This window comes from Haliotis rufescens, unplaced genomic scaffold (assembly GCF_023055435.1).
Source record: "Haliotis rufescens isolate VD_foot unplaced genomic scaffold, xgHalRufe1.0.p SCAF_5, whole genome shotgun sequence".
NCBI classification, from domain to species: Eukaryota; Metazoa; Mollusca; class Gastropoda; order Lepetellida; family Haliotidae; genus Haliotis; species Haliotis rufescens.
The window spans coordinates 15319334-15375988 of NW_025964223.1; the positions used below are offsets into that span (position 1 = coordinate 15319334).

At 41.8% G+C, this 56655-nt stretch overlaps 4 protein-coding genes and 1 pseudogene across 4 annotated transcripts; 1 reads left to right on the forward strand and 4 right to left on the reverse strand.

Annotated features, from left to right (window-relative positions):
• Positions 1–661: 661 nt before the first annotated feature.
• Positions 662–9375, reverse strand: LOC124113263 (guided entry of tail-anchored proteins factor 1-like). Its single transcript, XM_046473551.2, has 5 exons — positions 9240–9375; positions 8176–8341; positions 7231–7298; positions 6390–6504; positions 662–4205 (listed from the first exon to the last, which is right to left on the reverse strand). Exons 1-5 carry the CDS (start codon positions 9318–9320, stop codon positions 4129–4131), a joined length of 507 nt encoding a protein of 168 aa, XP_046329507.1. The 5' UTR covers positions 9321–9375; the 3' UTR covers positions 662–4128.
• A 5780-nt stretch (positions 9376–15155) lies between these two features.
• Positions 15156–21729, reverse strand: LOC124113237 (annotated as a pseudogene).
• Positions 21730–27533: 5804 nt separating this feature from the next.
• On the reverse strand, positions 27534–29187 carry LOC124113244. Its single transcript, XM_046473530.2, has 4 exons — positions 29069–29187; positions 28402–28593; positions 28211–28290; positions 27534–28063 (listed from the first exon to the last, which is right to left on the reverse strand). Exons 2-4 carry the CDS (start codon positions 28424–28426, stop codon positions 27665–27667), a joined length of 504 nt encoding a protein of 167 aa, XP_046329486.1. The 5' UTR covers positions 28427–28593; positions 29069–29187; the 3' UTR covers positions 27534–27664.
• A 3747-nt stretch (positions 29188–32934) lies between these two features.
• On the reverse strand, positions 32935–35472 carry LOC124113264 (ankyrin repeat, PH and SEC7 domain containing protein secG-like). Its single transcript, XM_046473552.2, has one exon. The coding sequence runs from the start codon at positions 34964–34966 to the stop codon at positions 33962–33964; it is 1005 nt and encodes a 334-aa protein (XP_046329508.2). The 5' UTR covers positions 34967–35472; the 3' UTR covers positions 32935–33961.
• Positions 35473–41684: 6212 nt separating this feature from the next.
• On the forward strand, positions 41685–55580 carry LOC124113267 (exodeoxyribonuclease-like). Its single transcript, XM_048384037.1, has 9 exons — positions 41685–41860; positions 42532–42579; positions 43994–44041; positions 44752–44952; positions 45790–45988; positions 47927–47998; positions 49270–49416; positions 53766–53946; positions 54632–55580. The coding sequence occupies exons 1-9, from the start codon at positions 41837–41839 to the stop codon at positions 54747–54749; spliced, it is 1038 nt and encodes a 345-aa protein (XP_048239994.1). The 5' UTR covers positions 41685–41836; the 3' UTR covers positions 54750–55580.
• The last annotated feature ends 1075 nt before the right edge of the window (positions 55581–56655 follow it).

Sequence of the window (56655 nt, forward strand, 5' to 3'; positions counted from 1 at the left end):
TATGTACTTATGTTATGTAATGGGTTTTCTTACATACCTGTGGGTGAGAAACCCATTTGAGAGAACTTGTCGAATTCTAGGTCAGTGAATGGCTCTACTCCATGGTGATGACCGTAGGTCAAATTATGACAGACAACTTTCCTGATAAGTTACACATGCTTTGGTGTAATTCACCAACCTCTGTGTTGAAATCTTATGGTTTTAGAGTGTTAATAAGTTCTCTGGTCTTGTCTAATTTGCATTATCATCATCGCTTTGATAATTCACAGATATGGCAGGCATTTTTTTTGGTGGAGGGTCAAACGAGGTATGGGTAGTCAGCAGTAGGCCGGATGACGTCGTAAATGGCTTGTGTTATGTATTAATGCACCACTGTCCATCGTTTCGAAGCTAAAGTGGTACAATTATAGGTGTGTAAGAAACAAATTACTGCACTCGTGTCTGTCAATTACCATTTATCTTAACTCGTTTCAAATGGTGTCTAACGTGCTTTCGCTCGTTAGATACCTTTCTGAATAATTGTGACGTACACTGTATCTGACTGACACTTGTGTAATAATCTCTGTATATTTGATTCTGAAATGTATAATCAGGATCGTTTAAGCATCATTACTCCAGAAGCGTTGAACAGACAAAGATAGATAATACAACAGACTGTTGATGGGTATAAAAATATTTATTTTCAAGTATTTATATACATTTCAAATAATGTAAAATGGAACTTAGTAAAAGTAGGCAATCTTTCTCTCCAAGTTGATCTGATGCTAGACAGGTTCTCACAGTCCGATATACTGATGGTCACACGTGCCTTCATCACAGTCCACGAACATCACCATGGACAGTTGGCGGACTATATTTCAATACAATGTCCATGATGTACACACGGAAATATACTACTAACCAGGTATTCTTGAATATAAAATCTACCTGTAGATAACATTGAAACTAGCAATGTTTAGATTGCACACATTTATTAAAGCACATGGACCTGTTCCAACTCTTATCTGCAAATTTATATCATAGTTTTCTGTGAACATTCATAAAGCTTAATGTCTTTAATAATATATGAATAAGGCCAGACCAATTTTTTCCCCTAGCAATACAAATCTGCCTTACTGATTTTTCCCTGATTTAAAAAAAGAAAAGAAAAATTATATATCTTTAAAATGTGCCGACAGCACTTAAATATTGATCAATTTCTCAATAGAAGGGAAGCAACTCTTCCGCAATTGTTTCTTGCCAACAGCAGAAGTGTAAATAAATTCATTGGATAACTGCGGTGTCTCTGCCAGTGTAATCACTTCCTTTTTGATTTAAGAAAATGGTATCTTGTTGAGGCCAGTTGTAGTTTGTGAATTTGTTTTTGTTGACATTTCTCGTATGGGTTTTCATAATGTCGACAAAGGGCCACAGCCCAATGATCACAAAACAAAACATCTTTCTATTAACAAAATAGCTGAAATGAAGCTTACAGACACAGTTGGTGATTCGTCATCGAATGTCATGGCCACTTTCCCTGCTTGGTCCCCTCTCCTAGGCTTAAAAAATAAAAGAACTGGTGCGGGCGGGCTGGTGGGCGGTGTCTTCTTTTTTGTTGTTGTTCAAACCAGTATGTAACCAATAAACAGTTGTGTACAATCCACCTGGGGAAGGGCCTCCCAACATAAATGTATTCCTTGATGAGTAAAATACTGGAATACATGTTGGACTTGTAATATTTAAGGATTTTTAATACATTTTCTTAAAAAATTTAAATAAAAACGAAACTTGCGGCAAACTTTATGACGGTGCTGGCGCTGCCTGAGAACCAAGACTATTTTTTTTTAGCCCTACATACAGCCAATTGGGTCCGAAAAATCTGTCATACAATAATAAACATCAAAATCTGATTCTCTTGTTGCAATTATTAATGCTAATCATTAAAAGATAAATTCTCTCTGTCTCAACTGACAGTACTAGAACTAGACACAAGTATTGGTTTTGTGATAGTGATGAAATATGTCCTATCTACAAGCACCAAGCTTCCGGCCAGGCCAAAAGTAAACAGTTTTCAGACAAGAGCACTTCTGTACAATTATGATATTGCATTCATAGCACCAGAAAATTATATAAAAGAACCTCAGTTGACCATAAACACTCTTGACACACAAGAAGTTTTAGAAATTGTTATACACATCCCCTATCTATCCAAAAAAGAGCATGTGTTTTCGAACAATAAACAACCACAAGTTGGTATCACCTGTCACGTCCATACACACAGCATACATACAGTATACATACAGTATACACACAGCCCAGCCAGACAGTACTGACTGACTGACAACTTATTCTGTTGCAAGATGGTACGGTACCTAGCAGTTCCTTGATCCCTGGTAACAACCTGATGTGGCTTAGACATGTTAGAGTTGCTCATCTTCCCAAGGCAAAGGAGTCAACTGACTATAAAAGTCCAGTTTCCACCCTTGCTGAACTTGGCTGGAATTTCTGGGCTCGATTGTAGCGTCACCAGTGGCTATTATGAGTCATGTCCCTTCTATGTCCCTCCTACTGACCAATCAGATTCCACCTCTCATATCACTTGCATTTGCTTCAAACAAAATGGTGGTGCCCAGTCAAGACGTTCTGATTGATAAATCAAAATCTATATTGTAATTAAAAGTGTCTTACTTCACGAAGCTCATCAAATTACGTGAGCACCTTGATTAAAAACATGTAAAGATTTGGGAAATATCCTGTTGATGCCGAGCTGGCAATTGACTAAAATCTGCATGGCAGTTTACGAACCCGATGTCGATTTTGTTCCACGATATCGATTGGACTACGCATAGACTCATTAGTCCAGCCAAAACATAACTCCATAATTCCAGCCTTGTTTGGCAAGGTTGGAAATTGGACTTATAAAGTCAGTGAACTCCCTTGCCTCAGGAAGATGAGAGTCGTTGGACCTGTGGAAGGATTTCCTGAAATCTAATACACTGTCCTTTGCTTCCCATCACCAATCACCATAAACTTCTCCAAGTGTTGCCTCTGTCATTGAGATCATGATTCAAAGTAGGTGATTTGCAACTCAGGTCATATATTTTGTATTGCATCTTACAACCCAGATGAACAGTGTTACAACAAACAATTAAATTTTGATGCAGCAACTGTTGTACCACAATATATATCCCATCACAACCCTCCTGTATCACTGCATGATACCTCTGCCTGTAGGCCGGACGCACCCACCATGGGAGAGATGGTGTCAGGTGAACCTTCTAACCAGCCACTCAACATTCCAAATTCACGGTAGGAGTGAGTGAAGCATTCCAACCAGGATATCTGATTTCTGTATCTCCAAAATGAACACAAATACGCCCGTTATGTTGTTGTGGATATTTTATACACTCTGTTGTTAATGATCACATTACATCTACACCCAAGAGGGAGTACCATCAAACTCTGTGTAGGTTTTCTGAAGATCGGAATTTCCGAAGGTCGAAAAGAAATTTAGCAGAATCTTCCACAAAGCTGACATCTGATTAGCTTAAGAACCCTCACATCCTTCATTTTGATTTACTAAGGGTTCATCTGATGCCACCTCCTAATAAGGGTTTATCAGATCTTCACACACAGAGGTATCTTTAATGTCCTTGACCTTCTTGCTTTACTCATGGCACACAGACCTAATGAATTTCATACAACACAACCACCATCAAGTTGAGGCTGTGTAAAATAACAGAACATGACATCTGTTTTCAAACAAAAGAGAACAGCTGATCTACATTCTCTTGAAACACTTAAGGGCAACACAGAAAACCACTTGTCTTGTATCAGTTTGGTCCCTCTCTACTGTAAACTTGGACCCACACAGCTACTAAAGCAGATACAAAACTAACAAACAAACAAACTCTGAACAGCTATTAGTCAAAAGTACTATCATTAAGTGAAATGTCATTCTGACAGTGACAGCCACTATTGCACAGCCCGCAGCTAAATGCAGTCAATCTGTTCCCTCATCACCACCACAGGGCACTCTGATGGACATCAGTAACCTTGTGAGGGAGTTTGTCCCTGCAGTTGGTCACATGGTGAATCACTGTGTCTTGTTGGTAGGAATATTGGTTCTGTGGTTGGTGTCCAGGCTCCTCACACCCCAATCAGTCTCCGAGCTCGGAACACCACTGTGCTACAGACCAACGCCCAGCAGGCTATGCCAACTCCACCTGGAAACACGAAACATGAAAGCTGCACTCAATGTATCAAACAAGTCAGCGAACCTGACCACCCGATCCTGTTAGTCGCCTCTTACGACAAGCAAAGTCGCCTTTTAAGGCAAGCATGGGTTGCTGAAGACCTATCCTACCTTGGATCTTCACGGGTCTACACTACATTATGATATGAGGTTAATCAATAGCAATGCTGCAAAGGAATCTTGTTATGGTACAACACTTGGTAGTGTGTTTTTTGTTATCCAAATATAATAAAACCAATCATAATTATTAGGGCTGCAACAAATACACTATGAGGCGAATACGATTTGTATCACAATTAAAGAGTAACGAATACGAATATCAATTCACGAATACAATAACAAGTCAGCAGTTGATGTATTATTTGTTACATTCAGTGAAACATTAACAACATAAATTATTTGACATTGTTTGTTAATCATTAATATATTAAACATTTATATGCTGCACTTAACCAGGTACTAGAATCTGCTCAAAAGCGACAATGACCAGTGACCACAATACTGTCAAATTAAATATTATCAGAGTGCTGTCTTTGAAAGAAATCTATGCATATCATATGATATGTTTTAAGGATATATTTAGGTACAGAGTATGTAAATACACATGATGGCATATTCATAAATATTCAATTCTGGTGGCCATGTATAACAAATTCAATTCATGAATGGATACTGTTCGATTCACCGAATACGCAAGTGAATCGTAACAGCCCTAATAATTATATTCCTCCTTATCAATCAAAGCAATCTCATGGCACCATACAATTAATACCATGGTGAATGGATCAGTGTGCACTCAAATAACATTCTCAACTCACTGGGAAGTATTCAACCATGGCTGCCTGTTAGGCTATAAGGTTTGCATGTATATAATCATCTCTTCCTAACGGGTACCCATATACAGATGGGTGAACGGAGGACAATTGCAGACAAATAGAAACTCAGGAGTCACGATTGTTGGTCAATCACCTGACCACCAACTCTTTATAAACGTTACAGAATTTCCCCTTACGCAGTGCACAGGACCATGTACCACCACATGAAGTAGTGTGGGATCAAGTAGTGTTGGATCAAGTAGTGAATCAGTGCAACATGACAAGTAGCTCACCTCAACTAACATCTAGTCTTGGAAATGAACATATCGTACAGAAAAAAACAGTTGTTCACTTATCTTAATAAAAATATAATAAAAGGGAGCCCAGTGACTCTCTTCATTTTCAGACACTGCAGTAATCTAGACTTGCCAAACATTATAGACTTGCATGGGCTGTATCTGATATATATTTGTATCAGGGTCTGTAAGACAGACTAGTAGCTCACCTAACTTGTGGAATTTTTTCAATATGAGGGAACAAAATATAACTGATGGTTCAGTAAGGTCCTTCATGCCTTCACCTGGTATATGTAGTAATACCAAGCAATTCCCATGTGGCTGCCATGTTGAAAATCAGACTGGAAGTCTGTGAGTATTTGTGGGGCACAATGCGAAGGTTCCCCACCATATGTATGATAATCCTTGTGGTTTCAGAGGTGTTGATTTATGAGTGAGTGAGTGAGTGAGTGAGTGAGTGAGTGAGTGAGTGAGTGAGTGAGTGAGTGAGTGAGTGAGTGAGTGAGTGAGTGAGTGAGTGAGTGAGTGAGTGAGTGAGTGAGTGATTTATGCTTTCAGCCATATCGTGACGAGAAATTATACATTTTTAATACATATATTTTTGCTAAATTAAAACCTGTCATCGAAGGACAGTAAAACCACTAGAATATCACAGATTAATATGTAAAACTAGTCAACAACTATAAAAAGATATCACTATAAATTACGGCACAATATAAAAAAGGGCTATAGATCGCCAGCAGCTGAAGGTAGTTTACCATGCTAGGGTCCATGGGGACTAACAGTACTTTTGCTACCTGCATGGACCCCAGCCAGATTTACATCATCCCCTCTGCTGTTGGCGATTAATGACAAATTTAGCCAGAGTAAACGAACATATATGCTACGATTAAAAAAGGGCAGAAAATAAACATACTTTGAAAGACGTGGTCTTACATACCCTCTCTGGTTGATATGTATGAAGGATGGACAGACAACAGTAAAACACCCCATAACAAAAGAAGATGTAAATCTTTAGTTTAAACAAATGAGTGAGCCTCAAACCTGGAACTCCGGTGGGGAAGGCAACAATTCGACTGAAGGGGAAGAAATATGAGGACGGCAGCTGGAGTAAAGGCTCATTTCGGTACGTCAGCACCAGACTCAACATTATCAGGGCCTGAAACATACATATCAAAAACATATATATTATACTGACAATATAGCCTGGGCCGGAACATGCTAAAAGGCATGGACAGTTCTCTATAAAACATACATATGATTGAGAACAACATTCAGAGAGTGGCCGACAATTTCAGGATCCCCATAAGCCTAGTCTAAATCATGGAGTGAAAACAGTGACATTACACATCAAATTAGGCTAATGATACAATAAGAAAGGAATTGTACTTGACTGTTTGGCAAGACCTGTGAAATATTGGTTCTTGGACATATGGGGAAAGCCTGCATACCATATTCGACGTAATAAGCGCCCCGCTCCGATGAGCGCCCACAGCGATATTTGCTAATATATTGGCTAGTGAACAATCCCAATTAGCACCCCATCCGATTGATCGATGCACACAAGACTTATTTATTTGCTTATACATAGTATAATACGCACTCGTGTGTTATATGCACCCTTAATTATGGGCAATTAAATTCTGGAAAAATATATCGGTCGTATATAAACATTTTAGGCTGTCAGCATAAACCACGAAATTTACGATCTTTCAACATGTTCAATTGGGTTTTTCACCATATAATATTCTAATAAGAGTCAGCCCACTATTTCTAATTTTGAGAGCACCCTGGGCGCTTATTACGTCGAATACGGTAAATCTTTTTCTGAACAAATATCAGTCTTTGGCAAAAATGTATACTAGCCCATGAATTGTTTACTCACATGAACAACATGGATTGCAATCTTGATGCCCACTTTCAGCATCGTCAAACGCTGGGATCTTGAGCTTCCTGAAGGAGTCAGATGATGGGATAATGTCACAACTTTTCAATAAGCCTAGTTGTCCATCAATTAATATGGTATAATGGATTCATTATGGCTGTAATATTATAAAAGATATTGCCTCTCAAATTTAGAACAGCTCATGTTTAAGTTGAACAATAACAGCCATAACTTAGAAGTTTTAACTCACAATCATTTAAGAGTTGTTGATTTTGGATATTTAAGCACTGTAGCATCATTTCCTAATACATGTTATATGTGTTAAATCAAAATACGTGAAAGGTACAACCATACTCTACATGCTGTATGCATCTAGAGCTCGAGATAAGCTGCGTATTTGCGTAAAATATGCATTAAAAAAACTGAAATACCCAGAAAATTCAAATCCTAAAGTCTAAACACTGTAAATACGCTATTGAAATAAAACTAATGCATATATTCAACTGTTAGATAAACAATTGCAAATATTACAACTGCTACCGCTAGATAAACTGATGGTGTATCAGCAGATTGCGAAAGACACTTTAGCGAAAGTTACATTCGGAAAAGCACAGTCGATGATTGGTGTAAACAAATAAATGTTGCCCCTTTCTCACAATGGTAGGTTTTGAAAACAAAAATGGCTTCCCGGAGAGGAAGCTGCAAGCAGACGCAGACGGGTATACTCCAGTAACTATACATTTACTATTAAATTATTTACAGGGATTGTTACAAAACAGGTCATAATACCCCAATGTCAAGAAACAGGCGGGTAAAAAAATTGAATACCTTCTAAAAATTGTGGATACCCTTTCAAAATCAAACCCCTGGGTAAAATACCCAAATAACCAAAAGCTTATCTCGAGCTCTGTGCATATACACACAACTACTGTAATATTGTAGTACCTAGCTGCTTAAGCTGCCCCATGATCTTGTCAATCTTGCGCTGTATCTTCATGTAACGTGCAAACTCATCGGCCATATTCACAGACTCTTGCTCAGACTTGAGATCTCTGACTTGTGACCTCAGATCTAGTTCCTCATTGGTCAACCTAAACACACTTTTCCCAATCTACAACACAACAAAAAAAGGTTCTGATTGACACCTATAAACATTTATAACATATTCTAAAAAACAAACAGCTCATACAATGAAGTTCAAACATTATCTTGTAGATGAAGTTAGATACAGCAAAGTGTTGAATACTGGCTCCATCTGTTAACCACGCATAACTAAACCAGGCTTGGAAAAAGGTCTAATTCATCTGATATGTTATGATGGTGAACTAAAAGATATTGATACAAAACATATTTTTTTCAAGAAAGAAAAAATATTCATCTTTATTTTGGAAGACTGTAACCATGTTTCTGTTTCACAGGGCTTATTTCAATGTCCTTGTTTTTTCAAATAGTGAAACTTCTTCCCATTTCTCTACTTAACAATGAAACATAAATAAACAAAATGAACACTGTCTGACTACCATGTCTACAGTATATTCAATATTATTAAATAGTGGTGGTTATTGAATCATCATTACAATACATACTTTACTTTACATAAATTGAGTGTGTAGGTGCAAATGATCTCTACTACTTCATTCTGCGACTTTATCTATGTCATTGGCAAGAAAAAGAAGAACATTTAACTGGTTGACTCAAAACGCTTTTGCACAGACTTCAGCATGTTGAGTATTCCAATTCCTTGGTCTCTTCGGTTCAGTCACAATGAGATACAAGTGAAATGTGATCTTGTTTGATACGAAATATATCTATGATAGAAGAATTATTTATTTATCAACAATATATAATTATAATATACTAGATGCGGTAGTCTTCTTTTTCTTGTCTGTGTGACCGAAAACCGAACAGTTGAATCGTGTGACTTGTTGACCAAACTGACTGCAATGTTTCTTCTCCAACAACATCTTTCAAGAACAGAACATTCATAAATGCTTTCAGAGACAACTTACCAAACCTGCGATAATATGTGAATATTTCGGCAAAATAGTAAACAGAATCACAAAGAATAAAATCAGGATCATCAAAAACATCTTGTTTTCGGTTAGAACCTTCCTCGCTGCATGTAGCAACCGTATACTCCCGAGCTCTTCCGACTGTCCGCATACGGAACAACTCTTGCAATACTTGCCTTGCAGACCGTTAACATTTTTCTGGAGAAGCACCTTCCCACGCGCGGCATTCGGGTTTTTTTCAGGTTTAAGATGTGGTTACGTACATCTTTTCCTCAATCGGATAGATCTATTTTGCCTGCATTCCTGTCTTTTTGTGATCATTATTTCTAGGGTAGGTGCCGTAATTACTTATTAGTGTTGTGTGTCAATCGGCGAAACTGTATCTCATTATCTATGTATTTAAATAATCATCGTTACAGCGAGATAAACTGAAATCATATAATTTGAGTTAACAGACATACAACGTCGGTTTATTATGAAATCAATCGAGCTAGGACAGCCAACTGGGCTAAATCTATAGAAATATGCTCCATGTCCAAATTAACGCTATGTGTGATCCTTGGGCATTGTCTAAAGTTTACTAAGGATCAAGTATTGATAAAAAAAAATCATCAAACAAGTAAAGATTGAAACATCCCGGTACACAATGATTGGGTAACCCCTATAAGACCTCAATACGTGGTGCTTGGTTTGTTTGTTGTTCAACTCCACACTCAGCAATATTCCAGCTATATGACGTCAGTCTGTAAATAACCGAGTCTGGACAAGACAATCCAGTAATTGATGATATGAGCATTGATCCACACAATTGGGATACAATGACATTCATCAACCAAGTCAGCGAGCCTGACCACCCGATCCCGTTCGTCGCTTCTTACGACGATCATTTCATGATGAACGGGCAGAGGCATGCAGTCACGGGCACGATGTGCACGAGGTGCTTGAAAACCTGTTTGGATGTATCGTGACAGAATTGTTGCACACCAGAGAGCACGACAACACGTGCTACGAAGTACTGTAACAACTGGGTGCACTTATGTCCTCTCAGCGTTAAGGACGTCGTTTGACGACCGAAGAATTAAGCAGATGCTAAGGCATGCTTGAAACCGGGTCAACACAACGCCACTTTGCAAAAGTCTTTGGTGTCAACCAAAGTGTGATCAGCAGGGCATGGGGTCGATACCAGTCGTTGGTCGACGGGGTTTCTTCCGATTCCAGCAAGACGTAAACACTTCGTTACTGCCACCACACTCAGATATGACCCGCGGAACGCCATTGGCGTTAACGTTTCTACTCAGACAGTGCGTAATCGTCTTCGTGACGCTTTTCTCCGGTCACGGAGAGCATGCTTTCGCATGCCACTGACCTGACATCACAGGCAGGCACGGTTGGATTGGGCTGAATATCATGACAGACCAGGACCCTGCTCCAGTACTTTTTAACTGATGCATCGAGAAACAGTCTAGACTTCACGGGTAATCGTGTTCGAGTGTGGCGTAGATTTCAGGATACCAACGTAGCAAACTTGACCGTTATGCATGGAGGGGGCTCAATCATGATTTGCGGTGGGATCAATAGAGCTGGAAGAACCGATCTCCATTGTTCTACAGCGGGGCACGACGACAGGTATGCGCTACAGGGATGACATTCTTGATGTGTACGCGAGACCATATATATGCTAGGGCTGCAACGATACACCTAGGTCACGATACGATATGTATCTCGATACTTACATCACGATTCGATACGTATCTCGATACGCTACGATACACATAGTGACAAGAGAAGACAAGAGATAAATGAATTAAACTTAGTTTATTAAAATGAAAAATGAAATGAAAGTGATGAATGTTCATGAGTCATAAAATATATACTGTAATGAGTATTTTAACTTAATGAATCATCTGCCATTTCCATGTAATGGCTAGCAAACACAAAAGTAACAGTCTTACATTTTTGTGAGTTGTGACTAGATGGTAGATTCTAGGAGTAAATACTAAATGTACCAGTGTCCAGTAACTAATGATTTGCCATTTTCGTGAATAAAGACAAAAAAACAATTAAAAACAATTATAGCAACAGCCATGTTATACACCATTTGAAAGGTCTAATCCTAGTGTTTATAAATATGAAAGTTATGCTTATCACATTATTTAAATAATGCATTTACAACTTAATTAAGTTCGTTGTAAATAAAAAAAAATGTAAGCTAACACATTCATAACGTCCAGATTAAAGACCAAGGAAGCGAAAATTTGACGATTTGGGACAAATTTAAGATTTCAAAAAATCTACTTATTTCTTTTTTATTTTCATTGTATACGTAATTGGAAAATTATTTTAAAAAGAATTATAAAAATAGAATCTGTTTTCACTCATTTCCAGATAACAGCGGCTGTCCGCTCAGTAACATGGAGAAATACCTCCGTTTTCGAAAGCTTCGTATGAATAACACGTTTGTCGAGGACTGACATATGACACATCGCTAGAAAGCTTGTTTTTTCACCTTCACGCTCGTAACATTGCCTTTCTCTTTTTCGTAGCTATAACATAAGATTTCATTGGATAAAACGGTTTCTAATAACGCTTTTTTGCCGAAATCTGCTACAAGGTTCATGATTGGTCAAATTTGAGCACGTGACCTGAGACAGGCAATCAAATTACAAATCCTCGTGTACGATGACTTTCATATTTTTACGAAATATTTTGGTTAAATCGTGTTATTCTGAACGTTTAGAGCAGGAAATCGCGATCTATAATAAAAAAAAGGAGTTTCGTGGATGTTTCATGCTAGGTAACAAGCTGTGACAAAGATTTTTCATGCATATATTTTGGCATTGAACATAGTGTCCGAGCCGAGAATTCGATGCGACGAAAGCCGAGATGTCATTTGACTAACATCACACGCGATCGCATGAAAAGATGGAAATAAGTTAGCTGTAAGTTTGACCACTTTTAGATATTTTTTTGTTGATTTTATTTATCACTTTGTATATAAATTTAAAGATTTGCTTGAAACGTCTTTGTTTTGCTCTTTGACATGTTCGATGTGCATCCGAGAATTATATTTTCAATAACATTGCGGGAAATAGTGAATAACTTTTTAATCTATCGATAAAAAAAATGATTCATTTGATAAATTGAAATAGAATACGTATTTCAGACATTGTGAGATGTGATAGATTTAATAAATGAATGGTATGACAGGTAGGTCCATAAAAATATATACTATTTTGACGTGGCTAATGCTTCTTGGCCGGTTTACCGGCCTGCGGTGTTGAAAGAGTTAAAACAAATTTAAAACGTATCTGTGATAAAAGTTTATTTACAAAAAAAGACGTACGTATATACGTCTTTGAAAAAACGTATCGTGAAAAATCGAGATACAGCACCTCACAAATCGCACACCGTATCGTATGGAGTGAATCGCGATGCATCGGTGTCCCGGGATATCGTTTCAGCCCTAATATATGCTGGTGCAATCGGACCGGACTTCATCCTCATGGACGATAACGCACGACCTCATCGTACCAGGGTCGTTGATGTCTATTCAGAGCAGAAACCATTGTCCTCATGGAGTGGCCAGCCAGGTCACCAGACCTCAGTTCTGTCGAACACACGTGGAACGAGCTGCAGATCGCCTGCTCACGACGCCCTGTCCTTCCGGCATCTCTACGGGAACTCGGAAATGCTCTAACTGAAGAGTGGACAATCTTCCCCTGGCAACCACCCAGACACTTCATGGGAGCATAGACGGTGTCAGGATGTGATCGCACAACGTGGATCACATACGCGCTACTGAGAGTTGGGTTTTTTGGACAATACAATTGCTTTGTTTCGTGATTTTTTTACGTTACAGTTTTGGTAAGGTACTCCCATTTTGACGGGTGATCTGACTGATTACTGCTTTTAGTCACATGTTGTTTGTTGGCATTGTGTGGCAAATGACAACAGACATTTGTTCATTAAACATGTCTTCACGCAATGTTGTCTTCATCTTCCCGAGGCAAGTGAGTTAACTGACTATAAAAGTCCAGTTTCCACCCTTGCCGAACTAGGCTGGTATTATGGAGTTACATTTTGGCTGGGCTAACGAGTCTATGCATAGTCCAATCAAAATCGCGCACCGAAATCGAACCGCTTCGTAAAGTGTCATGCAGATTTCGGTCGACTGCAGGATTTGCAAAGCATGTGCACCGCTAACTCGTTGTCAACAGATATTTTCTATATCTTTTAAATTAAGGTGCTCACGTGATTTGATGCACTTCGCGATGTAAGACTCGTTTTATCACAATATAGATCTTGATTATCGATCAGATCGTCTTGACTGGGCGCCACCGTTTTGTTTGAAGCAAATGCAAGTGATACGAGAGGTTGAATCTGATTGGTCAATAGGAGAGGCATAGAAAAGACATTACTCGTAAAAGCCACTGGTGGCGCTACGGTCGAGCCCAGGAATTCCAGCCTAGTTCGGCAAGGGTGGAAACTGGACTTTTAAAGTCAGTTAACTCTCTTGCCTCGGGAAGATGTGTTGTCTTCGGCTTTTTCAACAAATGCACACAATTTGACGTATTATCTTTTAAAGTTGCAAACTTTGAGTAGTATATTTAGGGGTTATATCTGACTGCAAAACTGTTATTTCTAAAAATGACTAGCTCGGACTACAAGTCTGTCGGTGAGACCACTTTACATTCGTCACCGCCAATAACAAGGGACGGGAATCCCCGGTTACACACGTCTTTGGCACAGCGTTTAGTTTGCTTGTTTGTTGTTTAACGCCGCAATCAGCAATATTCCAGCTAAATGACGGCGGCCTGCAAATAATCGAGTCTGGACCAGACACTCCAGTGATTGACATCATGAGCATCGATCCACACAATTGGGATACGATGACATGCATCAACCAAGTCAGCGAGCCTGACCACCCGATCCCGTCAGTCACCTCTTACGACAAGCATAGTCGCCTTTTACGGCAGGTATGGGTTGCTGAAGACCTATTCTACCCAGGATCTTCACGAGCCTTATGGCACAGCGATATTACGCACTCTCCAATACGCGTAACGAATGTTTCACGAGCTGTAATGAACGTATTCTCAAGCCGCATGGTTCCCATGTGCATATGTGTTGTGTCATCTCATTTAGCTGACACGCCGTGATATAACTGGAATAATGTTAAATGCGGCGTTAAACCCAACTCACTCACTCACTCACTCACTGTACAAGTAAACGTGATTCTATTTTACCACGTGACCTCTTTTGGCCAGTCACACATCCCGGGGGTCAAAGGGATCTTCCGTGGGTCACGGAAACCATGGCTCCGCTGTGAATCTGACACATACGGAATGCATAGTGTGTATAAAAAGGCGAAATTCGGTGCAAAAGTTTAATCGGAGTTGAAAAAGTCAGTCTTGAAGTGGTACCTTAGAACGGTAGCTAACCGAGTGAACATGGAGTTTAACATCGTTATTCATCCAATGTGACGATCCGGTGTATATGTTAGTAACTCCATTTGCCTGATAAAGGTTTTGTTTATTTGTTTTTTTGTATGTTGTTTACTGCCACACTCGGCAATGTCCCAGCCGTATGATGGCGGTCTGTAAATAACCGAGTCTGAACCAGACATTCCAGTGTTTGACATCATGAGCATCGATCTACGCAATTGGGATACGATGACATGCATCAACCAAATCAGCGAGCCTGACTACCCGATCCCATTAGTCGCCTCTTACGACAAGCAAAGTCGCTTTTAACGGCAAGCATAAGTTTCTGAAGACCTATTCTACCCCGGATCTTCACGGGTCTGATAAAGGTACAATCATCTGGAAAGAAACGTTTCATTGAAAGAAAAACGACGTTGAAATCATTGTCAGCTCTGTCCTCAGTGCATAAGAATGAAAAAATACTGGAACGGGAGCCGGTCAAGCCATTTATTTAAACAAGTTGGGGAGTGGCTACAAATGGTTCTTGAGGAAGTTAGTGACATCTCTCACGACCCTGGTACCCACGTTAACCCGGAAACCACATGCAATGATGGAAAGCCTCCGGAAAGTTCCTGATCATTGCCTTTGAACCAACGGCTTTCAGTCGCGAAACGTACATATTACCGTCGTCCCTAGTGATGTCATATCCGGCTGTCATCACGTACGCATGTGCAGTTCGTCTCAACATGTCGTCGCCTGCCATCAACGGCGCCAAGTATGGATCAAGGAGACGGTGTTTGATCTTCTTCCATAATTCTCTGTTACCGAAATCTTTCCTCAGTTCTGTATCTCTCAAGGCTAGAGTACGTATATAATATTTAGGTACTAGTTTGTCCGGATTGGCGTTATCGGCATATTTTGAGTTTTTCAGTTCAACAGAAGTGTGGTTATTGGAAAGAAACTAAGGGAGATATTTCAAATCAATTCCGGCATAATTCAGCCAAAATATAACGTTGTCTGGGCTGTTAACAGACTTTCTCATATACGGAGCATTTTCAATGAAGCCGGTCGTGCTGAAATTCAGGACTTGAAGCACAGGAACAAGTACAATCTGCACACGAATCTTTTCTTTGAGGCGGAGGGATACAGCAGCAGCCAAATTACCACCTGCGCTGTCTCCTGCCACGTCTATTCGTGTAGGATTTAGTCCCAGGTCGTGGTTGATTATCCAGTGTATTTTATCATCATTCTATTTTAACTAATCTGGGCCCATTCGCCACCATAGACATGGGACCCGTGAAGATTCCGGGGTAGAATAGGTCTTCAGCAACCCATGCTTGCCGTAAAAGGTGACTATGCTTGTCGTAAAAGGCGACTAACGGGATCGGGTGGTCAGGCTCACTGACTTGCTTGATGCATGTCATCGATCCCAATTGCGTGGATCGTTGCTCATGATATTAATCACTGGAGTGTCTGGTCCAAACTCGATTATTTACAGACCGCCGTCATATAGCTGGAATATTGCTGAGTGCGGCGTTAAACAACAAACCAACCAACCATAGACATGGAGTTATTTTAAACTGGACAATCGAGGGCGGCTCTGGGTACACGGACATCGAATTTAAATAAGCTAAATTCAAGTTTTCGGAGTCAAACTTTGTTTGTCTGCTTTGTCAAATATTAGCATGTTTAGTATAAATTTACTCATGCTTGTCGTTACAGGCGACTAACGGGATCGGGTAGTCAGGCTCCGCGTCTTGTTTGGTTGAATATCACCGTATCCCAGTTTCGTAATTCGATGCTCATGATATCAATCACTGGATTGCAGCGTTAAACAACAAACAAACAAACCTATATTACGTGTAGACCAAGATGGCGGGAGCAGCATGTCCAAGGTTGATGTCATATGAACAATGATCCAACTTAAGGATCAGAATCGGGTTTGGGCGAGTCCAGATTTTATTTACACATGACGCACACCGAGTTTAGCACATGCCGTTCACGGAGTGTAACACATGGTATATACCGATTAAACCTATAACCTACGTGTTTCTCTCATGGCGTGCACCAGATTACATTGAGTGTAACGCATGCCGTACACCGGGTTTAATACGTGACGTACATAGGGTTTAAAGAGGGACACAGTTTACCAGGTAACGTACACCGAGTTTAACACGTGACGTACATATGGTTTAAAGAGGGACACAGTTTACCAGGTAACGTACACTGGGTGTAACACGTGACGTACATAGGGTTTAAAGAGGGACATAGTTTACAAGGATACGTACACCGAGTTTAACACGTGACGTACATAGGGTTTAAAGAGGGACACAAATTACCAGGTAACGTACACCGAGTTTAACACGTGACGTACATAGGGTTTAAAGAGGGACACAGTTTACCAGGTAACGTACACCGAGTTTAACACGTGACGTACATAGGGTTTAAAGAGGGACACAGTTTACAAGGTAACGTACACTGGGTGTAACACGTGACGTACATAGGGTTTAAAGAGGGACATAGTTGACAAGGTAACGTACACTGGGTGTAACACGTGACGTACATAGGGTTTAAAGAGGGACACAGTTTACCAGGTAACGAAGACCGAGTTTAACACGTGACGTACATATGGTTTAAAGAGGGACATAGTTTACCAAGGTAACATACACCGAGTTTAACACGTGACGTACATAGGGTTTGAAGAGGGACAAAGTTTACAAGGTAACGTACACCGAGTTTAACACGTGACGTACATAGGGTTTAAAGAGGGACACAGTTTACCAGGTAACGTACACCGAGTTTAACACGTGACGTACATAGGGTTTAAAGAGGGACACAGTTTACCAGGTAACATACACCGAGTTTAACACGTGACGTACATAGGGTTAAAAGAGGGACATAGTTTACAAGGTAACGTACACCGAGTTTAACACGTGACGTACATAGGGTTTAAAGAGGGACATAGTTTACAAGGTAACGTACACCGAGTTTAACACGTGACGTACATAGGGTTTAAAGAGGGACATAGTTTACCAGGTAACGTACACCGAGTTTAACACGTGACGTACATAGGGTTTAAAGAGGGACACAGTTTACCAGGTAACGTACACCGAGTTTAACACGTGACGTACATAGGGTTTAAAGAGGGACACAGTTTACCAGGTAACATACACCGAGTTTAACACGTGACGTACATAGGGTTTAAAGAGGGACATAGTTTACAAGGTAACGTACACCGAGTTTAACACGTGACGTACATAGGGTTTAAAGAGGGACACAAATTACCAGGAAACGTACACCGAGTTTAACACGTGACGTACATAGGGTTTAAAGAGGGACATAGTTTACAAGGTAACGTACACCGAGTTTAACACGTGACGTACATATGGTTTAAAGAGGGACACAGTTTACCAGGTAACGTACACTGGGTGTAACACGTGACGTACATAGGGTTTAAAGAGGGACATAGTTTACAAGGTAACGTACACCGAGTTTAACACGTGACGTACATAGGGTTTAAAGAGGGACACAAATTACCAGGTAACGTACACCGAGTTTAACACGTGACGTACATAGGGTTTAAAGAGGGACACAGTTTACCAGGTAACGTACACCGAGTTGAACACGTGACGTACATAGGGTTTAAAGAGGGACACAGTTTACCAGGTAACGTACACTGGGTGTAACACGTGACGTACATAGGGTTTAAAGAGGGACATAGTTTACAAGGTAACGTACACTGGGTGTAACACGTGACGTACATAGGGTTTAAAGAGGGACACAGTTTACCAGGTAACGTACACCGAGTTTAACACGTGACGTACATATGGTTTAAAGAGGGACATAGTTTACCAAGGTAACATACACCGAGTTTAACACGTGACGTACATAGGGTTTGAAGAGGGACAAAGTTTACCAGGTAACGTACACCGAGTTTAACACGTGACGTACATAGGGTTTAAAGAGGGACACAGTTTACCAGGTAACATACACCGAGTTTAACACGTGACGTACATAGGGTTTAAAGAGGGACATAGTTTACCAGGTAACGTACACCGAGTTTAACACGTGACGTACATAGGGTTTAAAGAGGGACATAGTTTACAAGGTAACGTACACCGAGTATAACACGTGACGTACATAGGGTTTAAAGAGGGACATAGTTTACCAGGTAACGTACACCGAGTTTAACACGTGACGTACATAGGGTTTAAAGAGGGACACAGTTTACCAGGTAACATACACCGAGTTTAACACTTGACGTACATAGGGTTTAAAGAGGGACACAGTTTACCAGGTAACATACACCGAGTTTAACACGTGACGTACATAGGGTTTAAAGAGGGACACAGTTTACCAGGTAACGTACACCGAGTTTAACACGTGACGTACATAGGGTTTAAAGAGGGACATAGTTTACAAGGTAACGTACACCGAGTTTAACACGTGACGTACATAGGGTTTAAAGAGGGACATAGTTTACCAGGTAACGTACACCGAGTTTAACACGTGACGTACATAGGGTTTAAAGAGGGACACAGTTTACCAGGTAACATACACCGAGTTTAACACGTGACGTACATAGGGCTTAAAGAGGGACATAGTTTACAAGGTAACGTGCACCGAGTTTAACACGTGACGTACATAGGGTTTAAAGAGGGACACACATTACCAGGTAACGTACACCGAGTTTAACACGTGACGTACATAGGGTTTAAAGAGGGACACAGTTTACCAGGTAACGTACACCGAGTTTAACACGTGACGTACATAGGGTTTAAAGAGGGACACAGTTTACCAGGTAACGTACACCGAGTTTAACACGTGACGTACATAGGGTTTAAAGAGGGACACAGTTTACCAGGTAACGTACACCGAGTTTAACACGTGACGTACTGTAACACCATTAGGGTGCTAGTGAAAGCACAAATAACACAATCAGAGATGAAGTTTGGCAGTCCAAGTTTGTAATGGCGTTTACAAACTTTATGTTTAATTTTGGTTTTAAATGTCAACAATGTGGACATAAATTATGAACAAATGTGATGAAAAATGTTGCTTATAAATACCCCCAGTTTTGATCAACAACTATAAGTCTATTATATTTTATTAACAGGGCTCAGTCTCTAAAGAAGTAATAATATTAAGTTATATTAGCTTTATTGTTTTGAGAAAATGTTATTATAATTAATAAAATGTCAAGAGATTTCTTCAAAAATTGGCCTAAACATGTATCAAAATATGTACCTAGTGGTAGTGATAAGTAGAAGTGTTCTAGACCTTACTTACTTACTTACTTTGGAGATTTAACGTGCGCTGTCCGACTGATGCGTATTTCGCACACGGGTTCTAGACCTTGACCCGTGATCGTATTTATAGGCATCATTAACAGATCATGTGACCTTTCTTAGCCAATCAGAACACAAGTTGGATGGCTTTCATATCACAAGCATGACATAGGTAATGTCATTTCCAACACAAGTTAGTGATTACAAAATGTCCTTGTTTTGTCCTATTTGTCCGAATACAATTAGGACACAGTAGAAATAATCAGGACATGGAAACAATTTGTTATAATTAAATGGACAATATCTTTACGCTAACGTAGCGTCAGTGGCCGCCATCTTGGTTGGTGGTCATCTCCGTTACAAGTGAAATTTGCAAAACAATCAATTTCTCTTATTGATTGGTATTGTCCTTGTTGTTGAACAAACATAATTTGTGCTAATATCTGATACAATGATATTAAGGACAAGGATAGATTCAGACCAAGCGACTGGGAGGATAGTTTGACAGACGTCAAACGTACGTTAAGACCATTGGCAAATATAGGCCTTTAGGAGAAAAAATGCCCTTATTCCAAGTATTGATGTTGTCCTATATGTCCTTTAATAATTCGGACAGTATCACGATTCATTAAAATACTTGGCAAATATTAACAGAGAAACGGACAAACAGATTGTCAATATTGCCTTGAACTGTCGGCAATGAAATGTCATAACACAGAACGACTGTCATATTGCATATACAAATGCAAGAAATATGGGAACGTATATGTTGTCCTCTATGTGTCTGAATATTGCAAATCTAGATTCGACTGCAGGAAAATACTTTATCATGAATCTCGGACTTTGATGTGGAAACGGACATCCAAGTTATAAACAGTCACTATGCCAAGCGTAAACATAATTGACAGGTGACCGTAACCTCAGGAATGTCAAACAGATCAAATTAGTTATTCAGTGCGATCAAGTGTAATTATCATTAAAATCCAAAGTGAAATATACAGAGCAAGAATGTTATCGGAAAATCTTAAATAACCAGTGTATTAGGTCATTGTTTATCTAGATCAAATGTCAACTTACTGTCTAAAAATAGCAACGATACAAGAGTGTATACAATAAATAGTCCCTGACAAACACGTTCTTATCACTCAAAAGACATCATGAATCCAAACAGTGAACAAATATAATCACAAGGTAACATGGAATGTGTCAACCTGTACAATAATAATGCATCATGATAACAGTAGGTATATTATTCATGGATGTATATAGCGTAGTGACACAAAGTGGTAATCAGGTCATGCCTGACAAGTGCTGCTCGCGCGAACGTTCAGTGATAGATAAACATAGCTATCAACAGTGAACATGACCCACAAAGTTGATTCAGATAGATGAAGTTCATTTCAAGGTAACTATCTATGATACTATAATCTTATTATTTGCTTTAATGTGAAAATTGTGAATGGACATTTGCAGATAGATCGTGATATAACGAAAATAGGTGACACTTACGATGGACAAGGTTTACTAAATGTACTCTGATTACAATTACTGCTTATATTGGACTTCTATAACACTTCCCCCATCCCACTAAAGATCTTAAATACTCCTGTATTTGGATAAATCCTTCACTTAAACATCAAGGCGGAGTGGGACATCATTCAGCTGCTGCAAGAGAGGGTCAAGGTCAGTATCCCTTAGGGTGGCTAGAGAAACCATCATGTCGACTTGCTTGGCTGCTGTGGGGGGCAGGTCTGTCTCCTGGTCCGCATGCGCTACCATAACGAGAAACTTGTTTTGGTACAGTCTCATCTTGTGTAGTTCTGTCAACTCCACTTTAGCATCGCCAGTTCCAGGGAGTCCAAGAAAATTGTATCTGTCCAACAGGTCCTGTCTGCCTTTGGTAGGTGGGCCCCCTGGATTTCCTCTTCGAATCTCATGGCGGCATACTCCCAGTTAAGTAACTTCTTGTCTGGCGTCATGGCCGTCCATCCCTTAGGTGGCCAAAGGATTGAAATCTTGCCCAGGTGAAGGGGATTCCCACGTCTGGTCCATTCCCGCCTGGCTGATGGCCGCCTGGCTGATGGATTTGCGGCATAGCTCCCGTCTTCAGAAGATCTTGTGCCTTCTTCATCGTAGTTGATGTGTTCTTGCAATGGTAATCTTAGGTTCAGAGGATGCTGATGGTCGAATATCTGATGAAGGTGCTGATGAAGACACTGTTGAAGATGCTGATGAAGACACTGTGCATGACTTCTTTGAACCTGTGGCACTCCTCTCTCTCTGGGCATAGCACTTCGTGGGACGGGGTGTATAGTGTTGTTAGATGTCCAGGAGAAAGCCCGTCTAAGGATGGTTTGTCGAATTCCAAACCCTATCACCTGGCTACAACCTTCCAAGATCTTCCCAAGCTGCATCAGAGCTACTGGAATCCCAGGCTTTGACGGTCGTGGAGGGACTTCTTTCCCAACTAAGTGAAAAAGGTTCCTTGCCAGGACCTCTCCCACTGATGTGTCCCGTACTATGGTAAGATCCAAGTCCAGCTGAACCCAACTGATCTGGCTTCCGGTGACTTGGTAATCCATGGTTATATAGACCTTTCCCACAAGTAGAGCCTGGAGGGTGTATTTTGGGCGTTCGATGTTTGGGGACTCCGGATCGTAAGCCTCTACGGTAGGGTTCCTGCGGATGTCTTCATCTATCGACAGATCTTCCGGTGCGACCTCGATGGACAAAACATCTTCGTCCGGAGAGGAGAGGTCCCAACCAATCTCCCAGTCCTTCCTCGTGCGGTGCATGTGCTCATTTACATTACCATCCTCAAGCCACTATAGAAAAAGCTCCCTTGCTTGGATAGCTGATGGAGCTGTAGCTGGTGTATAATCTACTATACACATGTAGTTCTTGGGCTGTAAGGCAAACCAAGACCCTGTGGCCTCTGTGAGTAGGGCTGCCTCGATTCCTTCGTCATGATGTTCAGCCTGAACATGAAGTTTAAGATCACAAGATCATCGAAACGTTCTTCCGTCGTCACACCATACGCATAAAACCCGCAGTGCACCATGGTCGTCACGCGCGACATGATTCTTTAGCTCCCTCCTGGAGGCACAGGCGGTTTCACATAACCAACACGTGAACTTCGCCATTACTGAAAAAGAAATTGGAAAATATTACCAGTTAATCATGGTTGATACAGTCATCACATGTAATGTTCATGGAGATGAGCCCAGTCAAGTATGTTCAATTTGCCCACTTTAAGTTCCACTGTTCCAACACCACCTGTTTGTTCCTAACATTATCCCTGACAAAAAAAAAATATCTGTTCCCTGAAGAAGCTTCAAATATAATATCCATTTTTACTTCCAGATATGTATATAACCTGGTAGGTGCCCTCTCACATATTTGGATAAAAGGGTATATTTGTCCCAGTGAGTTGCACTCGCCATTAAGCCATAATGTTAAAAAAGATGAACAACAGAAAACGTTGCTTCTCAGTCAGGAACACGTGAACATGACATAGCCTCCTCATCTGGTGGCCGATGGAACATCTCCAGATATGTAAACAACCAGGTAAATCAGAGCGAATCAGTCAAACGAATGTAAGAATTTGGTCACATGAAAAATAATGATTATTGAACAAACATTAACAGCAACAGTCGGCAGAATCTCATAACATCATGAGCCTATAGTCTCTTGGTTTGTGTCTGCTGATCCACCTAGGCACATTTCTTCCCAGGTAGGGAAGTAGTCTGTCAATGTGGATTGCCTTAGCCATCTGATGTTGGGACTTCTTCACCAGGTAAGTGAGATCATCTAACTTCCTGAGGATAACATATGGACCTTTCCAGGGTGAGGTAAGTTTGCTGCAGATGCCAACCTTCCTAACTGGATTAAGAAGCCAAACAAGGTTGTCCAGATGAGAACACGCATCTTTGCTCTGAGGTCAAAGTGACGCTTCTGGTAAGTTGTTCTCTTCTTCATACATTCTCTGCTAATGTTGTGGATGTCGACTAGCTTTTGCTTCAGATGACTGATGTAGGTGTCGGGGGTCTCATGCTCCTGATCCTTATCTTTGGGGCGTACTATCAGAGCTTGGACTGGAAGAGTAGTTTCTCTGCCTAAGACCATCATGTTTGGGGTCTTACCAGTTGTTGAATGCTCTGAAGCTCGGTAAGCCATCAGGACTTGAGGTAGGAATTCGTCCCATGACCGTTGGTCGGATTCTGCATACATGGTCAGCATCTGTTTTAGGGTGCGGTTAAACCGCTCCACACAGCCATTAGACTGTGGATGCAAACTTGTCGTTCTAGTCTTATCAATGTGGAACAGGTCACATATTTCCTTGAAAACAGCAGACTCAAAATTTGACCCTTGGTCAGAGTGCAGTTGCAGTGGTACACCAAAACGACAAATAAAGGTGTCGATGAAGGCTTTGGCAACAGTCTTTGCCTCTTGGTCCGGTAATGCATCAGCTTCTACCCACTTTGTAAAATGGTCAACCATTACCAAAATGAATCTGTTACCATTCCGAGATTTGGGTAGAGGTCCTACTATGTCAATGGCTACACGTTCCATTGGTTCACCAACCTGGTATGAACCCAGTGGAGACCTCTGGAGGGTAGGAGATTTCTGTCAGAGCACCAGTCACAAACAGAACAGTATGTGGATATATTATCTTTCATTGCTGGCCAATAAAATGATTGTCTGACTTTCCCCAAAGTCTTTTCAGAGCCCAAATGCCCAGAGGAAGGAACATCATGACAACATCTCAAGACGTCATCCCTTTTTAATTCAGGTACCTTTAGTTGCAGAACTTCCTGGTCCTCATCTTCACTTCCCCACCTGCGATACAGTAGTCCCAAGTGAACCTCAAGTCTTTCCCACTGTCTCCACAGAGTTTTCAGAGAAGAGGTAAGATGGGATATCGTATCCCATTCTGGTCTTTGCAAGCCATCTTCTTTAGCAGTAAGAAGAATACCTATGTTTTTGTCCTGTAACTGCTCTTGTCTCAGTTGTATTATCTGCCAACCATCGAGCAGAAGACCAGCTTTGGTGAGGCATCCATTCTCTGTAGATTTTTGTCTTGTAATAGCCCGTGAGACATAATTGCTTGTTTCCGTAGAAGCATTGTCAGCAACAAATTTGATGCTACCTTGCGCTGGCTCAGCATCATCATCATCAACATCATTTGGACTCTGATTAGAACTCTGCCTTGTGCATGTGGCACATGGTGATCTTGAGAGGGCATCAGCATTCCCATGCTGTCTGCCTGGGCGATGGGTAACCAACAGGTTATAATTTCCCATCTCTTGAAGTCATCTTGCTACCTGTCCTCAGAACAGAGTTTACCAGGTAACGTACACCAAGTTTCACGATTTCGGGGGTACGGGTGGCCCAGTCGTCTAAGGCGCCACGATTCGCTGTGCAGTGTTGCCAGAAACCTGTGATTGTGGGTTCGAATCCCGGTTCGCCCCGATTATGTTTCTTGGTTTGTCAGCACCATACCCGTGCTCGTGGGTTTCACCGAAGTGGTAAACGTCTGAGATCTGCATCACTTCGGGCTTTCCTCCCACATTAGGCTGACACGCTGTGATATAACTGGAATACTGTTAAAAGCAGCATTAAACCCAACTCACTCACTCACTCCTTTGGATGATTAACTTGCCGAATAGGTACTATATATATTACTGCATATCTTTGCCAAATTATACCAAAGTATATCTTCAGTGCTGAAGTGTGATATTTATATGAAAATATGAAAATATGAAATTAAGAGAATTAACACATTTTGCCGGAACTACTTTTTGCCTGTCTCAATGACGCGTTGCTTTTTTAACACGCTCATGAACATCAGACAACACATAGTCAACAGAACATGAATCTATCGTGTCTGCGCCACTTATTGAAATGAGACCGCCTCCGTGGTCTAATGGTAGAGCGTCCGCCCGGAGAGCGAAGGTCCGGGGTTCGATCCCCGATCGCGTCATACCAAAAATACGTTAAAAGATGGTACTTGTTGTTACCCTGTCTGGCGTTCTCCAAGATGACTTGTAAATACCACAGTGTTTGATAGCGGTCAATGTCATGCTTTGTGTGACATGACTGACTTTAATCATGTATAAAGTGTTTTTGATTTGGCTTTTAAACAGGACCCTTAGAGGGATTATCAATGTTGGCTATAAACTATATCTATAAAGTAGTGCCCCTTTCATCATACATACCGGGATATTGTTTATCTGATATGTTGATTCTGTGTGAAATAAGACAACAAGAGTTACTTCCCTTTTTCTTTCTACAACGCCCCACATTGTTCTGTCGTGTAATATTTCAGTTGCCCACAAAAGCTGTTTCTACACAGCTAATCAGCGCAACCCGTGCCTGACTCGCCACTACATGGTCCAACATTTAACTCACACACCCACGTCCAGATAACTTTCTTTTCTCATTTAAAACTGGGACAAATCAAACGAGTTGTCGATGAACGGAATATTCCGAATAAACACAAAACTGTGACGTCACGATCAATGTTGGTCGTCAATACACGACGTACATCGGTATGGTTTCAATAATACATTAACAAATTCACACCTGGATATAATACAAAAGTTGGAACTAATGTCATCACCAGTTATCGTCAAATACGTGGGTCACTTCGCCATACAGTAAAACCCTGCTAGTGCGGACACTACAGTTTACAGTACAATCATCCGGTTTAACAAATGTCTGGATAAACTAGGCATGGGTTTAGATTAATGTCACTTTGTATTGATGTAGACGACCCTAGATATATCTTGGTGTTCTTCCAAAAACGTTACGGTAACTCGATCGGGGTCGTTCACATCGATCTCTGGACTCCCACATGAGACCATGTCGTCTGCTCAACCACCGCGTTTCATGTAGGCCCTCACTGAATTCTCGAGGTCAACTTGTCTGCACTCAGCAAATCCATCAATTTGGAACAATGCATCTCCCTCGAGTACCTCAAAGTCTGCGTAACGCTCACCTCCAGTTCTGGGTCCTCCCCAAGTCCCCATGGTGACCCTGTCATCTGGGTCAAGGCAAACTGCATGGTCTCCAAGTTTCCGGGCGCTCGCAGAAAATAGATCCCCACACCCAAATAAGGACATCAACGAAACCTGAAGGGAAGAGAGTATTTGTTGTTTAACGCCGAAATGTTCCAGCTATAGGACAGCGGACCAGACAATCAAGTGATTGACATCATACCGAAAACACATACCGAAAACAACTGTATTTTCCTTCAGAGTACGATGTTGATGTCATGTAAATGAGCTTGTCTAAAATAAAAGAAGCAACTTTCAGGCCAAACCAAAAAGAGCAGAACCTCTATACTACTGAGACGCGTCAAGATTATAGCACGTTAATACTGACGTGCTTGTGCGCGCGTGCGTGCGTGTGTGTGTGTGTGTGTGTGTGTGCGTGTCTGCATGTACTAGTCGTTTGTTTTATCCGCTTTAATGCCAAGCGCCAGCCAGGGTAACAAGTACCTTTGAAAATAGTCTAGTGTGTGACCTCAAAAATAATCATGAGTCAGCATTAATCATTTGAAATGACAACAAAGTAACAAATCAATTTAACCATTTAATAACAAATGTAAATTTGTGTTTCAAATAAACAAAAACTCAACAATGGGTGTAAAAAGTCAATGATTAATTTTTTCAGTTTTTTCTCCAAACAAGGGGAGGGTCTATAAGAAAGTCTAGAGCCTGTTCCAGCCACCCCGCTTGTGGATGCTTTTGCGGCTGAACAGCCGGCACACCCCGCGGAAGAACCTGACGAGTCTTGATGCTTTCTTTGTCTTGGAGACTATTTCGTAAGATTCAAGAGGAGTCTCGCTGGAGATTACTGCGGGGTGAACGTTGAAGACAGGAGTCTCGCAGGAGATTACTTTGGGTGCCGTGTTGAAGACGGGAGTGTATCTGCCCTCGATCCAGATTGGTGTAGGGGGACGAAGAATGTCTCCACTTCCAGTCGGGTTCTGTGTGAAGGATTTCGGCCATACTGGTGGAGACGGGGTGTCCTCAGTCGGATATACGTCCTCGACATCAGCGACATGCACGTGATCCTCTGCAACGTTGACAGAGCTGGTCATCGACCCCTTTAGGAAACGAAAGATGAAAAATGTGTGAACTGTTCAAAACATATATCAAATAGAGACAAAACTATGTTGGAAACAACGTGATCTAGTTTAGATTGATTTGAGAGAAACGGTTAATAATTTTGAATTAGCAAACATTATATTTACCTTAACTGCTTTGATGGCAAGTTCGGGGTCGACATCACTGTGGAGGAGATAGTCCCATAGGTCTATTAATTCCTGCCAATCTGAAAAAATCCATAAACCATTGCATTGAAAAATAAAGGAACACTAGTGCTGAACAATTTGAAATTCACGTAAAATTGAAACCTTTAAGTTATAAGGAGAAGTCAACATACCGTCATTAGTACTGTTGTCAAACATGGCCGGCGATTTTCAGGGACAATGACGTGACGTAACAATAGTTGTGACGTAGTTGTGTGTTCCAGGTGATACTGTTGAACAGTGACATGACGCCAAGCTGCTGCTGCATTTATAGATGAAGCGCGGACGTTAGAGAAGACGATTGACAACCTTGTCCATTGCTAGGCCTGTTTGGAATGTGAGGGTCAAAGTGTGAACTCTGATTGTTCCTTCTGTCAAGTCTTCGACAACGTATATTATATATATCTGATTTCATTTACTTTGAAAGCTGTTATAAAAATAATACCTATATACTTTAGATAATAATCTGACCAAACCGTTCAAGAAAAATCACGAATCTCTTGCCATACAAATAGGAACGTTCTTGAGAATCTATTTGGCGAAATGTGGTCAATTTTAAAATGTCAAATGTTTCAGAAGAATATCTCCAAACTCCAAAACAACATCGAGGACCGGTTGTGTAAAAATAGTGATGTATCAAAGTTTTGACGACATCGTGCCTACGTCAGCGGGACATTACTTACGGAGGCTTGATGGCACTGTTAATCTGCGATACAAACATTCCTGACATTACAGTGGTAACATGCGGTAATAATAAGCGGATGAACGCCAAGCGCGTTCCATAAAGCAATTGTGACTTACTAAACTGCCGAAATCACCTCATATCCATCTACATGCATTTACATCCAACTTTACGTGCTCCTTTTTGCGTGTGGATCTATCGAAGAAGAATAAGCGAACAGCAATGGGTACATACAATCGCGATGGTCGTGACCTTAAAATTACATTTTGGCAAGGGCAGTTAATCCAACGTAATGATTATTATTGGAGTGATTTCCCTTTAATCATTTATGTTGTAGATTGGTATGTTTGCTTGCAATCCTATTAAAACAGCATCATTTCATTTCCTAAATTCTACATAGATCTACTGTGTAAGAAACTTGTCAGTTTGAAATCTCTTATCAAAACAATAATAAGGTGGGAATTGACATGTTCCTGTTATATTTAAACATATTTGAACGTAATGTGTAGTGTACAAAACGAACAATAATTAATATAAACCAACACAAATTCGTGATACTAATTGAATCGCAAATAAAATGTTCAGCACTCGCACATTGGTCCACTTTGTTGTAGCAGGCGACAGCTCGGCGTTTTCAAACAATATTCCGCCATTTAGGACACAGAGATTCCCTCATCAACATACAAGACTGATTTGACGCCGTGTTGATGCCAATCCACCTCACAGCGACAGAGATAGATAAAGGGTGTCAAACCCCACTCCACTGAATACCATCTAATTTGTCACCCCTGTATACCGAATACTAATTAACACAAATCTCAACAGCACATGTCCGAATCCACTCTACCTTGGCAGAATGTTGATCACAGACGAATGCTGTTAGAACACATTCCTAGGTATAAAAGGGAGCGATTTGAAGTAATGTTACTGAAAACAAAATTTAGAAAATACAACAAATATAGGATTTTTATTACCCACCATTACTTTTTTAAATACGGGTTTATTTGTGCCCCGTGTACCACAATATATTGCTGAGTCTCGAATACCCTCTAAATAGACCCCGAATCCCGCGTACCCAATGGGGGTTGGCAGTCTCAGCGATAACCCATTCGCGGAACTATAGCCAATTCCCATTACAGTACAGTGGTAAAGTTGTTAATATTATTTCATAATTAATCAAAGTAATAGCTACAATGTTGTGATAGTATTTTATAATGAAGTAGATGGAGACATGCAGATATTGTTAAAATTGAAACCCACAACGTTGTGAGTGCGTTTGTTATTTTTAACCCCAAACCATACTTCTCTATGAGAGTTACCTCCCTAATGGTAATATGTTTACTCCTGAAACCTGATACGTCAATTATTTACACTGTCCAAAAGTGCTAATATCTCGCTACACGGAAACTTGCTCAACGTTAGAGCTATAATTACTGTTTGAGTTGTAGCTCGATTATTGTTAAATAACATCCACTCATTCACTAAAGGTGTGTAAGTATGTTTGTTTTTTCACAACACATAGGGATTTCCCATTTCTTCACTCCCGATATCAACGAGCTTGCAGCGTCATGGTTTATGAATGGGGTATGTTTACTCTTTTTATTTTAATATATATATATATTTTTGTTTTGTTTTATGTCGCACTCAGCAATGTTCCGGCTATATGACGGCAATCTGTAAGATAATCGAGTTAGGACCAGACAATCCAGTGATTTACATCATGAGCATCGATCCACGCAATTGAGATCGATGACATGCATCAACCAAGTCAGCGAACCTGACCACCCGATCCCGTTAGTCGCCTCTTACGACAAGCATGGTCGCCTTTTCTACCCCGGATCTTCACGGGTTTATTATATATTGAACGGCAAAACATTAAATCAACAGACTAATGTAAAAAAACGCTATACCTCCAAAATGCATTGATATTTCAATGGGAAACTTCCATGAATGTTTTTTTTGTTTTTTTTAGGTTCGGTATATATTAACTGCAAGGCAAAAAGAAAGTATACACTTGAAATTGGGATTTGATAAAACAATTACAAACGTTATCAAAACGTTACTAGGTTGATAACAGTCGCCAAAACACTACAAACTTAAGGTCCAAAACACAACTAGCTAGGATACCCGTTTCATATACATCACCATCGAATAACCATTTATTGTGTGTTCCATTTTCAGCCACCACCAAAGATGGATGTATACTTTCTTTTGTACGGCAGTCTAATTTAAACACACATTCCAACTTCAAAGAAAATTAAAAAAGCCGAATGCTCTTACACCTTAACCGTAGATCAGTCAGTGGTGTGATGTGGGAGCACGAGGTGGAAACGTCCTTGATGACATCCCGCTTCATCAGTCGTGGATGTCGTGATGCGAGGACGTAGCAAGGTATGAAACCGGCCCTCAAATCAGATATCACACGCAATCAATCAACGGCTTATCAAACATTTAATGACCCACCCAGCATGCAGTAACAGCATTCACCGACTCTGTGGAATACTTGCTTAAAGTCATTCTATATTTATATCCATTGAAATTAGGCTGCGCTCAACTAAACGACCGTGCATTAAAAACGTGAAGAAACCATTCCAGTGTTTCTGCAGGCTTAGGATGTCGTAGAGGCAAACGCGGATCCGGAGGCAGGGTCGCACGGAGGGGGTTGCATGGGTATCCCTTTTGACGCATACTAGTCATGTTGACGCGAAAAGAAAACATAACTAAATCATTCTTATAGTGATGAAACTAACAATTAAATAAATATTGTTTTGCTAGCAAACGCAAATTGTTTCCCGAATTATTTCATTTTTTTAAAAACGAGTGTATCTCTGCTTGAGACGTTCAGTTATTGTAGATTCATCACACGTATTTGTCATCTCAAAATGTTGCAAGGATACACAACAAGGAGGTGAGGTGAGATGAAATAGGGTTTAATAGACGTAGCAACAAGAACAATATGGTGACGTGTTATATTACCTGTTTTACATCAGATGTTATTGTCAATGGACCACGTTGGGATTCCGCGCGGGAAAAGTTCCCTTGCAACTCATGCTAGTCCGATTAGGCGACTGAGCAGATCATGTGGTCAGGGTCGATGATTTGGTTGCGTGGCATCGGACGAATCGAGTACCACGATCGCTAATATTAATAAGTGGTTTGTCTGGTCGAGACTCGATAAATTAAAGGCCGTCGTTATATTACTGGAATACATAATGCTGAGTAGAAAAACGCTTACCCTTAAAAGTAGAAAATGATAATAATACACACAGTAAATGGTTGTGTACATCTTGTAACAAGATAGGGGGGTTGCACTGGATTATAAAACAATTTCAATGAGGCATTTCGGGGCAGAATAAGTATAAATCCAAGGAAGTCCGTTTGTAATATTTAATGACGTTGCAATTGAAAACACAACAACATTACAATAAATAAGTACTCTCACGACACTCATGCATAGTTATAAACAGTTTTAGTGTAGCGTATAACAAGCAAAGAGTTGATATAATCTGTTTAGAACCACGTGATTGTATCAACAAAAACAGAAACAGACAACCCATAGTATAGCAAGGAATATCGTAATAGCGACCTCATTAACCTAATTATTTGATACAGATTCAGGGTGTAGAAACACATAAGTAGACCATCAACAAGACCATCACAATGGTAACATGCGAACGATGAAAGCAATTGAACAATGCTTCATAGACTTACTTATGTACGCTGTTTAATGTTTAATATGGCGACAGACACAACGATTTATACTAATCGCTTTTATGGGTTATCAAGGTTTCACCAATAATGATATGATGTATCATATAAATCATGGGTATTGCATTCGGCATCCTGCCTAGCTACTAACACAACCCGTTGTGCAGAGTTGCGTCCCTTGGGCACGCCAGAAACCTATGATTGTGGGTTCGAATCCCGGTTCGCCCCGATTATGTTTCTAGGTTTGTCAGCACCATACCCGTGCTCGTGGGTTTCACCGAAGTGGTAAACGTCTGAGACCTACATCACTTCGGGCTTTCCTCCCAAATTAAGCTGACACGCCGTGATATAACTGTAATACTGTTAAAAGCGGCGTTAAACCTAACTCACTCACTAACACACTCAACGGGCGGAGCTCAACACGGAGTCTGGTGAAACTACTGGTAACGTTATATGATGCGAAGAAGCAGAAGTAGTAATTGAAAAGGTAGTCAAATAACTATTGCCATGGAATATTATATAGGGTATATGTAATTAGTTGTGCACAAAGCTTTAAAGCTTTGTATGCCTATAAGTAGCCGTACCTTTAAACAATAGCTCAATAAAGTAGACACAGTTTATGGATAACAACTTCATTATTTCTTCTTTGCTTGGCAACGGTATAAGGATCTATACCAAAACGTCGCTTTTTACAGTAAATAAGAAGTTGGTATCCATAAATTGTGTCGACATTGTAACTTCTAAGTAATGCCTATCAAACAACTAATAGCTCAACAATCGAATCTTTTAAAACATGATTCTGATTATATCACCAACCTTAAGACAGAAAGGAAAGAAGTACAGACTGTAAGGTGTTTAGCAGACCAAACTGCACCACTCATAATGAACCTTGCCAGCAAGATGCAACACATGCGCGAATTAACAAACAAAACATATAGGAAGTACATATGCAATACATTACATTTCAATGTCAGCATTGTCGCATTGGTGATATTATACTGTTCTCCTAATGCTGGTAGGTATTTGGCCAAGGCCACAAAGATATCACAATCACAACAAATGAATATATATTCTGTATGAACAGCTTGGAACCGGCCTGTACCTTTCTGTCAGCGTTCTATACCATGTGTGGTTCCATTGTTCTGTCTCAAAGCAAGGACATGACTGTTTGCCCCAACTTAAATTAAAACACATCTGGACATGATTGTCACGAAGTTCCTTAATAGCAAGAAAGCGTTAATACTATTGAACAATGTCATCAATGCATCAATATTGTGTCACATGTCAGCTCCAACTCGTAACGATCACAGATAGCTTAATAATAGAAATTCCTGCATTATTTTCGGCAATGGTAGTTTTGCAACTTTCCTCATAAGATGAAGATGACATTTTGATGCCAGTAGAGTTCGCCTTATAACGAGGCACGTCTGTATTTTCAGTGACCTTGGGGAGCTAGCCAGCTCCTTGAGAACGCCGACTACTTCCGGGTGGTGTTTGAGAAGGGGTAGCTTCTCCCTCTGACACTTGATGATGAGATTGTAGTAGCAATAGGCCCCCGCTTCTATCAACATGTCAACTATACGTCTGTCCGTACACACCTGGAACGCTGTTGATATCGGCGTGTGGCCGTTGTAGCCGATGCGATTGGGATCGGCGCCGTTGAGTAACAAAAGGCGCACTGTGTCATAGCATGCCGATTTCACCGCTAATATAAGGGGAGACGACCCCCTCAACTGCACTGCGTCAATGATGGCTCCGTAACGTACCAGCAACGACGCGATGCGGACGTTCCCGTGAAGAGCGGCCACGTGCAGCGGACGTAACATGGTCACGTCAGCTAAGTTGACGTCACAACCATCAGCCATAGCTATGGCTTTGGCCATGTCGTAGTTGCTAAGGTCAACGGCGTGCCATAGTGCTGTGCAACCGCGGTCATCTTGGATATTGACGTCAAAGCCTCCTTGTATCAACAACTTAACCATATCTACGTCTCCCTTGACAATACACGGGTACATTGACATCATCTTTAATTTATCCCTCTTTCGATATTCTCGAAGTTTGTAGCAAAATTCGTCTATGTCCACGACGTACTTCATGTTAACGTCACTCCCACGTGACACGAGATGACGTATAACATCCTTCTGGTTCAGGGAGACTGCGGCGTCCAGTAGCGTCATGCCCAGTCTGCCGACGGCGTTCGTATTCCTGAATGCATGGTTGACACTGAGCCCTCGACTCATATAACCCTTCAGTGAAGCGACGTTGCCAGTAGCAATGGCGTCGTATAGGTCGTCTTCAAAATAATACATCACGAATATGTAGACTTCAATACCTCGGAATATATATAGTTTCCATAGTTAGTGTCAAAGTTATCATTTGAAAAATGATTTCTGATATAAGGTTTACAGGGTAGGATTTCATAGATTCACAACAATTTTCTATCCATGAATGATTAGTAAATAGTCATCCAGATTCCTAAGTCACCAGTTGCTAGAATGACACGGCGCATTTTACGAACAGCACAGGTCCTCAGTCATGATAACCGACCTGGTTTCTGCAGTGCAAACCACTCGGAAATCGACGCTCTCGTGTTCACAGCCAAGCCTATACACCGCATACTTCTGTCCCGAACACGGCAACATGGAACTGACCTGTGACAGTCGATAATGCTGCAGTATTTCCTTCCAGTCTGGCAGCCCAAACATCTGAGCATGTTATGGTACCATATCACTCCTGTGTAACGATCTTGCTGAATGGGAGAGTCTAGAGTCAGGTGTATATATTATTTAACTGCCGAGGTCGCGGCGTCACGGTCGCCTAGCACAATGCAGGCGGTGTATACCCAGATATTAGACTATCGATATTTGATCCGCTTAGGTGCTTGGGTAGGTCTAATCTGCGTGTCGCGAGTAACATGAATGAAAGTCGATGCAAGGAAATGCGCTCTTGACCACCAACAAAAAATATTAACAAAAATAATATCTTTGTTTTTTAAATAGTGTATGCTATTAAATCCTACCTTTACAAATCTGACTGATTCACAATTTGCCAAGTACAAATATACAAGTTTTGTGAGTGAGTGAGTGAGTGGTTTTACGCCGCTTTTGGCAATATTCCAGCAATATCACGGCGGGGGACACCAGAAATGGGTTTCACACATTGTACCAATGTCGGGAATCGCGCCCGGGTTTTTGGCGTGACGAGCGAACGCGTTAACCACTAGGCTACCCGACCGTCCCCACAAGTCTTATGAGCGAGCACGCTTTATAAGAGTATAAACGAAAACAGTTATGTAATTCATGGACATTATTAACGCACTATGTACATTTCCATGCATAATATTATTTTGTTCAGGATACGAATAGTATCCTTCTTATGCTTCATGATAGTATTTATTTATTGTCTTATTGTGTCTCATAAGCCTTATAGCTGCACATTTCATTTAAATTATATGTCCATTTTTTGGTATACAGCTTATTAACGCGACACAAATAAACTATTTTCTCTCTTTATGTCTGTATTATCGCAGAAATCTGCAATTCTGATCACAACAATGAAACACCTTTTTAAACACTAAACACCCCTCTCAATATATAAATACACTATGAATGAAATGCTACGTGTATTAATAGAGAGAGATTGATGTTTGACAGAGAATATATGGCTTATAACCTCATTTAATCAAATCATCCGATTCATGTGATACTCTTGATACACACATGTTTATTTCATCTAAAGACTTTGTTTTGTTGCTTGTTTAACGCCGCCATCAACAATATTGCATCTATAAGACGGCGGGCTGTGTGATAATCGAGTCTGGACCAGACAATCCAATGATTGCTATAATGAGCAACGAACCACGCCGTCGGGGTACAATGACACGCAATCAACTACAGTTTATAAACTACGTTTATAACGAACTACTGATATTATGAACTAAAATTAGAGGTCCCCTCGAGTTCGTTATAACCGTCGTCTTCTGTATTATAAGTGATGCAACGAGCCTGACCGTCGGATCGAACTGCGTCGGTTACTGTACAGTTACTGTATCAGTTATTTCTTATCTTATGTGAAATGACTGTCATGGTCCAAGTGTGGACATCATTTGACTTTATGATTTGATAAAAAAAAAAAAAAAGAGATGGTGATTACATCTTGTATTGCGACGCATACTTTCAGCAATATCAAAACTGTGATTAATTGAGTTTACTTCAGGCAAAACAGTGACTGACAGTTTCATCAATTGATGCATGCCATCATGGTACGATCACACACACGCGCGCGCACGCACGCACGCACGCACGCACGAACGCACGCGACAAGACAGTCGATAAAAAATAAAACTGAGTCTTTTGGGGAGTTTTAAAGCTTTGTCGACGATTGTTGATATATTTGATATCAAAAGACACTCGGATGCAATTTTATTTATCATCCAATATCACAATTCAAACTTTTTGTAGTTTGTAAACAGTTATTAAACAGTATGTTGAGTGTTAAAAGTACAGCTTACCAGCTTAAGTGGCAGAGAATTAGTGATATTTGATTGTGTTGTCATGGTAACCAATGACGTAACAATGTTCTGCAAAGCATTTCTATGCAATTTCATATATAAAGATTATTATACGAGAACGTATGTCATTTTGATTTTATGGAATGAATGTTAAACTTCTTGTACTTCCCAAGCGAGAGAGGGGGTAACACGTGCATTTTTACACGAGTTTCGTAAAATCAGTGCGACACTCATGAGAGTGTAGTTATTTCTTTATTAACCATTATTTCTTAATCCATTCAAAAAAATGCACTGGTCACGATCGACGCCTTAGAAAAACCACGACTGTCGAATGACATCAACAATCTTCAGCTAGAACGCCGTTTCTAGTGTGACGTATAGTCATAATAATATTTGAATGACGTCAACAATTCCATCCGGATGACGTAAACAATACACTAGTGCACATACGATTTTTTATGAACTCGATTATTTCTAATCCAATGGGTAATATTTTTTTACGATAACTTTGGTTGATAAGATTAAGAACTGGTTGTCACACGTGTTTCATGCCTATATTTGTAACGTTGTTCCATGCAAATATCTAGCAGTGTACAGGTATATCCCTACTTTATTATATTGCATCTATTGTTAAAAAGTGTGCTTTGACATTATAGAAAACATAACATCACATTGACCTTATTTTGTTTGTTTGTTGTTTAACGCCGAACTCAGAATTGACTTTAGAACTTCCTTATTGATTTATTCCGAAAAAAAACCACAATCAATTTGACTTTAAAATGTCGAATAAATTCCTTCAAATATGAAGACGTTGTACCAGGGACTTTATTCTATTTGGAATAGTTCTGTTAAAAGGTTGTGGGGGCATGGGGGATTATATGTAATTGTTTCTACGTATATTTATATATTTTAGATATAATATAATAGCATAGATTTGTCTGGACACTTTCATTTTTGTTACTAATGATGTGCATTAGATTGTGTGAATTTTCTAAATTACGAACGTATGAAGAGATAAAGGTATTTCTTACATCATTATATAATTTACAAACAAAACATGCATTTCATCTTCAACAACAAAAATCTCCATCTGCTTGATAATAAGAACATAACCTTTGCTCGAGAGGGGTATTTGAATATCTTCCAGTGTCTGTAAACCAAGGTTACTACATCTAAATCAAGCTAATGACGATTTTAAAGAAATACTTAAAGAAAGATAACTCTCTAAATGTAGAAGTGACTCGTACCTTTTATAACTATAAGAATCAGATAAACTGTCAATAGATTCATACCATGCTTGCCTTAGATTGTCTGAAAGGCGAAGCTTAAACTGTTGCATAAATAACTGAGAATCCCCAACACCTTGAGAAAGCCACACATAACTAAAACCAAGCTTGAGAAGAATACCCTTGATGTAAGTAACCTACGTACACTCTTCAAAAAAAGAAACGCATGGTTAAAAAATAAGGATATTTATTAAGCGGATGTAAAAGTATCTACACAGAATATGCGTGAACACAATCAAATGAAATTAGACACAGTGATCGACAAAAGCATTGTCGTCATTGTCAGCATTAATTCAGTTCAGTCATTGCACATGTGTAGCCACAAGGGGGCGTCATGGTCAGTACCTGGTCACACCACCTCTTGCAGGCGTCACTATTCGACACCTCCTTGGCACCGATTGCACAATTTATTTATTTTAAGTCGTCGGATTTTTTCGTTTGGAATTCTTCGCCATTCCTCCTGTAAGGCGTTGGCGAGTTGTGCCAGTGTGTGGGGACGGTAGTGACGTTGACGGACGTGTCGATCAAGTTCGTCCCACAAATGTTCAATAGGGTTGAGATCAGGCGATTTGGACGGCCATGGAAGGACATTGATGTTCTCATTAACAAGCAAATTAACTTTTGCACGTGCTGTGTGGGGCCGAGCGTTGTAATGTTGGAACAGCTCCCTCTGGCGGTCCAACGTTGGGAGGAGGTGAGGACGCAGAATTTGGTCTATGTATCGGTTTGCTGTAAGATTGCCCTCGACAACCACTAACTGTGATCTACCAGTGTAGGATATGGCTCCCAACACCATGACACTCCCTCCACCAAATCGGTCCACCTGTCGAACGCATTTTGGCGCAAAACGTTTATGTCTACGTCGGTATAAACGTTGTCTTCCATCCCGTCGTTGAAGAAGAAAACGTGACTCATCGCTGAATCAAACGCGTCGCCAGTTCCTGAGATCGCAAGTCTGTACTCTGTTGCACCATCGGACACGTCGTTGACGGTGTCGACGTAGCAAGACAGGTCCAACTTTTGGTCGTCTCGCTCGAATTCCCACTTCCCTCAGACGATTTCTGATGGTTTGGTAGGAAATTCTTCGCATACCAGGCACTTGTCCTGCAGTGTCAGTTGCTGTAGCAAACGCTTCCGAAGGTGATGCAACCGGATGTACCGATCCTGAGCAGGGGTGGTCACTCTTGGTCTTCCACTTCTGGGATGATCTTGAGTCGAATTAGTGCGGGTATATCGATCCCATAGTCGAGATATGGTGCTTTGGTGAACGTTGAAGTGTCTTGCAACGGCAGACTGGGACTCCCCTGCTTCCAAAAGTCCAATGGCGATATTTCGGTCAGCTGCAGTTAATCTTGGCATTTTTCGATCTCCGTTCACGCCAAAAAATTCGTAATGAACTGATGAGTTGTGTACGGTCTTTTATAGTCAGCGTCTCTACTCTTGTTTCCAACACTTTTGCACTTGCATTGTGTTGAAAACTTTTTTCTGAAAGCAATTTCCGTGCATCCATTTTTGCTGATAAACGTTTACAAAAAAAAAAACATTTTGAGATGTGTTTGCGCGCAATGCACAAAAAACATGACATGATTAACGGGAATCAAACATAAGAATTGTCTTTAGGACGATTGCTGGGGAAAAAATCTAATTGGAATTCTCAAAACACCTATGCGTTTCTTTTGTTTGAAGAGTGTAGTTCTACCTGATTCATCGAAAGATTTTAACATTAAATAACACTAGTGAGGTAAAATGAATGAATCTAGATGAATAATCTTCACCAATATATTTAATTGCCCTTGACATATCCGTGAACTGCAATGGCAATCTCCCACATTCACCAAGATCCATATTGTTGTTTACAGTTTTACCAACTCGATCCCAAGTACGGTATACATATTTGTATTTGGAGATTTGGGGCTTAAGATACAACCTTGGCGGGTTCCCAGATGGCACGTAAAATTTTAAGAAAGGCCAGTTGGACTTCTAACAGATGCTGTAATCTGAGAATACAGACAGACAGACAGACAGACAGACAGACAGATGTATTCAGTATAAAGGCCAGAGGCTCAAAACAGTCAATATAATAACTGATTATTATATTTACAAAATGGTCAACATCTCTGTGCATATTCAATATTTGTGTCTCTACCAGTTTCTACAGCTAACCCAAAGTTACCACATCTAAATTTTGCCAAAGAAGAGCTTAAGTAAACGGGGATATTTGACGAAAGGTACAATCCAACTTTTATAAGTGACTTAAACTGCACATAGTACCTACACTTTGATGAATTCATTGGAACAGTGACATTATAAAATCTGCCATTTATTCCCAATATCTCTCAAACTGTCAAATAGAACTTAATTTACTGTTTCGAAGGAAATCTATAAACACAGTAAAATCTACCTTTTTGCTTAAGTGCATATATCAGCTCTAAATCTGATTTGATATTCACTAATAATGTTTTTATTGTGATACCATTTCTGGAGGTGAGATGTCAATTAAGATGGATGTAAACACCTTGCAGAGAGAATCAATCAAGGATATACCCCTGTATTTGTCTGGGCTATTTTTGCACCAGCCTTAAACACTGGGCAAATAATACTTCTTCTCCACGGGAAACTGGCCAGTTTGAAGTAATTTGGTTAAATAGTAAAGTAAAAAGATTCAGAGTATTGGGTTTTGATGACTTATAAATTCTATAGCAATAGCATCAGGCCATGGTATTAATAACTATTTCTTAGTTTATCAATGTTAGAGTTCACTTTCTGTTCATATTGTTTTAAATATGCCTGTGTTGCATATATATTCGGGAAATTATTTAGTTTGCCACCGTGTTGAGGCATATTGCATCAAAATTATTCTTGTATTAGTCTAACATTGCACAAACACTGGTAACCTAAGGCCCGAAGTTGTTGCATACACTGTCAAGAGTTTGCAGTCAGAGTGGAGCCAAGCTCCTTCCCAGCGCGTGACACAGTATTAGAGAGCTCCGCGAACGGGCTATCACTGTGAGGAGCTTGAAAGTGGCGTGCTACGAAAGTAAATGTAAAATAGCAACTGCATAACGGAAACGTAATATTTAACGGACATCTAGCTATAACAATTGAGTCTAAGAAAGCATCTTTCTAAGAAACATATCTTAAACTACTGAACAATACAATATGTTGTCCTGAATTATTTAAAATTTTGTTTCGAATATATTGGGGAGAATTGAATTCCATATATTTTTGGAATCCAACTTTTACTAACACGCACTTGCCGGTGTACCGCAAGCATTGTTCAGAGTGGATTCATAGTGGCTTCAGTTGCGAATTTGGTCAAGTTTGGGTACACGTTAAGTTGTCAGTCCAAAGTTCTTCTGCGATCCCTCTCATCTGTCACCAAAATGCCTCCAAAGTCAAAGAAAAAGGTAAGTACTAACGCGCTTGGATTTTTTAGATCATTTTGCTGGCTCCTTCTCAAATGCCGGTATAACCCGGTTCTTGTTTACCGTAATATATGAAATAACGTCTTACGGCGGGAACAATGCCTTTGTCAGTATGGCACTGTGCTTTCATGCGCCCCAACCAAGAAACAATGATATTTGTCTCAGTTGCTGTTTGTTTTTGTATGCAATTTGTTATTGATTGTTTGCCTTTGCGATCCTTCTTTTGAAGAGTTTAATAACTTTGAAGGAAGGAAACTTGATTAAAAGGAAATCCCCCAAAGTTTCAAACTTGAGTCCTATCGTTTGATTTTGCTAATGGTTTCATTACCACTGTTCATTCTAGATCACGTAGATTTCTGGATGTAGGACATTTTACGATAGACCCCCCCCCCCCCCACACACACACACAAACACCCCACACACACACCACTCCCTTATAAACAATGAGCAGTCCCTAAATGATGAAGAAATTTAGAATTTTGTCATAAACCCCCCACCATCCCCAACTCACTGTATATCTATTGATGACAATGAGCAGTTGTTAATAGAGTACTCGATTTATGTCATTATTTTTATCGTTGAAATTTTAAAGTCGTTATGATATATTGTTTATTATGCATGATTAACTTCAGCACTTGCTCATGTGTTAACAGGTCGCCAAGGAAGTACCTAAGGAAGTAGCTGACGCTGCTGCGGCTGAGGTAAGTTGTGGACAACAGTTATCAGGATAAATAGACACTACTTAGTTTAAATCACCTATCTATCAATGACTATCATGTCAAATGAACTACAAGCAGTATATTAGAAGTGAATGAGAAAGTGATAAATGTCTTCCACACTTATTGTTGTGGGCGGTCCCTAATCTATATTTCATCTATGTAGCTATAAACAACACTTACTCTCTAAAAATAATAGCTATGACAGTGGTAAAAACTAACATAACTACCTGACATAGGGACAGTGTGCAATATAGCCCCCTACTCGCAAGCCCAGGGCAAGCACAATTTTGATTGGGATAAAGATTCTGAAATGTCTCTAGCCCGACTGCCAACTGAAATTTAAAAAAAAATGTTTTATACTTAATGAGTAACATTGTATGCTTTTACTTTTAGCATCTTGAGACAAACTTGTACCTGCCAATTTTGAATAAATTATTCTGATTATTTATACTAAGTAAAAATATAGATTCATACCTTAAATGTTTACTTTAATGGCTGTTACACCAAGCACTAATTAGCAGTGAAAAAGTAAATATTTTCATCAATTTGGCCATCCCGTCTATGAAAAAGATGGCTTATGCACCACAGATAAGAGCACACACAAGTATCGTGATACGTATCGGATCTGATATGTATCTGATCGCACAAGTGTTGTATCATCCCAACCCTACTTTTAACATGTTTAAATTATGATATTTGTCTCATGTTTTATTACAATTTGGGTTTACTTTATAACCTTTGCAGAATCAAATTTCTGGAAAAATAAACTAGCATATACTTAAACTAGTGATATTTGGATACTATCTTTTAGAGACTAGCTTAGTCGCCTTTTACGACAAGCATAGTCACTATGGCAAGCATGGGTTGCTGAAGACCTATTCTACCCCGGAATCTTCACGGGTCTATGACATGATACATGAGAGTTGATACTGTGAAGATTGATGAGGCAGAGGCTTTATTGGGGGAACTGTGGTAATTTGGAACAAATTGTTGTGATTGTAGACCTTTGTTAACAACAGTCATCATATTTAAATCATGATAATGTGAAATTAAGTTTAACATTTCATTCAAGATTGTTGCACTTACACAGCAGCGTGATAATGAAGGTTTTATGGTACTGGTTCACTGAGATACCATGATGCAATTTAACATGGATACCTTTCAAGACACATTATACTGACACCAAACCGACCAGTCCTTGTTTTATCCCCTCTTGCAGAGTGTCAGGCAGGGTAACAACAATTACCCTTTTTCAATGATGTGGCTAACCCCCGACCGTATGTCTCCAGGCTTGTATCAACTAGACCAAGGTAGATCACTGCCACAAGACTTGCTATGCATGTTGACTGGGTTAGATGGCATGGTATTTGTTAAGTATGTGTTCCTCCATTAACAGGGACCTCCAGCAAAGAAGGGGAAGAAGGCAGAGGCTGAGGCAGATGAGGTAAGATGTTTTCATTGGTCCAATAATCTGTGGCAGATCTATTTTAGGAGTCATACTGTGCATGATGTATGTTCATCTGTTCATCATTAATCATTAATCATTGTATCTTTGGCGGTTGGATAGCCTTGTGGTTAAAGCGTTCGCTCCTCACGCTGAAGACCCGGGTTTGATTCCCAACATGGGTACAATGTGTGAAGGCCATTTCTGGTGTCCCCCACAGTGGTATTGCTGGAATACTGCTAAAAGCGGCATAAAACCATACTCACTCACTTGTTACTGGATCAAGTAGGGAAACGGTAACAAAAGTAAATGTGAAATCCAATGCACTGTAAGCATGGTAAGGTATCTGCCTGTTAAAATTCCTAATAAGGTAAAAATATGTGCAGGGATTTATTTAGAATTTTAAACAAAGTACCTTTGGCCATGTTGGCATTTGGAATATGTTTTCGTCCAAACATTCCGATTTTGTTTAAAAGTGTCATTTTGTGAGAATGCAGAGATATTGTTGCGTTACATTTAGTAAAACTGTAAAATATGGTGTTATGTTTTAAAGCCCTTTTCCCTTTATTGGATGGGTTATCATTTAAATAAAGGTAAGATAATCAGGTTATAATAATAATGACTTAGATTGGGAATTTTTACTATCATTCCCTGTCAAATACTGAGATAAGTGGATGATTGGGCCTCAGCTACAGTGTTGTTATTGTCAGGGTGAGGAGGCCACGCCCAAGAAGGGCAAGGGGAAGAAGAAGGCCGAGGAGAACGGAGACGGAGACAAGAAAAAGGTCGTCATTCCGACCATGACCTTGGACGAGCAGGACTTCTCCTCCAGCGCCAAGACCAAAGCTGGACTTGACTGGAACTTGAAGATATCCTCCTGGAACATCAACGGAATCAGGGCGTGGCTTGGGGTAAGCAGCAGGGCTTCACATGACAACTACCCTGTTAGTCTGTGACTAGTGAATGTCTAAAGGGACCATTAGTTTCTCTCAAAATCTAGTTGTTATGCATGAACTGAGCTGTGACAAGTTCATTTTATCATCTATAGTGTCTACACTGGGGCAGGTGTGCATCATCACAGTTTCGCACTGTGATGAAAGAAGGTTTACGATAGTTTTTCATTTTTTTCCATTTCACTGTTGTAACACTGTCTATTTCTTATCAGGTTGATTTATATATTGGGAAAATGGATTTGTTGAGTAAAGGCGACTAACATTGGATGGTCAGACTTGCTGACTTGGTTGATGCATGTCATCGTATTCCAAATGTGTTGATTGATGCTCATCATGTCAATCACTGGATTGTCTGGTCCAGACTGGATTATTTACAGACCGCCGTCATATAGATGGAATATTGCTGAGTACGGCTTCAAACAACAAACAAATAGAATACAATAGAGTGGAACAGTGCAGACTGGCAGAGAGATTCATATCTTCCGTTGTTAGGGGCGGTCAGGTAGCCTAGTGGTTAAAGCGTTCGCTCTTCACGACGAAGACCCGGGTTCGAATCCCGACATGGGTACAATGTGTGAAGCCCATTTCTGGTGTCCCCAGCCGTGATATTGCTGGAATATTGCTAAAAGCGGCGTAAAACCTCACTCACTCACTCTTCCATTGTTATGTAATATTTGTTTATCCCCGTTTATTATCTTGTGCATCTTTCATCTCTTCTAGTTCGATGATATACAAACAAGTGAGTAATGTTCCAACAAAAGATGCTGACATTATTTTATTGTGTTGCTCATCCAGAAAGAGGGTACTGCCTACATCGAGAAAGAGGCCCCAGATGTCTTCTGTGTCCAAGAAACAAAGTGTAGTTTAGATAAGATGCCTGATACAGTGAATGTAGATGGTTACCATGCCTACTGGTCGTCGGGGGAGACCGAGGGCTATGCTGGGACAGGCATGTATTGCAAGGAGAAGCCCATTGAGGTCACATATGGAATCGGTGAGTGGTTGGGTTGTCTCCCTTTGTCTGTTGTACCGTGGGATGTGCTATCTGCACGACGGGCAATGTAGAACTGTATTACACCTTTATGAAACAAATAATATGGTGGTATTTTGTTTGTTATGTGTTTATCATTTTTATTTACATATACTTCTTGAAAAAGCGCTAAGGACCACCCTATTTTTTCATATTACTATAGTTGATCTGTAAAACCATGACAGATTAACTATAGTTAAGTAGAGTCGAACCCTGGTACGTAGAGTCGAACCCTGGTATCTCCAACCTAGTGGGACTGAGTTGTAACCTCAGGATATCCTGACATTCAGTATAGTGAGGCGTGAACATCCAGACAGATCAAGTAACAGTAATATAGGTACCAAGCAATACAATTGCATGCACTTTTTGCAAGAAATTATTAACATAATACATGCGATGACAAAGTGAAATGTATTTTGCTGGCATTGATTCGTAACAATTATGACAAATCATTTATTGTACATGTACTTTATTAGGTATATCAGCAATCTCCATTTTGCCTGTACACTTGACGAAAGCAACACAGACCCTCATGGTTTATTCTCCCTGCAGTGTTTTATTGTACGATGAACAACGACCACGAGTTTGTTTATTTCCTTTATGAGATATCAAAATTATGTAAATCCTCTTTAAGGATGTTCGTAAAAAGTACACACATTTACCCGTTAAAAAATCATGATGACTCCCTGGATAGAATTCGACAGAGGCAATGTCGGACAAGTCCTATTTATGAATGGGGGTGCTAAGTTTGGTCTTTCCGGCATATTCTCACAACTTTCACTTCACCGTGGTCTAGTGGTAGAGCGTCCGCCCGGAGAGCGGAAGGTCCGGGGTTCGATCCCCAGCCGCGTCATACCAAAAGACATTAAAAGATGGTACTTGTTGTTACCCTGTCTGGCGCTCGGCATTAAGGGGCTAAAACAAGGACTGGTCGGCTCGGAGTCAGTATACTGTGTCTGAGACGGGTATTCATGTTTAACTGCGGCATGATATCTCAGTGAGCTAGCACTATAAATCGGCATCAGTCCGGACTAATACAAGCAGACACACACACAGATACACGTGCATGCACGTCGCTATATAAGTGCAATAATCTTGGACACGACGTTAAACCCCATTTCACCTCACTTTCACTTCAATTATCTGTCATGTCTCTCTCAGTTTTGGGTACAATCGGCCATTGCGTTCATCTGCGCTATACACCTACATCTCTGGGGATCAACTCACCAGACACTTCCTTCTCAAAAATAACATTGTCCAGTTTATGACATCATCAATTTGCAAGTGCATTTCGAATCTCCAGAATGACATCATGATAGAACAATGTTTCATTGTGAAATAAACCATGCTTCGTTCTTCAGTGTTCTTTGCAATTTATGGCATAGCTATCTTATATTTGTCAATACGGATTACCAATACAATTGGATGAAATGGTAGGTACATAATTGGTTGAACAATTGGTTTAAATTGTGCTGTAAATTTCACAGCAATGTGTTGGAAAGGTTACTGGGTGTACTTGCACTTCTCAAAACTGTTAATGTGGCAATTGACAACTTGGAGATAAACATGTTAACAGTACAAAATTCTATGGTAAAGTCAAAGTTGGGACAGTCCAAGGTTCGAGATAGTACTACATGTATGTATTTTTATCTCAAATTGGGGATAAGTGGGCAAAATTATATGTTTTTATATAGTGAGGCTGTCAGGACCAGAGAAGAGGTTCGGTATGTCAGTTCATTTGAGATAATGAGGTTTGACTGTAATATGGAATATTGTTAAAAGCAGAGTAAAACCCAACTCCCTCACTAGGGTTCCTTGGCCATGGTAATGAAAGGGAGGTAGCTGTGACAGGCTTCACGTTGTTGGTACGGCCCACACTCACCTTGTTGGTAACACTTGCAGGTGTGGACAAACACGACAAGGAGGGACGGGTCATCACAGCCGAATTTGAGAAGTTCTACCTGGTCACAGCATGTGAGTATTGTCACGGTGACATGCACCTGGGAGGGGGTGCTTGGTTGGGAGGGGAGGGGAGCAACACTGGTTATTGTGGCAATGTCATGTGGAGGGGTGGGGGTACTGGGTTGAGTAAGGGGTGACTCTAGTTATTATTCCTCGCCGCCAAGAAGTGGGTTGGGGGATATAGGAACAGAGTTTTTCCATCCTTCCGTCCATCCATCCGTCCTCCCATCTGTCCAGTTCTCAAAGGGGACAAATTTTCTCACAAACTATTTGAGTCAGAATAATGATATTTTACACACTGATGTCACTGGTCATGATCTCAAATTGGTGTCATAAATTCATTTTTTACAGAGTTATGTCCCTTGCTCCATCCTTTTCAATTTACTGCATACTGTGTGAAATGGTGACACATTTTCTTAGAAACTACTGAAGTTACATTAATGAAAGTTTGCATGCTTTTCTAAGAGATACTTGTCAAGACTGAATTCAGAAATTGATCCTGTAAATGATTTTTTTACAGAGTTGTGGCCCTTGATCCATGTTATTTTACTTATTGCATAGTGTGTGCAATGGGCAAAGGTTTTCTCAGAAACTACTGACGTTATTGTAGCAATGTTATGTCGAGGGAAGGGTGTTAAGGAATGGTATGTGGTAGTGGATGTATGGATGACACTTTATAGTTTACTTTGAAAAAACCTTGAAACTATTTTTATTATGCTTGTGATACTAACGTGTACTGCCACAAACCGTATGATATTTTATCACCATCCATGAAATCACATTTTGACTTCTCATTATATTTTAAGACTACAGTATCTTATAACACATAATTACAATTCACAAGCTTCAATTCATATTTATAACATGGCATCAAACATTTGGACTCATTTTCTGCAAAGTCCTATAACTTAAAACTGTTTATTTCTTAAAGGCTGTTTTAGGAAATAATGTCTGATTAATTGAAAGCAGACAAGTATTGAAATGTTTTGAAAGGATGTTTTTCTGACATAACAAACTAACAAGAGAAGAATACGATATTTTTTTACCAGTAAGCACAGATGATGATTTTTATGGAAGTAAGTTGATGCCTAACGTCTTTCTTTATGATGTCACAGCACAATTGCATTCTAGCACCCATAAGGCCCCTTTTCTCCTTGTGGGTCACATATATTATCCTTGCTGTGGTAAACAATCCCTATTACCTTTGTCTACATATGAGACCTGCTGTATGCCTAATTATGAGCTATTTCTTACCTTTGTCTTTATGATATATGTTTATTCAGACATTCCGAACGCTGGGCGTGGTTTGACCCGAGTTGACTACCGCACGAAGGAGTGGGATGTGGAGTTCCAGGCCTACATGAAGAAACTGGATGACAAGAAGCCCGTCATACTGTGTGGAGATCTCAACGTCGCTCATCTTGACATAGGTAGGCCAGACAGACATCACAGTATGACGAAAGTGGACAGTACACATATATGACAGTCAGTCATGGGTAGGCCAGGCAGACATATGATATGTGACAGTCAAACATGGGTAGGCCAGGCAGACAGGGGAAGGTCAGGCAGACAAGGTTAGGCCAGGCAGACAAGGGTAGGCAAGGCAGACAGGGGTAGGTCAGGCAGACAGGGGTAGGTCAGGCAGACATGGGTAGGTCAGGCAGACATGGGTAGGACAGGCAGACATGGATAGGACATGCAGACAGGGGTAGGACAGGCAGACATGGGTAGGTCAGGCAGACATGGGTAGGTCAGGCAGACATGGGTAGGTCAGGCAGACATGGGTAGGACAGGCAGACATGGGTAGGTCAGGCAGACAGGGGTAGGACAGGCAGACAGGGGTAGGTCAGGCAGACATGGGTAGGTCAGGCAGACATGGATAGGACATGCAGGGGTGGGACAGGCAGACAGGGGTAGGTCAGGCAGACAGGGGTAAGGCAGACAGGGGTAGGACAGGCAGACAAGGACGGGACATGCAGGCAGACATATATGACGGGCAGGACAGGCAGACAAGGACGGGACATGCAGGCAGACATATATGACAGGCAGACAGGGGTAGGACATGCAGGGGTAGGACAGGCAGACAGGGGTAGGTCAGGCAGACATGGGTAGGACAGGCAGACAGGGGTAGGTCAGGCAGACATTGGTAGGACAGGCAGACAGGGGTAGGACAGGCAGACATGGGTAGGACAGGCAGACATGGGTAGGACAGGCAGACAGGGGTAGGACAGGCAGACATGGGTAGGACAGGCAGGGGTAGGTCAGGCAGACAGGGGTAGGACAGGCAGACATGGGTAGGACAGGCAGACATGGATAGGACATGCAGGGGTGGGACAGGCAGACAGGGGTAGGTCAGGCAGACAGGGGTAGGACAGGCAGACAAGGACGGGACATGCAGGCAGACATATATGACAGGCAGACAGGGGTAGGACATGCAGGGGTAGAACAGGCAGGTAGGGGTAGGACAGGAAGACGGGTAGGACAGGAAGACTTGTACGACAGGCAGACTGGTAGGACAGGAAGACTGGTAGGACAGGCTGGCAGGTAGGACAGGAAGACGTGTAGGACAGGAAGACAGGGGTAGGACAGGAAGACAGGGGTAGGACAGGAAGACAGGTAGGACAGGAAGACTGGTAGGACAGGAAGACTGGTAGGACAGGCTGACAGGGGTAGGACAGGAAGACTGGTAGGACATGCAGACAAGGGTAGGCCAGGAAGACTGGTAGGACAGGAAGACTGGTAGGCCAGGAAGACTGGTAGGCCAGGCAGACTGGTAGGCCAGGAAGACTGGTAGGACAGGCTGACAGGGGTAGGACAGGAAGACAGGGTAGGACAGGAAGACTGGTACTACAGGCTGACAGGGGTAGGCCAGGCAGACAGGGGTAGGCCAGGCAGACAGGGTAGGACAGGAAGACTTGTACGACAGGCAGACTGGTAGGACAGGAAGGCTGGTAGGACAGGCTGACAGGGGTAGGCCAGGCAGACAAGGGTAGGACAGGAAGACTGGTAGGCCAGGCTGACAGGGGTAGGCCAGGCAGACAGGGTAGGACAGGAAGACTGGTAGGACAGGCTGACAGGGGTAGGACAGGAAGACAAGAACGGGACATGCAGGCAGACATATATGACAGGCAGGTAGGGGTAGGACAGGAAGACAGGAGTAGGCCAGGAAGACTGGTAGGACAGGCTGACAGGGGTAGGCCAGGAAGACTGGTAGGCCAGGCAGACTGGTAGGACAGGCAGGTAGGGGTAGGACAGGCAGACAAGGGTAGGTCAGGCAGACATTGGTAGGACAGGCAGACAGGGGTAGGACAGGCAGACAAGGAAGGGACATGCAGGCAGACATATATGACAGGCAGACAGGGGTAGGACATGCAGGGGTAGGACAGGCAGGTAGGGGTAGGACAGGAAGACAGGGGTAGGACAGGAAGACTGGTAGGACAGGCTGGCAGGTAGGACAGGAAGACGTGTAGGACAGGAAGACAGGGGTAGGACAGGAAGACTGGTAGGACAGGCAGACTGGTAGGACAGGAAGACTGGTAGGACAGGAAGGCTGTTAGGACAGGTTGACAGGGGTAGGCCAGGCAGACAAGGGTAGGACAGGAAGACTGGTAGGACATGCAGACAAGGGTAGGACAGGAAGACTGGTAGGACAGGAAGACTGGTAGGCCAGGCAGACAGGGTAGGCCAGGCTGACAGGGGTAGGCCAGGCAGACAGGGGTAGGCCAGGCAGACAGGGTAGGCCAGGCTGACAGGGGTAGGCCAGGCAGACAGGGGTAGGCCAGGCTGACAGGGGTAGGCCAGGAAGACTTGTACGACAGGCAGACTGGTAGGACAGGAAGACTGGTAGGACAGGAAGGCTGTTAGGACAGGCTGACAGGGGTAGGCCAGGCAGACAAGGGTAGGACAGGAAGACTGGTAGGCCAGGCTGACAGGGGTAGGCCAGGCAGACAGGGTAGGACAGGAAGACTGGTAGTACAGGCTGACAGGGGCAGGACAGGCAGACAAGGGCAGGACATGCAGGCAGACATATATGACAGGCAGGTAGGGGTAGGACAGGAAGACAGGGGTAGGCCAGGAAGACTGGTAGGACAGGCTGACAGGGGTAGGCCAGGAAGACTGGTAGGACAGGAAGACTGGTAGGACAGGCTGACAGGGGTAGGACAGGAAGACTGGTAGGACAGGCAGACTGGTAGGACAGGCTGACAGGGGTAGGCCAGGCAGACAAGGGTAGGACAGGAAGACGTGTAGGACAGGCTGACAGGGGTAGGCCAGGAAGACTGGTAGGACAGGAAGACTGGTAGGACAGGCTGACAGGGGTAGGACAGGAAGACTGGTAGGACAGGCAGACTGGTAGGACAGGCTGACAGGGGTAGGCCAGGCAGACAGGGGTAGGACAGGAAGACGTGTAGGACAGGCTGACAGGGGTAGGACAGGAAGACTGGTAGGACAGGCTGACAGGGGTAGGCCAGGCAGACAAGGGTAGGACAGGAAGACTGGTAGGCCAGGCTGACAGGGGTAGGACAGGAAGACTGGTAGGCCAGGAAGACTGGTAGGACAGGCTGACAGGGGTAGGCCAGGCAGACAAGGGTAGGACAGGAAGACTGGTAGGACAGGCTGACAGGGGTAGGACAGGAAGACTGGTAGGCCAGGCTGACAGGGGTAGGACAGGAAGACAAGGGTAGGACAGGAAGACTGGTAGGACAGGAAGACTGGAAGGACAGGCAGACAAGGGTAGGACAGGAAGACAAGGGTAGGACAGGAAGACTGGTAGGACAGGAAGACTGGAAGGACAGGCAGACAAGGGTAGGACAGGAAGACTGGTAGGACAGGCTGACAGGGGTAGGCCAGGCAGACAGGGTAGGACAGGAAGACTGGTAGGACAGGCTGACAGGGGTAGGACAGGAAGACTGGTAGGACAGGCTGACAGGGGCAGGACAGGCAGACAAGGACGGGACATGCAGGCAGACATATATGACAGGAAGACAGGGGTAGGCCAGGAAGACTGGTAGGACAGGAAGACTGGTAAGACAGGCTGACAGGGGTAGGACAGGAAGACGTGTAGGACAGGCTGACAGGGGTAGGCCAGGAAGACTGGTAGGACAGGAAGACTGGTAGGACAGGAAGACAGGGGTAGGACAGGAAGACGTGTAGGACAGGCTGACAGGGGTAGGACAGGAAGACTGGTAGGACAGGCTGACAGGGGTAGGCCAGGAAGACTGGTAGGACAGGAAGACTGGTAGGACAGGCTGACAGGGGTAGGCCAGGCAGACAAGGGTAGGACAGGAAGACTGGTAGGACAGGCAGACTGGTAGGACAGGCAGACAGGGGTAGGACAGGGGCAGGACAGGAAGACTTGTAGGACAGGCTGACAGGGGTAGGACAGGAAGACTGGTAGGACAGGAAGACTGGTAGGACAGGCTGACAGGGGTAGGACAGGAAGACAGGTAGGACAGGAAGACTGGTAGGACAGGAAGACTGGTAGGACAGGAAGACAGGGGTAGGACAGGAAGACAGGGGTAGGACAGGAAGACTGGTAGGACAGGCTGACAGGGGTAGGACAGGCTGACAGGGGTAGGACAGGAAGACGGGTAGGCCAAGTAGATGTATATGACACAGTGTACATCACAACGGAAGATCAGGCAGACATAGTGTACTAGACATGGTCCCTGTCAACATGTGAGTTGTATACATCTCACCAGAGGTTGGACCCTACACCTGTTTCCTAATTGAAATAATACACAAGAGCCTATGAACATGAACAGACTCTCTTTACTTTCAGACTTAAAAAATCCCAAAACCAACAAGAAAAATGCAGGTTTTACTCCCCAGGAGCGTGAGGGGTTCACCAACCTGCTGAACGAGGGCTTTGTGGACTCATTCCGCCTACTGTACCCGGACCTGGAAGGTGCCTACACTTTCTGGGCCTACTTCATGAACAACAGAGCCAAGGATGTAGGCTGGTGAGTAGTCTTCTCCTTTTTTTTTACAACAACCAAGAACCTTTCTACCAAATCTATGATATTGTTTTAAATAACAGGTTTGATGCTGTCTCTGGTGTACAGTGAGTAGTACAAGTTGAAACTCCTGTATACATGTTGTCAGTGTTATTCCACACCTCAGGCGCTGGCATCGATTCCTCTCACGGGTACAACGTGTTAAGCCCGTTTCTGTTGTTCTGCCATGATGTTGCTGGTGTATTGTTAAAGTGGCCTCACTCACTCACATGGTGACCTAGACCTCACTCACTCACTCACTCACTCACTCACTCACTCACTCACTCACTCACATGGTGACCTAGACCTCACTCACTCACTCACGTGGTGACCTAGACCTCACTCACTCACTCACTTGGTGACCTCGCTCACTCACTCACATGGTGACCTAGACCTCAATCACTCACGTGGTGACCTAGACCTCACTCACTCACTCACGTGGTGACCTAGAACTCACTCACTCACTCACGTGGTGACCTAGACCTCACTCACTCATGTGGTGACCTAGACCTCACTCACTCACATGGTGACCTAGGATACATGAACTATTATGATAGCATTTGACTGTGTTATTTGATACAAGTAAACACTGCAGTTTTTAAAAGGTTTACAAAAGGGAGCATATGTTTAGAAATGTGATGTTTGCTTGCAGGAGACTGGACTATTTTGTGATGTCCGAGCGTCTGACCGACAATCTGTGTGACAGCATCATCAGGAAGTTTGTGCAGGGTAGTGACCATTGTCCCGTTGTCCTGTTCCTCAACATGTGAATCCTTCTCCATCATCGTCGTTTAGAATGTGTGACGATGTTCATCATTGTCCATATAGTACAGGTCGTGAACACACCAGCCATTGTCCGGAACATGGTCTGTTTGTTAATACAGTGATACCCAGTTGGTCTGGATCCCGTTGTCTGGAGACCCGCTTCTTGAAGGTTGTTCGGAAGGTCTATAAATACCCTCTCATACAGAGGAACAGTAGTCTGTGTCTGTACACACCAATGGGGATTCTGGGTTAGAATTGTCCCTAGAACCTGCGCTGGTCGTAAGAAGTGACCTCGTGGATCGGATAGTCAGACTCAGTGACTTGGTTGATGACTAAATTGTTGCTCCCAATGTCGATCACTGGATTGTCATGTCCAGGCTTGATTATTTACTGACCGCAGTCATATAGATGGAATATTGCTGAGTGCTGCGTACACAACAGACAAACTGTACCTGAAACTGAAACTTAATTGCAGATTTACTTACCTGGGCCAGCTAGGATACGATCCTGAGTTTGAATCCTGGATTTGCCCTTATTATGATCTTTGGTTTGTCAGCACCGTACCGGTTGTTGTGGGTTTCACAGAAATGGTAAACGTTTCACATGTTTAAGGCAGGCGTCACTTCAGTTTGTCTTTTTCATAACTGACATACGGTCCAAAGTACAATGAAGCCCGTCTAACTAACTGCTCTTTACCCATGATTCGCTCTTCTACTGTGTTTACCAGGATATTCACCAGTAATGGTCTCCATTCACATTTCACTGCGTAGTCAGTGCTCATTTTGTTCAGAATCATGGTTATTTGTAGATCATTTTTATTAAAATATCATTTGCAATATTTTCTTATTCTTTTTACTGTGGATCTGATGTGGATAAACTGTTATCACCTTTTTCATTGAATACATTGATACCCGTCTTCAACACTTCCCAGGGGCGGTCGGGTAGCCTAGTGGTTAAAGCGTTCGCTCGTCCAACGAAGACCCGGGTTCGATTCCAGACATGGGTACAATGTGTGAAGCCCATTTGTGGTGTCCCCCGGCGTGATATTGCTGGAATATTGCTAAAAGCGGCGTTAAACCATACTTACTCACTACTCAAATCTTCCCAGGTCTGTACACACTACTTTCCTCCATCCTCAGTGAATACAAGTGGCAGCCCTCTCGTCGCCGTGTTTAATGCACAAACTAAGTCTGCATCCAGTGAGTGAGTGAGTTGGGTTGAATGCCGCTTTTAACATTATTACAGTTATATCAGGCATGTCACCTTAATGTGGGAGGAAAGCCCGAAGTGATGCAGGTCTCAGACGTTTATCACTTTGATGAAACCCATGATCATGGGTATGGTGCTGACAAACCTAGAAACATAATCGGCAGAACCTAGATTCGAACCCACAATCATAGGGTTCTGGCGTGCCCAAGGGACGCAACTCTGCACAGCGAATCGTGGCACCTTAGACGACTTGGCCACCCGCGCCCCTGCTTCCAGTGAGAGAGAAACCACCACCATGGAGCTCTCTCTCTATGCAGTCGAACTTCATTGTGTCAAACTTGCATGTTGACTCCAACTGATTAGGGAGTCCCAAGTATCCAAATGAAGCATAAAATTCCCCTGGTGTCTCGAAACCCCGGATAACACTTCCCCCAGGTCCCCACGAGTTCCCTTCAAGGTTCAACTCTTTCTTGTGTAACATGTGCTATGGCCTTGCAGCCATCTACTTTCCAGGACTTCATGCAGATAGTAGGGCCATTTTGATTTCTGTGAGTTACACAATGTCTCATTTCATTGCCCAACTAAGAATACACACTTGTCACTACTTCACCCCATAGCGACTGTATGTATTCACGAGGCGACTAACGGGATCGGGTGGTCAGACTCACTGACTTGGTTGATGCACATCGTCATATCCCAATT

Bases quoted from the DNA above. Each gene is read 5' to 3' on its own strand.
- LOC124113263 (XM_046473551.2), bottom strand. From the start codon at position 9,320: ATGTTTTTGATGATCCTGATTTTATTCTTTGTGATTCTGTTTACTATT. The intron at 8,342-9,239 runs GTAAGTTGTCTC...GTTGTGTTGTAG, and splicing joins CACATATTATCGCAGGTTTG to ATTGGGAAAAGTGTGTTTAG. The intron at 4,206-6,389 runs GTTTGAGGCTCA...TCGTGTTTCCAG, and splicing joins CTTCCCCACCGGAGTTCCAG to GTGGAGTTGGCATAGCCTGC.
- LOC124113244 (XM_046473530.2), bottom strand. From the start codon at position 28,426: ATGTTTGACAACAGTACTAATGACG. The intron at 28,291-28,401 runs GTATGTTGACTT...GGATTTTTTCAG, and splicing joins TGACAACAGTACTAATGACG to ATTGGCAGGAATTAATAGAC. The intron at 28,064-28,210 runs GTAAATATAATG...CGTTTCCTAAAG, and splicing joins TTGCCATCAAAGCAGTTAAG to GGGTCGATGACCAGCTCTGT.
- LOC124113264 (XM_046473552.2), bottom strand. From the start codon at position 34,966: ATGTATTATTTTGAAGACGACCTATACGACGCCATTGCTACTGGCAAC.
- LOC124113267 (XM_048384037.1), top strand. From the start codon at position 41,837: ATGCCTCCAAAGTCAAAGAAAAAG. The intron at 44,042-44,751 runs GTAAGATGTTTT...TGTTATTGTCAG, and splicing joins CAGAGGCTGAGGCAGATGAG to GGTGAGGAGGCCACGCCCAA. The intron at 49,417-53,765 runs GTAGGCCAGACA...CTTTACTTTCAG, and splicing joins CGTCGCTCATCTTGACATAG to ACTTAAAAAATCCCAAAACC.